The 71809-nt window shown below is 45.3% G+C and overlaps 2 protein-coding genes, 1 long non-coding RNA gene and 1 pseudogene across 3 annotated transcripts; 3 read left to right on the top strand and 1 right to left on the bottom strand.

The window, feature by feature from the left end:
- The first annotated feature begins 410 nt into the window (after window positions 1-410).
- Window positions 411-5374, top strand: LOC136638704 (lysozyme C, milk isozyme-like). The gene is made up of 4 exons (XM_066612738.1): window positions 411-546; window positions 2207-2362; window positions 4604-4685; window positions 5311-5374. The coding sequence occupies exons 1-4, from the start codon at window positions 411-413 to the stop codon at window positions 5372-5374; spliced, it is 438 nt and encodes a 145-aa protein (XP_066468835.1).
- Window positions 5375-38820: 33446 nt separating this feature from the next.
- On the top strand, window positions 38821-62675 carry LOC136639264 (uncharacterized). The gene is made up of 5 exons (XM_066613310.1): window positions 38821-38930; window positions 49841-49939; window positions 51648-51806; window positions 54275-54353; window positions 60332-62675. The coding sequence occupies exons 2-5, from the start codon at window positions 49864-49866 to the stop codon at window positions 61851-61853; spliced, it is 1836 nt and encodes a 611-aa protein (XP_066469407.1). The 5' UTR covers window positions 38821-38930; window positions 49841-49863; the 3' UTR covers window positions 61854-62675.
- On the bottom strand, window positions 39560-45124 carry LOC136639265 (uncharacterized). The gene is made up of 2 exons (XR_010793661.1): window positions 44627-45124; window positions 39560-42678 (listed from the first exon to the last, which is right to left on the bottom strand). It is a non-coding gene; the product is annotated as an uncharacterized lncRNA (long non-coding RNA).
- A 1723-nt stretch (window positions 62676-64398) lies between the features above and the next one.
- On the top strand, window positions 64399-64518 carry LOC136642763 (5S ribosomal RNA; annotated as a pseudogene).
- Window positions 64519-71809: the final 7291 nt, after the last annotated feature.

The raw sequence follows: 71809 nt of genomic DNA, 5'->3' as shown, positions 1-71809 counted from the left end.
GGGATTGGAAAGATTTCCAGAAGAAAAGTCCATCACAGGTTACAAGCTGTGATGGGTATTTGCAACCTTCTGGTTTTAGAAACAGGCTACCTCAGAAGGCCAGGTATAAGAGAGTGGCAACAGGATGCAGGTATCTTGTTGTTTTGTGTGCTCCCTGAGGGATTTGGTGGGCCACTGTGAGATCCAGGAAGCTGGACTAGATGGGGCTTTGGTTTGCTCTAGCAGGGCTCTTCTTATGTTCATGTTTTGTATGTTTGCTGAAGAACCAATTGCTAAGCAATGAGTTAACTGTTATAAATATGGTCAGATGACATAAGAGTAGCATTTGCAAAAGAAACAGGCAGCCCAGAACCACTAGGCTATAAAAACCCTGGGAATCTGGACATCCCACTCTGTGGAGACCTGCAGCAATGAAAGCCTGTGTGCTTGTCCTATTCTGCCTGCTTATTGCCACGAAAGAGGCCAAAGTATTTAAGAAATGTGAACTGTATTCATACCTGAAAAAACTTGGCTTGGATAGGTTTCACGGCTTTCGCTTGGATCACTGTAAGTTCTGTCTGTTGACTGCCCAACTTTCTGATTTTTAGGATTAATTTGGATGCAGTGTATGCTCAGCAGCTCTGTCCCCCCCTCCCCGGATGGAGTATCTTTCAACTCATGTATTAGTTTATTCTTGTTGAGATAGTTCTCATGTTTGTTCATCACGTGCTAACTGGGCAAAGAGGCACTTTTTCAACTGGTGTTCCTTCTATTTAGCAGGGGGAGAGTAACTGTCCACACCAGCATAGTGTTTTTTCTAGTGGCTGTTTGTTGGTGTCTCTTCTGCATTTTTTAGATTATGAGCCCTTTTGGGACAGGGAGTCATTTAGTCATCTGATTTTCTCGGTAAACCACTTTGTGAACTTTTTCCTTGGAAAGCTGTATAGAAAAATTATTGTTGTGTTGTTGTTGTTGTACTTCACATGCATTACTGAATATTTTTTAACGTGGCCAATTTTTAAAGTAAAGCTGGTAATCCCTACAACCAGCAAGTTTCAAAACTGAGCACTGAAAAACTGGAAAGACTTTAGAAGTCTTTCAGCCAGATGGGCAGCCCAGTCCTGAGCTGCCGGGCATGCGAGGCTGCAGCAGCACCGACAATGGCTCCCACTGCATCCTGCGCTCACCAGACAGCCACCGCTGCCTCCTTGGGAGAAGGGGATTTTGTCCCCTTCCCTCGGGTAAACTGAATAACCCCGCACTGGGCCTACCTGATTCTACGGCTACCCAAAGGTCACCGTAGAATCAAGTATCTCTGTGTTGAGCGGCCATCCCAAAATGGAGGCTCTGGATCCAGTGGAGCAAAGCTCCACCGGTCTCACCTCCCTCCTGCCCCACTTCCTCCCCGACACGCCTCCTCCCTGCCCTCTCCTCGCCCTCCCTCCACCTCCCCCTGCCCCTGGAACGCCACTCCCCGCCTTCCCCCACACCCCCACCTACCTCTCCGCTGCTCGGTGGTCCACACGACCACTGAGCTCTGCCGCTCCACCGGCGCTAGCCCAGTGCCGGCCAGTGCTGGGCTAGCACTGGCAGAGCACCAGTGCTAGGGCCTGCAAACACATTTGCAACAGTGCGTGCCGGCAGTGAGTTGGCACACAAAGCTTAGGATTGGGCCCTATGTATGTTGTTTAAAGATGATTAATCCCACTGGGCTTAGGTGAGTGGGAGTGTAGAGTGGGACTGTGGGTAGTCATAGGGGAACTTTAACCCTATAGCCACCATACTTCTGATCCACAAAGACCCAACCTGGCTGCTATTTATATCCCCCAATGTCTCCTATTGGTGCCAGTGAGTTAGACCCCTCTATCCCATGCAGTCCCAATCCACAGAAGTCTATCGCAGTAGCCATTAAAGGAAGAACTAGGCTTCTGGCTGTTAAAAATCCTTTAAGCATTGTGTGTATTTTGGCCCTACAGTTTGCTGCCTTGTATTTTATAATACTCACTAAGAAATATGAAGTGCTGCGGCTTGAAACAGGCAATGTCAAAACTGAAAGCGGTCGATGTTGACATTTCCATTTAGACTGTGGCTAGAATTTGAGTAACAAACAAAAGCAAATGGCAAATTCATGTTTTGCAATTGATTTGATGGGAAACAGACTTTGTACACCATCTGTGATTGACATAAGCTTAACAAACATGGAATATGTCATGTGTTTTCCAATCAGGGATCTGCTTGGCCCTGTTTTCTAGCAAATTCGACACAGCGCACTATGAGTTTGATGGCAAGGCTCCTTACTATGGCATTTTTCAACTCAGTGGCCTCATTTGGTGCTCTAATGGGAGGCATTTCTCAGAGAACAGATGCCAGATTGACTGCGACAGTGAGTAACTTGTTTCTGCCAATGACTAAAATGAATTAAGAAATGTGGCTTATCTCTCAAATGACAGATGCTGAAGTTTGAGGCTCTCTGGCAGTCATAACCCTGCCAGTCTTTCACTTTAATCCCAGGCACAAGAGGTTTGGTTGTGCCAAGTCAGTATTCAGGGGAAGGCACTCTTCACATGCTCAAAGGCATTCTTTTATGTTTAAAATAAAAATCCCTAAATTCCAGCACTGAATTTTGGTGTTCAAAAAGGTAAGATTTCGAGAACTCTAGCTCAAATTAAGCCAGTTCAGAAACTGTCTTTCAGCTCTCTTACTCATCATTTCTTCACACAGAGAAGAGTGTTTTGTGCAACATGACAGATACCCACTCAGAACAAGAACATCATCTTTAAAAAGTAGAATTGGACGATTGATTACACAGAGAGTACTTGGTCAATGTACACATAAAGCAGAGATCAGATTGCAGACTGTGAGCCCAATCCTATCCTTCCCCCAACCCCCTGCATTGGTACAGCTACCAAAAACAAATATGCTGTATCTAGCAAAGGGTGGGGATGGGGAAGCTTCAGAGGTGAAAGAGGATCCCTTTACACCTTTGTAAGCCTCCTTCTCCACAATGGGTCTCTTAGGATCTGCACTAGTGATTATACTAGAACAAGGCAAAGGACAGGAAGGAGATGGGGTGGCTGCAGGAAAGGGGAATAGAATCTAGCATGTGTCATCACCACTGGATCCACCACCCCACCCTGTTTTGCCCCTTACCTGCCCCCCTTCCACCCTTTCTCCACCTCCCACCACTCCTGCTGACTTACCTGCTCTGGAAGGCAACACAGGTGGAAAGATGCTGGACTTCTGTCATGAATATGTACAGTATAGGCCTAGTAGCATTGCAAAGCCTGAACCACAGTAACCCAGTAACACAGAAGGGGCTTGCATTCCTAGCTGCCAGGATTTACAATTTAATGGAAGGTGATAATGTAGCACCTAGGCAGCCAGAAAGACGCCTATCAAGGATGGAATGCAGCTGCAGATCTCCAGGGGGGAGGGAAGAGCTGAGAGGGCAAGCTTCCAGCCCCACTTCCTGAGGATAGGGTCTTTGTTCCTTGTCTCTTGGTGAGAGAGGTGGTGGGTGCACATCCTGCCCCGCCAGGACCATGTGGCCTCTTAGGTAACTGAGAATCTACAAAAGAAGCTGACTCAGGTGAGAGTCAGAGATTAATAGAGTTAGCCAGTTAGCTTTGTTGTTTTATGCTGATATGTTTCCTAGAAGTTTTATGCCTCTAGCGTTTGCTGCCTTTTGTAACTTTTTGTAACCCTATGTATTTAATAAAGTAGAAAATCTTTTTACCATGTTGGTTCATTGTCTGTTGGGGACAAAGGTTCAGAATCCTGCCTAGCCATTCAGCAAGCTACCAAAAATCCTCACTGTGGACTAGAAACTTGAGGACTGAGACTTTAAGTAAAGAAAGTGCTCAGTGCCTACAAGGGATATAGTTAAGCCTAGAGGGTCTCGGTTTCCCTGGACCGAGGCACTGGCTCTTACAGGGTGGTGGCAGTACTACCGAACAGGGATCTTTGAGGGCTCTAGGGTTCAGAACCAACAACTCTGAGCACCCAAAACCCTGGGAGTGAGACCCAAGTGTACGACAACTTCCTGCTGGTGTTGCAGCAATATGCTACTAAAAATGCTGCTGGAAAGTGCTTTATGACACTTTTGCTCAAGATAGTGCTGGGGAATGCTCGTTCCACCCACACTAAAGCCCAGTCAGATACGGCTGTGAATCTCCCAACTATCTTGGTTAGATAACACTGACAAACAATCCTCTTTTAAATTATCTTTTTTCAGATTGTCTCTAGAATATCCTACCACACTTATAGCCAACAAAATTGAGGGTTATGTATCTATGTGATTGTAGAATGTGTAATGTATCTATATGATTGAAGATGCCTGGAGAAACTTTTGATGTGTGTAAGTGAATTCACTATGAGCCACATTCATCCCTCTTTGATAGGCACACACAGCCCAGGAGGCAGACTTGAGTGAGGACTTCACCTCTAATCCATGCTTCCAGTGTATTGGCCCAGTGAGCACCTGTGAACAAAATATGCGCACCTTGTACAAACATGGCCACTGCTTCATGAGATGCAATTCTCGTATCTTTGGGGCTTCAGGAAGGATGCCTTGCTGGCCCTGAATTTGTTCCTCATTAACTTGCCTTTGTTAATTCCCCTACAGGGTTCCTAGATGATGATATCACAGATGATGTCTTATGTGCTAAGAAAGTTATCTCACAGAACATTCAGGAGATGATGTCTTGGTAAGTGGCATCCGACTGAAAACAGAAATAAAAATGGAAAGCATTGCTGAAAATATTATTTAATTAGATCAAAGGAGAAATCCTCTTAGAGCCCAATCCTATGCATGTCTACCCAGAATTAAGTCCCATTCTAGTCAACAGGGCATTCTCATAGGTAAGTGTGGATAAGAGTGCAACCTTAGTGAAGGGGGGGGAAGGTGGCCCAGGAAGAGGAGGGCTCTGTGCTACATCAGGCACTCAGGGCCAATTATGAGGAAGTCTCAGGACAGGATACCTGCGGGCTGCCCAGAATTGGCTCCCTTGGCCTGAGACAGGGCTAAGTTCAGAGAAGGAACCAGAAGACTAGTGGAGACAGAGGCAAGCCCTTCCTCCCACTGAACTCTGAGGCCTGATTGGGTTCATGATGCTCAGCCAGCAACCCTCTTATGCTACCCTTTTTTGACCTGATGATCCTGCCTTGAGGTAGAAGGAAAAGGAGCTTAAATTTCATTCTTAGTCTCTACAAGTGGACTAGCTAAGATAGGAGCAAACCACTCATAATTACCCAATTTAGAATAGTTTAGAAAGAACATTTGACATTTTGCAACATACAAATAACCAATTCCTTTTTTTTCTGCCCATTTAGGCCACGCTATGCGGAGTACTGCACTTTAAGTATGCCTGAAGTCAGTTCTTGGGAATGCAAATAATTTGTTTTCAATTGAAATGCCAGAATCAATGTAAACTTGTCTCACTTTCTATGCTTCAGCCACCCTAGACAGCCAGGAGATTTTGTAGTTCTATCATTCCTCTCCCACCACTAGCTGTTTTATGGACAGGATACCCATTTGGCCCTTATTTTAAAAGAATATTTCAGGACCCCACAACTTCTCGGAATCCAAGGAACATTTCAGCCGGCTTCCTGAGACACAACTCTATAGTGCTTCATATAGAAAATACAGAACCTATCCAGACTTTCAGAATCCGATTCACACTGAGTCATGGGCTTGTTTCTCCATGCAACCCCTTCAGAAGCACATCGGAAAACTTATTGTGTACATCAGTGATTCACAAGTTCTTCAGGGTCATCCACAAGCTCAGGATGCCCCATCCTCAATTGCCCCACAAGAAGCAAAACAGTGCTGGTGAATATTGATTGGAAATGCATATTTCCATCTAGTATACCCAGTCCAATGTACCTTCCTAGTCACACAATTCCCTCTCCAAAGTTGTTTTGGTGAGTTGGTGTTGGGAGGGGGCACACTGTCCTAGTTACCATGTTCTTCCATGGCATCATCTCCCTCTCCTGTCAGAGTCCATCACTCATCATCAAAATTCAAATCAATTGCCTGGTCCTCTGCCCACAGTGTCAAGACTGCAGTTGCCCTGGATGAAACATAACAAAACGATAGCCTATATATAGGCATGGGTGAAAAGATTCCCCCAGTTCCAAAGCCCAATGTGCAGTTGAGAGGCTGCAATGTTTTAAAAGACAGGGCTTGGAAATACTGTATAAGTTCCAACACGCAATTTGGAAACAACTTTACAATCCACCTTGAGTTGACTCTTTATCAATCCTCAAAATGACTTCAGTGGCTTTCCTGCCCACCCACCCCCAAACAAAGTGCAAAAATAAGTTATATATAACAGGAAGGAGACCATCAGATAAAATGGATGACATGAATGTCATTTGCCACAGAGACAAATTGCAAACTTCAGATAGCATGATCTGAAGAAGTAGAATGACCATAAGCGGCATGCAAATGGTTTGTGAAAGTGTACTGAAAACTCTGCTGAATGAAGTGCCAAAACAAGGAGGTATCCCAGACAACTTGGTCAGGCCACCTCTGGGGCTGTAAGGCTACTTCTTTCAAAGGCATGCAACTGGCCATGGGTTTATTCCTCCCTTCCTAAACCCATAATGTTTCTGAGATGGTCTTTGGTTGACTCTTTGGGAACACAAAGCATGGCAAGACTGGGCCAAGTTCCAGACAGGTCACAATCATGTTAGTGTTGCAGCAAAAGCAACAAAGAGTCTTGTAGCAACTTAAAGACTAGTCTGTTTATTTCAGCATACACTTATGCAGACCACAGCTGTTCTAAGAACACATCTGTATCCATGTGGTGCTAAAGGTGGGCCTTTTTACTTGCATTAATGCCTGGCCTGCATGAAGGTTTGGTTTAAGGCTATTTTCACCCCTTTGGTCTTATTCTTTCCCCCCTCCGCTCTGTAAAAGCCACAGAGAAGATAAAAAGATCAAAAGTTGACTGCAATGTAATGGTGCAACGCATCTGGATGTGAGAAACATGGTAACCATTGGACAACATGCCATCCAAGTCAAATCTGAGTAAACAGTCTTCATCTTGCAAGGCAAGAATATTTGTCCATTCATGGTCCCCCTTCTTCGGCTGACAGCTGAAGTTTGCCCCAACTTTAAACCATCTTTTTCTTCCCACTCAAGCTAAACTGGAGGTTTTGGATTATTCCAGCTGCTTGGAACTGGAACTCAGAGGTTTCATTTCCAAGCTCAAACCTCTTCTCAGCAATCCCTCCTTGTCTGGCTTTTTACAGCACCATTTCACCCCAGAGCTGCATTAACAGTGACACCTGCAGGAATGGTTAAGTATTGGTCACTTTAGAGACACTTGACTTGCCACACCTCCTCCCCACTGGGCCTAGTGCTTAAGGCTGATTAGTTTCCCTTGTTAAACTCACAAGTGCAGCAAGCAAAAGTCAGAGTCAAGTCCCAGTCCACAGATTCCAAGTAAGCCAGTCCAATCAATGAGAGTTGCCAAACCAGAGTCCAGAGCCAATAAGCCAAGTCACAGCCTGCAGGCAGTCAGTCTCCAACCTACCCTCCTTCTACAACCCACACCCCCTAGTTCCTCCAGGTGCTGTTTATATACTTCTAGGTTCACTTTAGCCTCTAGTGGCTGCAGCTGTGCAGCACACCTCCTAGCTACCACCTAGGCTTTAACCCTGCATTTACTTAGAGCAAGGGGCGCTGTGGACACCACACCCTATCTCCTCGGTGATATCTTCCTCGATGTCGCTACAACACTTAATCTTCATTTTAATTTTAGGGTTCTATTATTTTCCCCTAACACTGTAATTAACCCCTTAAATACATCTTGTTGCATTGAGTCTAGATTCTGGCTTTCCTGTACCGTCTCTTAATATTGATTATTGGTCAAGATGCACCCAATGTATGCACCCAAGATCCTGCATGTAAAAGTTGGAAGCATGCATATGTTCATGCACATGTCATAGAGATAATGGGAACCAGTCTATTTCACCAACTGCATGAAATGTAACCTTCAGGAAGCAGGCATGCTCTATCCCCCAAGTATATAGAGAAAAAATTTTAAAGCTGTAAGGGCCGTAGGATGAGAAGTACAGCTAGTTACCATTATTATACAGTGCATGGTACTAATGCACAGCAGGAGCAAGCAGCATCTCCATGGTTATGCTTGTTTATTAACTCAAGTACTAACATAAGAATAGTATACCTGCTCTGTCTACATTTTCATGAACACCAGGAGATAAACTAAATAAGTAAGCTATTTATGTTGCCCACATAAGCCCACTGCAACTCTAGAATAGCAAATTGGTCAAGTACAATGTAAATGTGGCACAAGCTCACAGCCTAAAGTGTTTTAGAGCTTTCCTCTTCTTACACTCACTTGGGGCAAAATACTGGTAATTAAATCAAAAACAAAAAATGTTGTTTAACTTCACATGGTGGCTCAACAAGCAATATGACTTTCTAGTCTAGGGGTCTCTAAACTTTTCAGCACAAGGGACACATTGAATATATGACATTGTGTCAAGGGCCAGAAAATAGATAGATAGATAGATAGATAGATAGATAGATAGATAGATAGATAGATAGATAGATAGATAGATAGATAGATAGATAGATAGATAGATAGATAGATAGATAGATAGATAGATAGATAGATAGATAGATAGATAGATAGATAGATAGGAGAGCCAATGTGCTGAGAGTTTGGTTGAATACAATAAGTGGGTGGGTATGGAAGGAGTAGAGGGCAAAATGTTATGTTCTTATGTTCTTAAAATTGACTTGCACAGGAAGAGGAGGGAATGGATTTTGAAAAAGCATCAAGCAACCTACACAGCAAATCACAAACTTCTTTTTGTCTCAGTTTCTGCTCCATAAAAGTTTAACGTAAATATTAACTTTATATTCCAGGTCTCCCAGCATTAGTATATATCTCATTCTTTTATGCCAATAAAAGGTTTCTGAATCTGAATCTGAAATGTATCTCATTCAGTCACTAGAGGTGCTGAATGTAATGCAACATAAATTAATGGAATAATTTATTTCCATTACATTGCATCACATTCAGCATCTCTAGTGGCTGAATGCGGCATATAACCATGCTGGGAAACCTGGAAGTGTGTCTTCTGAGCTCTTTTTAGCTCCAAGACACTGGGAACGTCGTAGGTCAGATAAAATCCTCCAAAGGTCACAGGTCTGGAATGTTCGTTGCAGGTCGTTGCAGGAATGTTGCAGGTCGGATAAAATCCTCCAGAGGGCCAGATGTGACCCCCCCCCCCAGGCCAGGGTCTGAAGACCCCTGCTGTAGTCATATTCCATCCAGGCACAGTCTGAAGTGCTTTCCAAAGTCCAAAGTCTATCCAGAGCAAGAGAAAACCCAACAGAAATACATGACATCTCAGCACGGGGAAGTCACAACATCCACAAGGTAAGCTTGGGGAGAAAACACACTGGGAGGTGGGACTCTGGGGAGTTTGCCCAAGGGCCCCCAGTACTCTGGCACCACTCCTGTCTCTATGCAGGCTGGCTCTTGTATACAGGAGGACATTGAGAAATGTATTGTGAGTGGGAGGAAGGTGCATCCATGAGAAGAAAAAAGACCACTTTTTCACCAGGTGTAGTGACATCTCGGAAGATATTACCGAGGAGATAGGGTGTGGTGTCCACAGTGCCCCTTGCTCTAAGTGAATGCAGGATTAAGGCCCAGGTGGTAGCTGGAGGTGTGCTGCACAGCTGCAGCCACTAGAGGCTAAAGGAGATCCCTCAGGATATAAGGAGCTCCTGCAATAGAAAGGGGTGTGTGTTGTAGGAGGAGTGAATGTGGAGAGGACAGGTGGACTTTGGACTCTGACTTGGCACCTTTGACTGATTGGACTGACTGACAAACCAACCTTGGACTGACTGACTTGGCTTACCGACTTTGGACTCTGACTTGGCACCTTTGACTGATTGGACTGACTGACAAACTGACCTTGGACTGTGACTTGGCTTACTGACTTTGGACTCTGACTTGGCACCTTTGACTGATTGGACTGACTGACAAACTGACCTTGGACTGTGACTTGGCTTACTGACTTTGGACTCTGACTTGGCACCTTTGGCTGATTGGACTGACTGACAAACTGACCTTGGACTGTGTCTTGGCTTACTGACTTTGGAATCAGACTTGGCACCTTTGGCTGATTGGACTGACTGACAAACTGACCTTGGACTGTGTCTTGGCTTACTGACCTCGGACTCTGACTTGGCACCTTTGGCTGATTGGACTGACTGACAAATTGACCTTGGACTGTGTCTTGGCTTACTGACTTTGGACTCTGACTTGGCACCTTTGGCTGATTGGACTGACTGACAAACTGACCTTGGACTGTGACTTGGCTTACTGACTTCGGACTCTGACTTGGCACCTTTGGCTGATTGGACTGACTGACAAACTGACCTTGGACTGTGACTTGGCTTACTGACCTCGGACTCTGACTTGGCACCTTTGGCTGACTGGACTGACTGACAAACTGACCTTGGACTGTGACTTGGCTTACTGACTTTGGACTCTGACTTGGCACCTTTGGCTGACTGGACTGACTGACAAACTGACCTTGGACTGTGACTTTGCTTACTGACTTTGGAATCTGACTTGGCACCTTTCACTGTTTGGACTGACTGACAAACTGACCTTGGACTGTGACTTCGCTTACTGACTTCGGACTCTGACTTGGCACCTTTGACTGATTGGACTGACTGACTGACAAACTGACTCTGGACTCTGACGTTTGCTTGCTGTACTGGTGAGTCAACCAAGGAAAACTAATCAGCCTTAAGCGGGCACAAGGCCCAGTGGGGAGGAGCTGTGACAAGACACCAGGTACAATGTACTTGCCCTACAATCTGGACTGAGTTGTGTATGTTTTAGAAACCAACATCTTCAAATAAAGGACATGTGGCTGATCATAATGCAGCTGGTGCCCACTGAGTTAGGGCAGTGTCATCTATCAGGAGAGGAGGAGAGAAGATTCAGTTCCATTCATCAAACGAGGTACAGTCTCAAACGTTGGATTGTCTGAAATGTTGGACTGGCAGGAAAGTGACAGGTTGGTGAAGATGCCTAGTATCTGCCCCCATGAGGTGCCCATCACCTTCTCCTGTCTCCATCCTGCCCATCTTATTGGGACTGTACCCACTACCAGCCCCACGTTAGTAGTGCTGTCACGTTGGTAGTGCTCAGCCCCAGAGAAGCTCTAGGTCACCACTCTCCTCTCTTCCTCATATTTCCTCTTCCAGTCTTGTAAAGAGGGGGAATGAGGTAAGGGAGGGGAAGGGCACATGGTCATTGTTGGGAGTGACTAGGCACCACAAAGGGGGCTCACTACTTGCCGCATAATCTCAGGTGGGGGGGGGTTGGGATGGTCCTTTAGGAATCCAGTTTCAGTGTCAAAGGAGAGAAAGCTGAAAAGATTTGCATTGGTAAATTTCTTTATTGCAACACCATTTCGTTACCTTTAATTGATTAACTTTGGCTAGCTGGTTAACTTTACACATTCAAGTTAGAGCAACCCTGAGTATATTGGTAGACAGTTCTACGTTTGCAGACTCTATCATAACCCCACCTAAAAAGAGTAGGAAAACATAGTCTTAATATATACATATATATTTGCCATCTTGTCTCATCATCACATCCACAATATGGCTACAATATACGCAGGCATGCTGCTGCTATAAAGTTATATTATTTAAGAAATTTATATCCCGCCTTTCCTATGCCAAAGCAAATGCCCAAGGTGGTTTACAAAGCTCTAAACAAAGTACAAAGCATTGTAACAGGTAAAAAGAAAAACATCAAACAAAGCATTAAAACAGTGGTTGCAAACTTCTCGGGAGTAAAACTCCCAAGGTAAGTCTTTGCAGGGGAGGGGGTAAGGGCAGAGATGCGATCCCCAGGGTCGCAAAGTGGTTCCCAGTCACTTTTTTCCAGCATTCTAAGCCACAGGGAGCCCTGCTCCCCGCACCTCTTGCAGCAGCCCTCAGTAAGTACCAACGCCCCCTTCTTTGCCTCCCTTAGTGATATGATCCTGAGGATCGCGTCACTGCCTCTCCACTTCCCCCACCCCTTAAAGCAGGGGTCTCCAAACTTTTTGGCCAGAGGGCCGCATCAAATATCTGGCACAGTGCTGAGGGTCAGAAGAAAATTTAAATAGAAAATTTAAATATAAAATTTAAATAAATAAATTAGAGATGGAACTTAGATGAATGAATAAATGAATGAGTGGGCTCATTCACTAAGCCTCTCCGACCCTCAGAGCACCCTCCAGATGCAATCAGAGCACAGCTCCAGTCATGTTCAGTCAAGTGGGCCAGAGGCTTTGAGGGAACAAGAGGCTGGCCGCAGGCTGGATAAAGGCTTGCTGCAGGCAGCATCTGGCTCCCAGGCCGGGGTTTGGAGACCACTGCCTTAAAGGGACAGGGGAAGCTTTACATGAGCTGGTGGGACACAATTCACCAGCTTGAGTATCACTGCATTAAAACATTACTTTAAATCACACAGTGAAACATAAACCAAAACAGAGCAAAATCTAACACGTATTGTTGAGCCTTTAGGGAAGGGAACAAATACTAAACTTTAATGTAAAATTGTATCCTATCGACAAAACTAATGAAAAATGTTTTTTGGGTTTTAAATAAAAGAGGCCTAGAATTGAAAGGCTTGATGAAATATTTTTGCCACCCTCCAACAGAACAGATCTAGTGGATTTCCCCTGCAATTCCACGTTCCTAAAGAAAAAAAACAGCCTTAGAAGACTGGTTTTTCATCCCAGCTGAGGAACAAAAGCAAGTTTCCCCAATATAGGGTTTCCTTTCTCACTTAACTCACTGGTGCAAACTCATTTGGCCTGAGTTAATTAAGGCTGCAATCATATGCTACCCACTTCCTTCCAGTAAGCTCTATTAGCTATAAAGGGACACATCTTATAATGGGAAACCTGCTTAGGACTGGACTGCATTAAGCAGAATGGTGGAGTTCACAGTTCTAGACACCAGCCATCTCATGATCTTGTGTCATGATTTCCCCACTCCCCCTTTGGATTTCCTTTGGCATGTGAGTCACATTTACTAAAAAAATAAAATGTGAATGATAATACAACAAAATTTGTTGTATTAAATGTGTGTGTGTCTGAATTGTCATAGCTAGAGGTGTTTGAAAATGGTGTTATTTACCTTACTGATTTGTTCAGCAAGACTTAGGGAGTAATCCTGAAAATGAGTTGGACCAGAGCAAGTCCCTTGCGCCTCCTCAGGAGGAAGCTGCGTCACTGCCTCTGTATAGAAGCTGAATCCAGCCTCCGTGGCAACTTCCTTCTCAAGTCTTGCGTCGGCCCAACCGGGCTGATGCAAGGCTCTGGGATGGGTGGGAGAGAGGCGAGAAGGAAGCATTCCTGGGGGGGGGAGGGCAGTAGGTGGCCCCGGGGCAGGCAAACGGGGAGCGGGAGGCAGGGCTGGGATCTGGCAGTTTTGCCAGATCACAATCCCTGTTCCCAGGGAGAGCAGAGCGGCTTCAAGCTGCTCCGCTCTCCTTGGACTCACGCCATCTCAAGAGGTGGCACAAGTCCGAGGAGACCCACAGAGGAGAAAGCGCCTTACCCAGAGGTAAAGGGAAAAATTCCCCTTGCCTCTGGCTGAGCCGCCTTTGGCGCTGTCCTGTTCTGGATACAGCGCAAGTCTCCTGACTTGCCTGTTCCAGCGCAGGATAGGATTGGGCCCTTAGGCTATAATCTTGCTTACTGGAAACAATCACATCTAGTCATCACTGCTAGTGCATTCTATTATTACCAGCCATGTACTTTGATTTTACTAAATAATATTTTCAATTACTATTTAGATTTTTTTTCTTCCCTGGCAGGGTAACACAATCAACTCACCAAGACTTCGTGGTCCATCCTGACCTGACCATTGTCTTCAAACATTCAACATCATCACGAATGTCATCATCCAGAAATTCTGAGAGGACAACAAAGCCAAATTAACCCAGAACAACTTCAGCACACAAGACTTCCTGAAACCCCAAAGCAGAGAAGAAGTGGCCCAAGCAGATCTATCGCCCGGAATGACCCCACCAGCATGCATGCGTAAGTGCACATGCCAGCCCCCACCTCCCACGTGCCAGGACCCCCAAGTGCCACGAAGCGGAGGCATTACTCCTCCTGTTTTCCTATTCCCTGTTTTTGTGAAACGAAGAAGATTCCAGGAAAGGCAAATGGGAATGCACATGAGCACAACTTGCAACTGCTACTTTTTTGTCTTCTTCAGAGGCAACATCTCCTTGCCCCTCTACTACTATGCATCCCTTGGACTCTAGGGCTCTATAAAAATTTCTGTTTTTGCTACATTAGACCTAATTGAATACCATGCATTGTTGCCTCTCTAGGAATCCAGACTAAGGGCCCAATCCTATCCAGTTTTCCAGCACTGGTACAGCTGCAATGCAGCCCTGAGGTAAGGGAACAAATGTTCCCATACCTTGAGGAGGCCTCTGTGACTGCACCCCCAACACAGGAAGCAGTGCATACCCCTTTGGCACAGCAGCACCAGTGCTGGAAAACTGGATCGGATTGGGCCCTTACTTTTTCCACTAGAGTTTCATGGTTGCAATGAAAATAATAGTTCATAATAATGAAAGCGACAGCCATGTACATGCAATAAGTTTTAATTAGGAGTTTTGGACATTTGTCCCCCCCCCCCCCAAGCAATGTTTTTTTTTAAACTTCACAAATCATAAAAATACCTCACTTTTCTGTAAAGTATAGATGGTTCCATTTGGGTTACATTTGTCTCTGCTTGCAAATCAGTAATATTGGAAGTAATATATAGTTCAGTAATACAGGAAGAGATAACAAAAGCCTCTAATACCTTCCTGATTGACTACTCATCTGGATATTTTAATTTCTTATAGACTTATTAATAGTGCAGTAATATTTCATACATGTATTTCCTTCGTTTTGTGATGCAAAAAGTGCGGTCCCACTACACAATGTTGTAGTGTACACATCTCCTTTACAGAAAATGACACTGGACTACATGAGACTTGGTTCAGAGTAAATAAGCCCTTGATCACACTGCAGGCATTGGACAGAAATCATATACTATATCTCCCCCTTCCTTTTTCCCACTTTCTTTTCCATATCTTGCTGAGAATAAGACCCACACCGGACTCCATGGAGCTAACTTCAGAGTACACATGCCCTGCATCTCATTGTTGAGTTGCAGTACTCACAGTTACTCCAATTTTCCTTTTTTTTTTCTTTCTCTCTCTCTCTCTCCCTCCAGTCAGTAATGGAAATATGCAAGATCCCTTGACGAGATAGGGTATGGTGTCAACAGTGGCCCCTTGCTCAGGCAGGTAAGTATGAGGTTAAAACGTAGGCTTTGAGCAGTAGGTGTGCTGTATAGCTGCAGCCACTGGATGAAACAAGATAAAAGTAGCACCAGGAGAAAGGAAAGCTGGTGGGTGTAGAAAGAAGGAGCTTAGGAAAACAGAGAGCAAGAGCTTGGAGGAAAGAGGATGGGCGAGTGGGCTGACTGATGGACTGAATGGAGACTGCAGAAGACTACTGGAACAAAGACTGCTGGAGACGCTGGAAGCTAGTGTTGCCATGCCCAAGAGCTGCTAAGGACCAAGGTGTTGCTACGGTGGCCAGAAAAACTGCTGGTGGGAGAAAGAAGGAAGGAGGACCTTTGCTGGCTGAACAGGTGAGCCACCCTGGTGGTGGGACAGTACCCAACACTGCTTTCTGTAGAATTAGGGCTCTTTTGAGTGAAGAGGGGAACTAATTAGCTTAAAGTGGGCATAAATTCTCTAGGACAAGTTTGGAAAGGGAATTTGGCAAAACACAGTCAGCTTTCCAGTGCACTACAAATGTGCTATTCATATTAATAATATAAAATTATTCTCCTGTCTCACCCTTGGCACTGCTGGGCAGGAAATCACTGAGCATTCCAATGCATTATGGATGAAGCCTCTGTAAGAATTCAGGGTCCAATCCCACCCAACTTTCCAGCTCTAATGAAGCCACAATGAAGCTCCTAGGTAAGCGAACAAACATTCCCTTAGCCTGAGGAGGACTCCATGACTGCCTCCCCATTGCAGGATGCAGCGCATGGCCGGTGTGCCATGGCCTGTTGACACAGCTGCATGAGCGTTCGAAAGTTGGGTAGGATTGAGCCCTCAGGGCCCGATCCTGAGCCCATGCATGCCTGCTTACCACCAGGGTGCACTGTCTCAAACATGCTGTAAGGCACATTTGCAAGCCTTACCCCAGGCCCATCACCAGAGGTAGCCCAGTGCGTGCTTGCGCTGGTCCAGCTCTGGTGGTGGGCCCAAGTTCTGCTGCCCAGCAATCGCCTAGACCAGGGTGTCCAAAGTTTTTGGCAGGAGAGCCACATCGTCTCTCTGACACTGTGTCGGGGGCAGGGGGGAAAAAGAATTAATTTTCATTTAAAATTTGAACAAATTTACATAAGTTTACATACGAATATATTAAAGATGAATTGAATAAATCAAGGTCTTTCAATAGCTCAAGGCCTATAAAAGGCCTTGCACAAAGCAAGGCTGGCCTTTCCTTTGCTGCCACTACTGCATCACAGACGTGAAACAACAAGCAGTGGAGGGAGCCCTCATCCCACAGCTCACACAAGAGGTCAAACAGTCGCCCTCATGCTAGAGCAGTTGCGCTGGGCCAGTGTGGGCTCCAACAAATCTCCAGAGGGCCAGAGGCTCATTGGAGACTGGGGGCTCCCTGAAGGCCGCATTGAGAGGCCTTGAGGGCCGCAAGGGGCCCTAGGGCTGGGGTTTGGGCACCCCTGGCCTAGACCACCGGAAAGGTGAGTGGGGGTGTGGGGGAATGTGGAAGGAAGGCATTCTGGGGCAGGGGAGAGCACAGGGAGGAGATGTGGGGGGGAGGGGGATCTCCACGAGATCCTAAATCCCGTATTGGGCCATGCGACCCAACATGGAGCTCTCTGATTCTGTGACAGCTCCAGAGCAGTAGTAGAATCAAGTAGTAGCTGCATTGAGAGACAAACATCCCCTTCTACTGAGGAGGCAGCGGTGACTGCCTGGGACATGCTGGATGCTGCGATAGGTGTTTCGCTGCCATGGCAGCCCCTTACTCCAGGCAGCTCAGGATTGGGCTGCAAGTCTCTTTCTTTTTACTCCTTAAACTCTCCAGAAAGCAAAACATTTGGAAACATATTGACCCCTTTGTGAGGGTCTGTTTTTTGGTATTCTACAAACCACTAGAGTTCAATAAGTATTGTACTCGGAAATCTCTACCTTCTCTTTGGATGAACCCATTTTGGTTTCAGTCTTCTCAACACTCAAGATCTGCGTTTCTTACTATAGGAATAGATTTTTTCCCCCTGCTTAGTACTGAGAGAGAGAGAGAGAGAGAGAGAGAGAGAACTGTACCCCACCACTAAAACAGTAGAACCAGACTTCATACATTTATGATTGATGGGAAGACCTCAGAGGCTTTGTTTAAAGAATAAATAACTACTTTTTAATGACCAAAAAAAGACAAACTCACTATCACAGGAAATTCCGCATATGTTTTCTGAGGGAATCTTCCCATTATCACACCACTTCAGCGCGCTGATTCGAAATATCCCATAGTATGGTCGACCAGCCTCAATAATCTGGTACTGGGTATCCATGCGGGTTAAATGTTTTGCCAAACACACCCCTGGCAAAAAGGAATAACGTGACAATTAAAGTTGGGTGAAAATTTGCATAATGCTATAGTGTCCGATTTTTGTATTAAAGGTGTCAGCCACAAATCCTTGAAACAGAAATGTATGTTAATTGCGTATGTTAATCACATTTAGCTACAAATTAAATATTTTTAGTTTTAAAAATTGACATTAATCATTCTCCAAAAACACTTCCTTTTTAGAAAAACTAAAATAGTAAGTGGCCCACATAAGCATTTCAATTAAAAAGTTTGTGCACCCAGAGAACAGAACTCACACATTCCCAAGGGCAAGCCATTAAAACCATCCATTCCAAGTTGCTTCATTATCCTTATCAATTCACACTTTTCTATGTATCTCTTGGACCCATATGCGTCTGCAATGAGGAAGAGGAATGCCAAGAGTAGGACCTTCATGGTGTCAGCTCTCTGCCGAGTGATCTGAGGATCTGCCCTGATGCCCAGGACTTTTATAGCACACAGCCCTGGCTTTCCTGTTCCTTGTGCAGATCATGTGTCATCAGAAAAGTGTGATATGTGAACTACTTAATGTTCCAGCTGGTTGGCACTTCCTTTAGGGTACAGGAGGAGATTGTTTCTTGTCTGGGGGGATTGCCACGCACTCCTGTGCATCTTATCACTCAGAGGGCTTGCATAGACAACCATTCCCGAACAGTAATAAAAGGGTGCAATCCTAACCCACTTTCCAGCACTGACCTAGCCACAATGCAGCTCCAAGGTAAGGTAACAAACATGCCCTTACCTTGAGGTGGCCCCCTTGACTGCCTCCCCACTGCAGGATGCAGTGCACACCACATTGGCACAGCTATGTCAGTGCTGGAAAATTGGTTAGGATTGAGCCTAAAGCCACTTACCATCATGAAACTAGCCCCAAACTGGCAATGGTAGATTTCTAATTTATAGCAGAAGGAACACTGCGGGGAGTCTCACTATGCAAGGAAAAGCCTAATAATTTCTATCCAGCTTCCAAACTGCAGCTATTTTTTTTTCATCCCATTCCAAAGAACTGCTGAAATTGACTAGACAAGAAGCGAAGCCTCTTCATGTCAGTTAAACCGGCACCTAAAGAGAACTCTTTTTAAGGGCAAGGCATTGCTAAGAAGAGGAAGCAGTCATTTTCCATTTGAATTTGTAGCGCTGTTCAGGCCTCCGCATCATAGGGGAAGGCAGTAAGTCAGAAGGGGGGGAAAGGAAAAGGACAACTGTTTTTTTCCCACCCCCTTTAGGCCTTCTGCTGTGCTGTTACACACTAGAGCAGGGGTCTCCAAACTTTTTGGCCAGAGGACCACATAAAATATCTGACGTGGTGTGGAGGGCCGGAAAAAAAATTTAAATATAAAATTTATATAAATAAATTCGAGATGAAACTTAGATGAGTGAATAAATAAATGAATGAATGGGCTTATTCATTCAACCTCTCTGGCACTTAGAACACCCTCCAGACGCAACCAGAGCACAGCTCCAGTCATGTTCAGCCAAGCGGGCCAGAGGCTTTCGAGGGACAAGAGGCTGGCCGTGGGCTGGATAGAGGCTCGCCTCAGGCTGCATCTGGCCCCAGGGCCAGGGTTTGGAGACCCCTGCACTAGAGGTTTGTAGCTGCCTACTGACCTTGAGCATTTTACTGCTGTATCATGTGGGAGAGTGGGAAAGGAAAATGCTTTTCTTTGTCTTTCCTTCCTTGAGATATTTATGTGTAGTGCAGGAGGGGAGCATTTTAACATTAAGAGTGTGCATGCCGACAACCTCAGTCCCCCTTCTAGGGCAGTTACTATAAAAGTGGTTTGATCAGGCCAACTTCTTCTTCCCTATCCTTTTCCTCTTTTTTTTTTTAAACCAAATGATAGCCTGACTCAAGTGCCCACATTATTTCATCAGTCCTGGAAGCTCAAAGGGCCATCTGGGTTTTTTTTTTAATTATTTTTTAATTACTCAGGGCCAATCCTATCCAATTTTCCAGGACCGGCATAGCCATGCCATTGGGACATGCACTGCATCCTGTAGTGGGGAGGCAGTCACAGAGGCCTCCTCAAGGTATAGAAACCTTTGCTCCCTCACCTCGGGGCTACATTTCAGTTGCACCAATGCTGGAAAGTTGGATAGGATTGGGCCCTCATTTACCTCCTTATGCACACTCAGGGCATCCAATCCCCTTCCAAGTGTGAAGGAAGCACCGCCTTCTTTGTCCATGTTTCACTTCCAAATTGATCAGCACTTTAAGCAACGTGCGATTGCTGTCAGAATACATACTCAATAGGTGCCTTGTGAAAAACACACAAAAGTGTCCATGCACTTATTGCACATGCGCTTGTTGTGCTGTTGATCACTGTCCTTTTCATCTCTTCCCAAGGAGCTTCTGATATGCTACAGAAACCCCCCAAACTGCACATAAGGGAGTTGAGAATGTCACCCACCGCTGACCATTTGGGGCCTTCCCACTGACATGCAAGGCAAGGGCCCACTCCTGCAGATACCTTATTGTGTCTTTTCAGAGGAGAGGCATGGTCTATTGTATGCCTCAAACTTAAAAAAAAAAATCACCCTACTTCTAACTTTCTAATAAGCATAGGGGAAAGAGGCACCTCAGCACTGACTTTGAGTAGTGTGCAAGGCCATTCTGTCGCCAATGTTGGCCTCTTTCCCAGCATTTCAGGACTGGCTCAGTCTGGGGTACTCCTAAACGATCCATGGGGAGGGCTGCCTAGAGTCTGAGACAAAGCTCCTTCACCGATTGCTCTCCTGCCTGCTTCCTCATCATAGAATGCACTATTTATTTATTAGGCTGCTTTTCAGTCAGAGAGGGTCCCCAGAGCAGTGCAGGTGATTAAATTAAAGCATCCTAATACAAGCACAAACATAATAAAACTACCAGTTGAAATAGTATCCATAAAGCCAGCCACAATTTGGGGGGGGAAAAATCCATACCAGATGCCTGTGAAAATAAAATTGTTTGTAATGGGAGCTAAAAGGTCTACGGAGTGGGGGACAGGTCGGTGTCCTGAGAAGGGTGCTATTGCAGAAAAGGACCTGCCACATTCCCCCCAGTTGCATCTCAAAGATACAGAGAAGGCCTCTGCTGAAGGTCTCATATGAGAGGTGGGTTCAAAATGGCAGCAGGTTGCGCCTGAGGCACCTTCTCACACTAATTCTTCTCCTAGGTCTGCTGGCACCTACTTCCTTATCCTAGGGGCAGTTTAAAACCCTCCAGGGGGCACCTGCAACCCTTCAGTGGCACCTGCATCCCAGTCCAATGGCACCACATCCTATCCAACTTGACTTCATTGATGTCTGGCTGAGCTATGAAGTGGCTGAGAGCCATGTGAAAGCCAGTTTGACCAGAGACTGTGGTGGGAGGAAAAATAAGCGTGTGCAGCATAGGCCACAATTACAACCCTGCATCCGGTTCCCTGAGCTATTGTGCATCCACTTTGAAAGCAAAGTGACTTTAAAAACAATGGAGCCACTATACAAGGTTGACTACCCAAGCATCAGGAAAATCTTTCTCCTGGATAAATGAAACAAGCCAACCTCAGTGCCAAGGAGTCAACAGTCATGCGGGTACAGGAAGAAACAGAACACCAAGAAAGATCTTCTAGCATTACATTAATGAGGGTGTTACAGTCGGGCCATGCAACAGAGACGGGGTCAAAGAACATGTTATGTAAAGCAGAGGCAGGCAGGAGGTCACCCTGGAGCTACCAAGAGCACTGGCAGTGATCTAAAGCAGGGGTCTCCAAACTTTTTGGCCAGAGGGCCGCATCAAATATCTGGTGTGGTGTTAAGGGCCGGAAAAAAGAATTAAATATAAAATTTAAATAAATTGGAACTTAGATGAGTTAATAATTGAATGAATGGGCTCTCTGGCCCTCAGAACATCCTCCAGACACAATCAGAGCACAGTTCTGGTCATGTTCAGTTGAGTGGGCCAGAGGTTTCCAGGGGACAAGAGGTTGGCCACGGACCGGAAAGAGGCTTGCTGAAGGCCGCATCTGGCCCCCAGGCCGGGGTTTGGAGACCCCTGATCTAAAGCCTGCCCCTTCCCTCAGCGGTTTGAATTTTGTGTCTGTGTCCTCCTCAACTCCCAAGAACTCAGGTTCAAACCAGGGATGTGCGATGGGTGGGGAGGCAGGTGAGGCAGAGCCTCTCCACTGAAGTTCTTTGAAAAGTGCTGCCTTGTGAGGCACGGAAGCACCCACAACCCATGCACGGAGTTGTGGTTACTTGGGTGCCTCACACGGCAGTGGCACTTTTCAAAGGATTTCAGTGGAGAGGCTCTGCCTCACCTGCCTCCCCACCCACTGCACATTCCTGGTACAAACATCTGGCAAAAAAATAAAAAAGTAGCTCCAGAAAACCTAAAGCCTGCCTGTGGTCTGATGCAGACAGCATGAGCAACTGGCACTCTCTTGTTCTTTCCCTTCAACAGCAGCTGTTGGAGACCCAATCAAGATCAAGGACATGACTTGGAGGAGGGGCTCTTACAGTTTGGTCTTACTTTGGAAAAGTATACAGGTATAACCTAATTATCCACTGATTTTTCACTGCAGTTTTATCTCAATGCTATGAGAAGGGCCATTTAAATTAAAGGGGGAAAGTCTTTTAACAATAGCCTCGTTAATGCGAGAGAGGGCGGCTGGCTGACAATCCATCAATCATTCTCTCTCCAGACACTTAGAACAGCTTAACTCCAAGGCAAGCAACTCCCCTTTCCCCCTGGGCATATGAAAGAAAGATAATCACTTTGCATTCATTCCCAGCACTGCACTCTGAGTGAAGGCAGGGGTCACTGGATTGGAGTGAAGTCTTTCTAAGCGCCTGGAGAGAGACTGATTGATGGATTGTCTGCCTAAGGACTGTGTCTTACATCACAAAGGTCAGCAAGGCTGTTTTTAAATCACCTAGCAAAGGGACATTGTTTTTTAAATGAATTTGCTTTAATGTAATTTTTGCCATCCACTGAGTTCTGGGAACAGAACCCTCTCGAATAATGAGACTCAACCTGTATTGTATTGTTGTTTGAAATCTCCCTAATCAAGGAGACTACTGCTGGACTACAGAAATGCAACTGGGCACCATGTTTTTTTAGCCTTTCCCTTCCCTATCTGTACATATGTTTCAATCCATTTTTCAGATTCAAGATTTTAGCCCTGATGATTGTGGAATTGATTAGTTACACACACTCTCTCTACCGAGAAAGCATGGGTCACCAGGTTTCCTGTTAAAAGGAACAAGTGGGGACTTATGAAAGACCTCACAGTTTATTTTAGTCACCTTTCTTTATTGCATCACACCTACTCACCCCTTTTTAATATGAGATTAGACCAACCATTTTTTTAAAGAAATATTTATTAGACTGGCATGGACTTATCTTCATAACATGATTGTTATAAAACACTGTTTTTTGTAGTATTTATTTTATTTTATTTGTATTATTTATAAGGCGCTTAGGGTGATATACATGGTTTCTTCCCTACTTTTGCCCTCACAACAACCATGTGAGGTAGGTAAGCCTGAGAGATAGTGAATATCCCAGGGTCACCTAAGAAGCTTCATGGCCAACCAGGGATTTGAACCTAGATCTTCCAGGCCTAAGTCAAACTGCCAAACCACTACACTGTCCTAGCTCCGTACATACCAACTCTGGGCAAATGACTCTCACACATACAAAAGAATCTCCTGCATGTCTAGACAGAAGTAAGTCACATTTTGTTCAGTGAGTCTAAGTCTCAGGAAAGCGTGTACAGGAATGCAGTGATTTTCAAACTTTTTCATCTCATGGCACACTGTCAAGGCACTAAAATTGTCAAGGCACACCATCAGGTTTTTGACAATTGACAAGGCACACCATGCTGCCAGTGGGGGGCTCACACCCCCCATTGGCCCTATTAATAAAAGACCTTCCCGCAAATTCCTGTGGCACACCTGTGGACCACTCGCGGCACACCACTATGCCGTGAAAATGGCTGCTATAAGGCTTTGATTCAAAGTTGGAATACTTTAAGCTGCACTTCAATACTTTAACACTTGAATACTCCCTACTGGAATAGGGAGGAGGTTTCTGTAGCAAGGGAAAAGGGTGTGCTTGCTTAAGCCTGGCAATTCAGTCCATGGCATGAGGGCTCCAGTGGCTGAAGGTGCAGGCAGCCAAAACAGTAAAGTGGAAGCTCCAAGGCCTGCAGAATGCAGGTATTGATCCTGCTACCTTTCACAAGCTAAGTGAGGGTCCAATCCTATTCAACTTTCCAATGCTGATGCAGCCCTGCCAAGAGGGCATGCGCTGCAATCTGCAGTGAAGGGGCAATAACAGGGCTCCTCAAGGTAAGGGAATATTTGTTGCTTTACCTTGAGGCTGCACTGTGGTTGCATCAGTGCTGGAAAGTTAGATAGGATTGGACCCTGAGCTCTTTACCACTTGAGCCAATTCCCCATGCTGCATCTAATGCAGCTTCTGGCTTTACAACGTAAGGAAGAAATGTGTCTCAGCACCCTCTGGCCAGAGGACTGCTTCCTGTAGCTGGCTGGTGTATAGGCATGTCTCCCCTCCTTGGTCATGAGTTTGAATCCCTGGAGATGTAAGACATGATGGGAGGTAGGGTCCACACTATTAGGAAAAAATTATATTGCATCCCTCCTCTACAACATCTTTTGGTCGAGCCTGGTAATTCTGTCTATAGCATGAGGCCCCAGTGGCCAGAGGCAGGCAGAAAAGGAGAGCAGCTGCTTTTAGGGCTGGAGAATGCAGGCATTGATCCTGCTACTTCTTGCACGCTAAACAAGCACTCTACCATTTGAGCTAATTCCCCATGTTATAAGCAGAAGCTGTTTGTGCCACTTAGACTCACAATGCCTGTGGAAGGAAGGCATTAATTTGGAACAAATGTAGGCTAATCATCAAAAGGGTAGTAAACAGCACTAAAGAAACAAGATTGAACTACTCGACAAACAGAAGGTAGGGGGGGAAAGTATTATGATCAGGATGTGGCAGCCACAAATATTTCAATACATTTCGAGCATTGTGCTCAATATTACAAGGTTCAAAAAAGGGAATAGAGAGGGTTCTAGAATGGTACCATGACCCCAGCAACAAGCAAACAGGTTTTTAAATAAATAACATTATTTTTGAAGCATTCTTATCGAGAATATTTATATACTGCTTTTCAACAACAAAAAAAGTTCACAAAGTGGTTTACAGAGAAAATCTGAGAAACTAAAGTCATGGCAATAGTTTGCGCTACCATCCCTAAGCAAACTCATGTCAGTCATAGGAATGAAACAGTATGAAATATGAGGAACTATACGTGACGTATAAGAACACTTTGCTCCACCAGCAAGAACATAATACTTAAATGTATGATGCATCTTCAAATGCAATCACTTGAATAGGCCAATAACTTGCTCTTTCTTAAGCAAACAAACTCAAAACCTCGGACTGAAGAGGTCATTATGAAATAAATATCTCTGAATTATATGCACACCTGGCACCCAGAAGCATGTAGCAGTTCTGAGATGTCTAAAACTACTCTTCAAAGGTCAGTTAACCATCATAACCACTTTGCTTACACCAAATACTGTAGGCATGATAGGGCCCAATCCTATCCAACTTTCCGGCACTGGTGCAGCAGCAATGCAGTCCCAAGGTAAGGGAACAAATGTTCCCTACCTTGAGGAGGTCTCTGTGACTGCCTTCCCAGCCCAAGATACAGCGCATGCCCCATTGGCATGGCTGCACCAGCACTGGAAAATTGGATAGGATTGGGCCCATAGTCTCTTAGGTTAGTGTCACCATTCTGTCAATCATCCCTACCAAGGAAAATTTAGGAGCAAACCCCAAAAATCTAAACCAGCCTTTAAATCAGTGCTACTTCAAAATGCCTAAGAATTTTCACCTTCCGTACACAAGGAGAAAAATGGAAAAGCACAGTGAAGTGATCATCATAGGTTCAAAACTGGGGGGAAAAATTCACAAAGCTTATAGGTAGCAAAAACAGAAATTGTCTTCCCAGTAGTTATCAGATGCTAAACTTATTTCCAGAACCAGAAATGTTGCTTGGGTTTGTGTCACCTAGTGCCAGAGCTCATTGCATCACCCCCATGACCTCCTTCTGTACCAGCCCATACAGAATAAATTACAACATCATATGCACAGCCTAAATGTAGTGGCATTGCTAGGGTTGGTATCACCCAATTACCTCTATTTATTTTATTTTACTGTAGAACAGTTACAGGTCAAACAAGTAACCAACAAAAAAACCAATGGCCAACTTGATGAAACTCACACAACTGAATAAGAGTTATAGTATTCGCTCTGACAAATGGAACTGAGACTCGATTCATACTAACATCTTATTGGTTCCCTGTTGTTTCATACTAACACCTCATTGGCTCTCTGAACAATCAGTCTAATTCAGTGATTTTCAACCTTTTTCATCACACGGCACACTGACAAGGTACTAAAATTGTCAAGGCACACCATCACTTTTTTGACAATTGACAAGGCACACTAAGCTGTTGGTGGGAAGCTCACATCCCCCAATGGCCCTACTAATAAATGACCTTCCCCCAAACTCCCACGGCACACCTGCAGACCATTCGTGACACACCAGTGTGCCATGGCACAGTGGTTGAAAATGGCTGGTCTAATTGGTCAGTTTTGAGTCAAAGAAATTCAGCTTTTGTTACATAAGGCAGTTATGTTTTCCTTTTCTGGTTAATTGGTCATAAAGTTTAATACACATACTTCAACATGGCTTGTTTCATTTCATTCTGCATATAATTACATTTCCAGTAGTCAATCAAATCCAGAAGTGCAGTCAATCAAATCAACCCCCCCCCCCCCCGAAAAATGTTTTTCATGGGGCTGCACAGCTCCTAAGGCAGGCCCTGACTTGAGACTTGCACCCCTGGCTTATAACTACAGTCTGACTCACTGAGCTATCTGGTGGTAGCTTTAGCTACAGCATGGGAAATTTGCCCAAGGGGTTAAAATGCCCACTTAGCATGTGAGAAGTAGCAGGATCAATGCCTGCATTCTCTAGCTCAGTGGTTCTCAAACTGGTGGGTTGCGACCCACCAGTTCGTGTAAAGGTTCCCCGTCCCTTTAAGGGGTGGGGGAAGGGGAGAGGCGGGGAAGTGATCCCCAGGATCGCACCTGTATGGGGGGCAAGGGGGGTGCTTGTGACTTATTTTAGGAAGACAGGGCTGCAGCAGGCTGCAGGAGATGCGGGGAGCCCTGCACAGTGCTCCCCAAGACTTGGAGCATTCGGAGAAAGCGGGCACAAAGCACCTCCTGCAAAACAGATCCTGGGGATCACATGGCTGCCCTAGCCCCTCCCCTGCAAGAACTTACTGAGGGAGTAAAGCTCCCTCAAAGTTTGAGAACCACTGCTGTAGCTGCTGCTGTCTTTTTCTACCTGTGTCCATTTTCACCAACCTGCTTTTGTACTTCACTACCGGGTTCCTATTTTGCTAAGGGCCCAATCCTGTCCAACTTTCAAGTGCCTATGCAGCTGCACTGTAACCCTGAGGGAAGGAACAAGGATTCCATTATCTTCATGAGACCTCCATGACTGCCCCTCCACTGCAGGATACAGTTCACATCCCATTGGAACAGCTGCATCAATGTTGGAAAGTTGGATAGGATTGGGCTTTGTTTTTTTTTTCCCCTTTGGGTTGTTAATAAACAGTTTAAATTTCAGCTCCTTGCGCCTGTTCACAATTAATTCATCTAATCACCCCTGAGTTCTGTGCTCTTTTCAGAGGGGTGGTTTGTCCTAGATGGGCCCTCACCTGGTCCCCTGCATTTAGGACAGTGGCAACAGATGGCTCTAGCACCTGGGATTACTATTAGAAGAGGGTCAATGAGAGGGGGGTTCAGGGCTAATTTGTACCTGGGACCAGGGTCAATAAGGGGGCCTACGAGCCAAAGGAAGGGACCCAGAAATTTCCTGGGATCTTACATTGTCCTATCTCACCTGGACACGCTGCCCACATGGATGCTGGGGGCACTACCACAAGTGAGCTGCAGCTGCCTCAAGACATTTCAACTAGGCTGAGGATGCATACATAACACTCCCTAACACAGTGTCAAATCTGTGAGGAGACTGGCCTGCTACATTCTTTGGCTTGCTTACCATGAATGAGTGTATCAGAACTCAGGGTCACAGCTGCAGGACTACAGTTGCTGCAGAAGTAAGTTTTGGTTTACCCAAACACAATGATGCTAGTTTTTTGCAATGATTTTCTATATTTAAAAGATTTTAGAGAGACTTAGAGTCCGATCTCGTGGTCTGCGACGCGGCTCCACAGCGCGGACCACACTCGCAAACGTGCCATAAGGCACGTTTGCGGAGCTTACTGCCGGGCTCCCGTCAGAGCTAGCCCAGTGCCAGCCGGAGCTGGGCTAGCACGTGGCAGGCACCCAGGTTCCGCGGCTCAGTGGTCTCCCAGACCGCCGGGCTGTGGAACAGGAGGTGGGGTGTGGCCGGGGGCATGGGGGAGGCATTCTGGGGAGGGGGAGGCGTGGCCGGGTGGAGGGGGAGGGGCAGATCCACGGAACCGAGCTCCGCAGGATCCAAGGCGCTCGGGCAGGGCTGCTCGCCCTACACAAGCGCCTTTACTTTAGGGGCAACCAAAAGGTCGCCACTAAAGTGAGTAGCCACATTGCAGGGCTGCTTCCCTTACTCGGGGGAACAAATGCCCCCTTCTCCCGAGAAGCTTCCCGCAGTAGCACGGGAGGCGCAGGATCCGGCAGGAGCCCTCCATGAAACCGCCGGGTCCAGGAGGATTGGGCTGTTAGGTGTGTGCTTGGTTTTCCCTGTTACTCTGTCTAGCTGCCAATACAATGCAGGCAGGTAGCTCTGGGCTCTGCCTTTGGAAACCCAGTAGACTTGGGCTCCAAGGACAATTCCAGAGGTCACCACTCTCTCGTTTCCCCTCCTCTCCTCACCCCTCTGGGAAGAAACCCCAAAAGAAATTTTGCACCCCCTGATAAAATTGCTTTTGGAGGCCCTGTATTAGAATACATGATGACACTTTTGATGTTACCTCAATGTATTCTTTGTGCGTTTTCATTATCTTGCCTTCCTAACTGGACAAGGAAATGTCTACTTCCTAGACACTCATAAAATGATAAAGGGTATGCTAAATCAGATTAGATTTTTGTCAAGACTACAACGTTCTTATATAATGTCAGATTTAATTGTTCACATAAATAGTTGATAATAATGATATGCCATTTTATTCCTGGGCACTCAAAAAAGTTTGACTATTTAGAATGGGATTTTTTCAACTTAAAATGCCAGAAAAATGTGCCATCAAAACTCCAGAATATTGTTTTATTTATAGAAGCCCCAAGGCAAATTTAATGATACATTGGCTCCATTAGGATTACTTCCTGATTTGCAGATGCCCTAGACAAAGGTATTCATTATTTTTCATGTACCGTCTGCATTAAACAATTTTAACTGTGTGCAACTAAATGCAATGAGGATTATATACCAGATATTAAAACAAAAACAAAAAAAAGAGTTAGCTCTTTTTAACATTGGGTAGCAAAGTGTCCTTGGGTCACTTTGTTCATGATAACAATAAAAATAATAATTTAGTATTACAGTAGTACTGACTAGTAAAGAATTGGCTGCTGTGTTCCTATATGTGAGTGATGTCACTATAATGATGTCGATCCCAGAGACCTGCTTGAGAATAGCATCTTCAGCATCACAATAGCAAGAGGCAGCAATAAAATTAATCAAGTCTTGCATGAAATACATTAACATGGCAGGAAAAGCCGATTCAGACTTTTTTTCAAATATCCTCTGGAATCTTGAAGTTGATATTTCAGGATCTGTCAGGAAAATCTGTTTGAAAACATGCATTAGTACAATTGTACTTTGGTACAGCTGATGGAACAACATTGGATACTGTTAAAAATCACAGTTTTTGCTTGCTTCAGATGCACAGCCTGCATTATTTGGAATGACATCCCCCCCTTTTTTTATATATCTTGCTTATTTTGACAAAGTAAGCTCTACTGCGTACATGGCAAGAGAATATTGCAAAGTTTATACTGTGATTAAAAAAACTAAGCTTCCAAGCAAGGTCATGCAGGATGATGTGCTCCAAATGTACTTCCTTATTTGTCATTTAGTGGGCAGGTTTGGGGGTGGGGGCATGTAGTCTGCCCGATTCCATCACCTTGCTAAAGCTAAGTGGGTCTGGGCTTGGATGGAGAGTTTCTGAGGATCCCTTTGTATGCGGCTTGAGTAACATTCAAGGAAGATGGGATCGAAAATAAATACAAATACTAGATACTCTTCTAGAGCAGTTGTTTCCAACCTGGGGTAAGACCTTTAGGGGTACTTGAATAATGGCAAAACAAGGTAGGTCTGTATTAGAATGCCTTGTGGGGCTAATAAGTGGAGTACAATTTATGGAAATGGGCTGCCAAGGGGTAAATAGGTGAAAAAATGTTGGGAACCACTGTTCTAGAGGTATGGAGAAGAATATTATCTTGAACAGTGATTTTCAACCAGTGTGCCCTGGCACATTGGTGTGCCACCAATGGTCAGCAGGTGTGCCGCAGGAGTTTGGGAGACAGTCATGTACTACTAGGCCATTGCATTGGGGGATGAGAGCCCCCTGCCAGCAGCATGGTGTGCCTTGTCAATTGTCAAAAAACTGATGGTGCCTTAACAATTTTAGAACCTTCTCAGGACCCAATCCTATCCAATTTTCCAATGCTGGTGCAGTTGTGCCAGTGGGGTGTACACTGCATCCTGTGGTGGAGGGGCAGGAACTGGGGTCTTCTTAAGATATGGGAACATGTGTTCCCTTACCATGGGGCTGCATTGTGGCTACACCAGAGCTGGAAAGTTGTATAGGATTGGGCTCTCGGTGTGCTATGTGATAGAAAACGGTTGAAAATTGTTGCTCTAGAGATACTTGTGGTGTAGGAAGTATATCTCCGAAGACAGCTGCCAGAAATGAAGCTGAAACTCATGCATGCTTGCCATGGCACTGTGCAACCTGAGGACCAGTATAGTGTAAGGACCTCCTGTTCCCACATGAACTTGACCAGCTATTGCTCCTGCCCTGCACCATCACCTTCAGAAGTGGGTAGCAGCCTATTAGTGGATACCCTTTCACCACCAGACAATGATCTTTATCAAGACTTTTGGGATTTTATGCATCATTTTATCTGTCTTGATTGTTTTATAAAGTACTTTTTTTGTTTGGTTTGGTTTAAATCAAGTGCTGAATTCTATTGTTTTCTTTAAACGTTGTTAGCCACTCTGGGAGGCAGCAGCTTGAAGAATGGGATATAAATCCTCTTAATGGAACACCTGGGATAGAATTCTTTTTTATTTTGTACATCAATGCCTCTGCTTTCTTCTGTTATATATGACCCTGACTTTAATTTAAGGTTGTAGTCAAGAATAGGTCACCTTGGCTGTTAATTTGTGACTTTGCTTCTATAAAGAATACTGCTTCTGACTTTTGACAAGAACGCTGGGGAAATGGCATAGAGCAGATAAAGTAGATTTGTTTGCAAAAGAGTGCTTGGGGCAGGGGACAGAAGAGGGCAGCACACGGGGCAGTCCTACACTGCTTTGAACTAAGTTAGATCTGAGGAGCAGACAGTATACCAGTATACTTCAGGATCACTATTCCCCGAAGTGAAAAGGAGAAACCTCTATGTCAGGTAGCCATTCTGTTCCCCAGGACTTTCCTCAGGTTAAGTGGACTGTGGTCCTGACAGAGGAGAAAGGGCACAGTTGGAGTCCCTACAGGGAGTGAGAACTTTGAGGCTTGAAGACAAGGATTGCAGATTAAAGAAATGATGCCAGAGTTTTGCCACAGCCCAAGACACCATTTTGGGCTTCTGTGTTTCAAAAGCATAAACCAGCATATTCCCTTTTCATTTCTACAGCTTGAATAAGTATCGTTGAAAATATTTGGAGATTTCAAAAAGGTGCCAGATTGAAGCAACTTCCTGCAGCAACATCCTCCAAAAGGCCCCCCACACACACATGTGCAAAGCATGGACTGTGATCCCTTTAGCCAATTTTTCTTGTTCACTTATTAGCTTCCCAGTCTGGGCAGGAAGTTACCTCTCTATTGGCCAGCAGGGAGAAGGAGAAGCACTTGTGCAAGCAGGGTGTGGCATGTTTCTCCCAAGTGGCAGTAAGTCTGTCATCTGGAACAAACACCTCCATTGGCCAGTGGGGAACAGAGGAAGAAGCATATGCACAAGTCTTGCACAAGTGCTTTTTCCTCCTTCTCTGCTGACCAATGGAGATGTTTCACATACGGAACAACATCCCTGATGGCCATCAGGTAGGAGGAGGAGAAAGAAGAGGAAGTTTCATGACAAATATCAGGCACTTTCTCCTCCTGCCCCTTTAACAAATATAGTGGGAGCATCCTGCAATGGGCCCTTCCAAGGCTATGAACCCCCAGTAGGACCACCTGTGGGCACCTGCATAACAGCTATTGCCTCAGTCTGCTCATCCCCCAAATTGTGAAGGAGCTGTCTTTTCTCTTGGTGGAAACATTATGTGGGCATTTTAACTGCAGCACAAAGCCCTTTTTTATGGCCATTTGCCATCACGTGGCTTGCACAAGAGAGCCCACTGATGTTTTCATTGAGGTCCAAAAACCATGTCACACTACATATTATGCATGATCAGGTCATGTGTGAACAAACCCCTGGTTGCAGTGCTGATACAACAAATGAGAAGACTATTTTCTAAGGTATTTTATTGACCATTCAAGCAGAGAAGCCAAAGCAGCAGCTGAAAATATTTCATCATATTGAGCCATCTGCTCTGGATCAATTGCTTCACCAAGAACACCCGACATTGTCTCAGGAGAACACTGCTTACAGACTCATTAAAAACAGGATACACTCTGAATCTCTGTTCTGTAAAACATCATAAAGGCTTGCATATGCTTTAAAGAGCTGTGTGCACCCAACTTATAATTTCCATTATAAGATTCACAGGCTTACACCCAGAAACATGTGCATAAGATGGCAGCTTTAAGAAAAAGAATCTTTAGTAAGCGGTGTCTTTGAAGAGCGTACTACCACAAGCGGTTCTGATTTGGTAAGGGTGAGATTCAAGACTTAACATCCCTCAGTCCACTTGGTGAGATTCTGTCCATAACACTGGCTTTTCAAATGAACCCTAAGAATGTAGAAAATATAATATTACTTTTTTTATTTGCTTTATTAATTTTGATAAAACATAACCCAATCAATTAGAGTTTGGTTCTCACCATTTATTGACTTGTACTCCTTCACTTCCCAAATGTCATCTAACTACACTTGATTCTGTTTTAAACATCACCTTTGCTGCTTCAGCCTTTTTCCATAAAAAAATACCAAATTAAAGACTTTGGGACTTCTTTTTAAGAACCTTTATATATGGTCACTTGCTGCCTCCTCTCCCTTATGCCTCCATAGACACATAGACGCTTGACTCTTCCTTTTAAACTGATGAAAAAATTAAAGGTTTTGAAACTTTGAAACCTCATTTCAGGTGCAAAACTAGATTTTGAAATAAAGTGCAGTCTCTCAGAGGGTTATTTCATACATACAAGTCCAACCTTGTTATACTTGGATTTTTTATGCACGGATTTGACTCAATACGAATGGCCCCTGCAAATGAGAAGAAAAGTGCTGATCCCTGGGGAAGTGGGAAAATGCATCCCTTTAAAATCACAGTTTAAAAAAAAACTGTTTTTCTTTCTGTTGTAGAGAGACAGTCATGCAAAGGATCATTCCATTCTTCAGCTGAGCCAGGCAAAGGCAAGGGGTCCTTTGCATTTCTCATTGCTGACTGCCTCTCTACAACTGTAAGAAAAGCTGTTTTTAAACCACAATTGTAAAGAGACACACTTTTTAATTTTTTAAAAATTGCTTTTATTTTACACATTTTATGGTATCCGCAGGGAGTTCCAGAATCAAACCCCTGTGATGTTGAGACACGACCTTATTAGGAGGAATGGAGGGGCAAGAAACCTGGAAGTGGGTCTTTAAATCTATTTTTCCACTGTTTTTTTAATCTACAGATTTTTTTAATCCACTAGGGCTTATACCATAGTCTTTCTAGACTGAAGGTTGCCAACCAATAGGGGTTCTGGAACAGAACCCTAGCGGATAACGAGCCGCGACCTGTATAATACATATGTATTTAAAAAAAAAACTGTGTGCGCACTTGCAGTCTGCAACCCTGTACACATTCTTGTAAAGTATATACTTGATTCATCCATTTTTCCATGTTCAAAGATTGGGGAGAATCATGGAAATTAAATGCATGAGTATATGGATCCATGCGCCCATGCCCTACTTCACACATTGTACACATAGATATGCCACATGTCTACTACTTTAGAGCATATCCAGGATGTCCAGGCTAACATATGAGATACCAAAAGGTTTCTTGTAATTGGATTAATACCTAAAAACAAAAAATTAATATCCCAGTGAGACATTTGGGACATAAGATACCTAAATAACAAAAACTTACCTATAACAAATATACAAGTAGAAAAAAATTAATAAAATACATCTATGTTACTGCTGTATATTAAAGTTAATGTTTGTTGCCAGTCATCACCCATTTAAGTTTCCTAGAACAGCATATCGCATTCTCGTCAAGCACAAATATCTTCCCAGGATTATGAGTCCGCCAAGATTCTCTGGCAGCATAAAATGGAGTGATAGGCAGTGGCACTTAATTCAAATACCTGAGAATCTTGTGCTTGGAGCCAAAGAACACTACCCATGCAACAGAGCTTTCCCCCACCCACCCCCACCTTCCTGATTGTAGGCATTTTTGAGGGCTGAGCTCCCCCCCTCCAGCAGCACAGTTTGTGTGTGCTGTGGGAGGAAGGAATCAATGGAAACTGGGAGCAGGACCACCTTGCAGAAGAGAAAATTCCTTTGACTTGCAGAACAGCTCCTTGGGGATCCAAGACCCTGCTTTCATACTACAGAATGCTTTTAGCATGTGACACATTTCCTACTTTATTTAAAGCTCCCACATGGAGGAAGGAGTGAGGTGAAGGGGCTGGCTTCATTGACAGTGGACTGGAGAAAGGGTACAGGGATCTCTTTGCCATTCCCCTAATCTGCCACCCATCATAATCATTTGTTTCATACATGGGCCAGCACTGATTATTATTACATCAAGATTTCTGAAACAGGTCACATTTCTCAATGTCCAGTTTTGAGTTTTCTAGTGCCTATTATTTAAAGTCTGAGGAGAAATCTGACAACCAAGAAAGGCGGTATATAAATACCTGTATTATTATTATTAGTTTGCAAAATAATTTTAAAACTTCCTAACAAAAAAAAAGACACACAATGCAGAAGGAAAGACAATCAAATAAATTGACGTTGCAACTTGAAAGTGAGATGTAAACCCGGTAGACAACACTCACAGTCGCCTAGACCAGGGGTGCCCAAACCCTGGCCCGGGGGCCACTTGCGGCCCTCGAGCTTCTCAATGCGGCCCTCAGGGAGCCCCAAGTCTCCAATGAGCCTCTGGCCCTCCAGAGATTTGTTGGAGATTTGTTGGCCTGATGCAACTCCTGTCAGCGTGAGGGCAACTGTTTGACCTCTCGCGTGAGCTGTGGGATGAAGGCTTCCTCCATTGCTTGCTGTTTCACATCAGTGATGTAGTAGCGGCAGCAAAGGAAAGGCCAGCCTTGCTTTGTGCAAGGTCTTTTATAGGCGTTGAGCTATTACAAGACCTTCATTCAGTCATATAAGTTTATCTTTAATATATTCATCTATGTAAACTTATGTAAATTTATTCAAATTTTAAATTTAAATTAATTCTTTTCCCCCCCAGCCCATGACACAGTGTCAGAGAGACGATGTGGCCCTCCTGCCAAAAACTTTGGACACCCCTGGCCTAGACTACCGCCACAAAATCCATCCATCCCATGCTTTTTGAAGTAGCTGAGCTAGTTCACATTTTCTGAATACTTTGACTTCGTTTGCACCTATGAATAGGCCAAGAAGAGCAAAAACAAAAGCCTTCATTGCTCTTGTTATCTGGACATTAATCGGAGGGTCCACCCAGATCCTTGGAGCTTTATAGCCTACAGTTCCAGGATGAAAATGAGGATTTATTGATATGCCTGTATTTTGACTCTCCAACTGATAGCGTTTGAGGGATTTGACTTATTGCTGTGGCATCAAGGAAGAAGCCTATTCATTACACATAATCATTAATACTTAGCTGTGTGCCTCTTAATTCAAAGAGAAGAGCTTCTATGTCAATGGGACAGATATCAGGCTGATTGCCCTGCTGATACTCCTGTGTGTCCTCACAAAGAGTTGGACACACATTGCACCCACTTGGTCTCATCTAGAGAGACTTTTAAAGGCCGACCTAACAACAGGCTGAAAAAGCTGGAATGGGCTACAATTATGCTGAGCTAATTTTCTCTGCCGCTCTCTGCTTCAGGAGAAAAACAACAGACAGAAACCATTGAGAAATGAGTGGACATGAGGACATGAGAGCCACACTGCAGACCAGCTGGAGAGGCAAGCAGGAGCTATCCCATCCATCAGTTTCACTGGTGGCCTGTATGCTTCCAGTAATCCCTAAGCAGAGATTGTATCAAGGACTATAGTATTTGAAGGACCACCCTCTCCCGCACAGCTTGCCCATTTCTGTCATCAGCTAGACCCTGCTCTGTGTTCCCACCCCTTGCCATTATGGATAAAATAATCACAATGCAGACTGCTCAGTCAGGAATCCATATTGTACAGCTCCCTTGAACCCTGGTTTAAATTCCACAAGCAGGTCTAGTTGTTTAAAAAGCAATTAAATAAATAGGTCTTAGAGCCCAAGCCCATGCATGTCTACTCAGAAGTAAGTCCCATTAAAGTCAATATGACTTACTCGCAGTAAAGTTTGGGTAGGATTGCAACCTCAGTTGCTAAGACATCATATATATCTTTTTTTTAAGTTCCATGTGAGAGCCCAATCCTGTGCACGGTGGCACAGCTCCATGCTGCCAAACACTGTCGCAAATGTGCCATAAGGCATGTTTGTGAGCCTCACCACCAGGCTCCCGCCCGTGCTAGCCCAGCGCCGGCCATTGCTGGGCTAGCGCAGGGCAGTTGCCCAGCTTCCGTGGCTTGGCGATTTCTCAGACCACAGCATGGACCGCGGCGCACAGCACGGTAGGTAGGCGGGGGCAGGGACGGGGAGGAGGTGTTCCGGGGAGGCGGGAGACTGGCGGGGGGGCAGAGAAAGGGCGTGCAGGAGGCATGCTGGGGAGGCATGATGCGGGGAGGGGGGCGGGCTGGAGGCATGCTGGGGGGAGGGAGGCAGGCAAGTCTGCGGAGCTCTGCTCTGCAGGATCCAAGGCGCTCAGGGAGGGCTCCCTGCCCTACACAAATGCCTTTACTTTACTGCCAACCTTTTGGCAAGTGAGTAGCCCCATTGCGCGGCTGCTTACCTTACCCGGGAGAAGGGGACTTTTGTCCCCTTCTCCCGAGGCGCCTCCCGCGGCAGCCTGGGGCACGCAGGATCCAGCGGCAGCCATTCTCAGTGCCACCAAGGCTGGGTGCCCCGGGCAGCTCAGGATTGGGCTGTGAGTTGTATTTTAAAAAATGCCATTGGTTTTAAGGACTCCTGAACTCTTAAAACTGGACCCAGCGGTAGCCGTTCTCGGTGCCAACGCTGGATCCTGCGCACCAGGTATAAGGTTACCTTAAAAGCTTGCTACCGTTATGTGTGAGTTGCTACCATCATGCGTACTTTAGTGTCACTCAAGTAGATATGCTTATAGTGGAAAAAACTAGTAAACAAGAGTGAGGGGCTCTGAGGGATTTAGGGGTGGGATCTCATTTGAATTAATGTAAGCAAACAAAGGCGGGCTAATTGTATTCTGTTTAGGCGCTTTGGATTAGCTGGGGTCATGGGCCTAAAGGGCCAATGGGCGGCATAGGAGGAGTGGGCACAGCGTTGGGCTTAGGGAACATATTCTGCTGAGATTTGTAAGCACGTGTGGCTTCTCTCCTGTGCGTGTTGAAGTCCACCGGCCTTTGCAAATGCTTCAATAAACCTATGCTCTGATCAATTGAAAATTGGCTAGAAAATCTGTTCTTAATAAAAGCAAACCTGGTAAAAACTTTTCCAGGAACTTGAAGCAGATTCCCAGGTGAAGGAGATCAAGGGGGAATTCTCTCTCTGCTTTGCTGCCTGGCTGGGAGCTGGTTTGGATGAGACGTCTGAGTTGGCCCACCTGCTGTGCAGTTAGTGGCGGTATTGCATATGGCCGGCTCCCCTTCCTGCCATGTCTTCCCCTTCGCCTACTAAAATGGAGGATGGGTTCACGACAGCTGCCTCTTCACATATGATCCAAGTACTATTTTCAAGCAGTATACAGATTATGTGTAAGCAAGTAGTTTAGATAACTCTCTCACACACTCACACACACACACACACAAGGGGGAAGATGCACCAGGAGGAGAAACAGAATGTGCAGGATCCTGCCCCTAATCACACAAGAGGCAGGTCAGCTCAGACAGCATTACTCAAGCCAGCTCAAGCTGCACATAATAGCAGAATATAAAGAAAGCATTTTAACTTTAGTGACCAACAGTGAATAATTTAAAGAAATAAACTGCACATATGACATAGATATTGCTTGGCATGCTAAATTGCTGCACGCACCCCAGGAGAGACAAAAACTTCAGAAAGCTGCAGTTCACTTCAGCCACTGTCCCCCACTTGCTGGACTCGATCCCGGCTCATTGTTTCCTGCTCCCACTGTTTTCTACTTTGTCTTGTTTTTGTACTTATACAATGGCTGCTGGTCCAGTGCCAGTGCTCTGACCTTGCACCAGTTCCAGGATCCCAGTTGTTTTCCTGCAAGTCCCGTTCCCACACACACATACACACATGGTCAGGATTTTTTCCTCAGCAAAAGGATAAGAATCCTACGCCACCCCCATAGACCTCCACACCCACTCTGTTGTGCTTGAAGGAAGTCTGCTTCAATTAAAGTTGCTTCAGGGATTGATGGACCTGACAACTTCTACAAGAGCCAGTGTGTTGTGCAGCACTGAGTCTTGGACTGCACTGCACTGCACTGCATGTCCCTGCTTGGAAGGGGAGGGGTCCACTTGCACGCCTTTGGCGAGGCTCCATACAATGAAAAGTGCTTTGCAAGCTGAGGTGAGGCTCCTTGCACAATTTAGTGTTTTGCATTCCCTCTGGCTACACTACTGGTGGGCTCTTGTTACTTGGGAGGAGGAAGTCTCACTGAGTGCAAATTGAACTACTTCTGAGTAGAGCTGCAAAGGATTGGATCGTTCTGGTAGGCCTTGCAGCTGCTGCATGTGACCCTCTTCCCTCTTGCTGCTTCTGCCCCGCTTCATGCAGTCCTTCCCACCCCCTTCCGCCTTGTCTACAGATGGGATGGGACAGTAGGGGAGTGTTTAAAGGGAACTCTGACACACACACACACACACACACACACACACACACACACACACACACACACACACACACACACACACACGGGCAGCAGCCCTGTTTTTTTTCCCCACAGCTGAGTTTTTAGAGGGAATGACTCAAGACTCAAGTCTTTTTGAGTCAAGTTGTGTGGGGCAGAGACTCATTACTTGAGTCAAATTGCACTGGATTTGCCCATTCCTGGCAGGAACAACTGATATGTCAGCTAGTTGGAGGGGGAGGAAGGGTTAAGCACATCAGCATTGGAGCAGGGTTTCAGGGACACTATCTAGTACAGCGTCCTCAGCTTGATGATGCCTGCACAGAACTAGACCAGCTCACACCAGAGATGAAAGTAGCATTGACACAAACTTTATTTGCTTATGCAGTATTACAAAAACCTTTCATGCATAATTCAAACTCTTAAACAAATTATTGCAATTCTTAAAATGTTACAAAACAATAAGTATTATTGCTTAGTAGAATTGTTCTATAACACTATATAAAAAACAAGCAGCTAATACCATAGTACATTGTCATAAGCGATTGAAGTCATATTTGAAGCACTGTGTACTTTTTGTTTAGAAATAGCAAATATATCCTATTTTGAACAATTGCATTTTTATCATGTTGATTATATTTCATTTGTATATTCTTAGTTCATTCTGATACTATTGCATATTTGTGAAATGTATTTTCTCATTTGGATCTTGATGGGGTAAGATTGCCATCCCTAATGTTTACCCAAGTTGAAGTCAGAGGAGAGCTGAGCGGCTTGAAGCTGCTTCAAACTCCCCAGGAATGGGGGTTGGGATGACACTTTCTCTGGACAACCTTTCAGGATGGAGCAAAGGTATTTGGTTAGGCCACATGCAGGATATTGCAGGTTCGGGTTTGGATTCCATATGTGTATTCAAAACTAGACCCAGAAGACATACCGTATATACTCATGTATAAGTCAAAAATTTGATTCCTATAACTTGGCTCTGGAAACCTGGGTCAACTTATGCACAGGTCAGTGCAGTGGGTGAGCTCAGCTTCTGAGAGCAGCTGCCTGGTGAGGTGGGGGTAGGACTGGGCTGAGAAGGAGGACATGGGAGAAGGAAAAAAAGGAGTAATTTAACTTACCATTAATGATTCAGAAGCAGGAACAAAAACGTTAGCAATTTTAGCTTCTTCTCCAAACAGGAAGAGAAGTGAAAGTGCTTATGGGAATTGTAGTCTGTATGAGGGCTGCTCCTATGGAAGTGCAGCACTGTACTCCTCACAAAGCCTACAACTTCCATAAGCCCCTTCATCTCCCTTCCTGTTTGGAGACGAAGGTAAAGTGAATCCTTTTTTTTCTCTTTTTACTGCTGCCACAGAACAATTCCTGGTAAGTCATTTTCAAAGAATTTTAAACAACCCCCCCCAACTTATCAGAGGGTCATAGAAGATTCCATGATTTTTGTCTCTAAAGCCATATATTCCTTATTATTAAATTTAAGACTATTACATATACTACATATGATTTATTAATTACAAGAAGACTATGCACTGCCTGCTCAAAGGGAAAAAGAGGACATTTAAGTTCTTTTCCAGGACATGAGGCTAAAAAAGAGAACATGTCCTGGAAAAAGAGGATGTCTGATCACCCTGAAGAAAATGTCAGTTAATTGTAATTTGCATACATAATGTACTCTTAAGTTCTAGGAGGAGACACAATTGGCCATCAAAGAAGAAGCTGCTTCAAAAGACACATAATTGGACTGGTACTCTATGGAGCAGTGACTCTTTGCTAGGTATAAATACAGATAATCTGAATGTGTCAGCTCTCTAAACCCTTATGGATCAATCCTTATGTCAGCTCTCTGGTCCTTATGGATCATATACCAATGCTTGCAGGCTCCTTGACTCTCCTTGTCTGTTTCTTTGTAAATTCATTGCCATGAAGAATGAACCCTAGGAAGCTGAAGTCAGGAATCCAACCTTAACAGGAGTAGTTAGTTCAAAGTGAGACTCTAAACACATTATCAAAAAATTATGGCTGGGATCATGTAGCATGTCCTTGAGACAAGAAGATCAACAACTGTCTCAAGTCAAAGCTCTACCGGATAGTCATCCGTCCACTCAAACTCTATGGAGCTGAATGCTGGCCAAAGACAAGAAAAGATGATGGTCGCCTCAGTGTCATGGAGACAAAGATGCTGCGTTGGATCAGTGGTATCACTCATTTTGACCACATTTGCAACAACAACATCCAGCAGCAGTATGACGTCACTCCAATAGCCGACAATTTGAGAGAAGCCTGCTTCAATGGTGCGGCCACATTCTGCGTGCCAACAACAATATTCTAGTGCAGAAGGACCTTCAGTTCGAGGTCAATGGCAAATGACTGAAGGGTTGACCAAAGCAGCGCTTGCTTGACACGCTGCACAGTGACATGAAAATCACCTGCCTACACCCGGACCAAGCCTGCGACTGAGAGAAATGGTGACTCTGATTCAAAATAGCAGACCTCGCCACCACACAGGACAAATGCTGAAGAAGAAGAAGACCAGGTAGCATGTATGCTGTATTTGCTGGATCCAGGCCTAGAGACCAATTCATGAGAGGATAGGATCTAGCACAGAAAGCAGCAAGCCAAACTCACCAGGTCTAGGAAAGTTAGGCATACAGGGATAAGGGTAGGAAAAAGAATGGACAGCAGGGAACAGGTTCAGGAAACGGTTTACAAAAACAACCCATTAGCAGTCAGAAAACAAAGCAAACATGAGAAAGAAATGTGTGAGATACAGACTGTCACACTGCACTTCTGGTATCAAATAGATAGGAAAGTCGATGATGCAGATATTCCATGGTGCAAGTTCCAGTTGTCTGAAAATTCTTGCTGTGCAAAGAGCCACATAATTTGGTACCTAAAGTGCTCATGGAACTAAAGGACACCTTGCTATTGGCCAGTCCAATTAACAGTCTTTTCTTTCTTCCTTTGGGAGAGATAGCAGCTTGGCTGGAACCAATGAGACCCCTACAGCTACATCAATTCAGCAGATCAGGATCAAGAGAGGCCTGACAAAATTTAAGATAGATAAAATTTGGAGTGGCCATGGAAGTATGAATCAGACATTTTGTGCCAGTCCCATATAAACATCAAGGCATGAATGTGAGAAAGGAGACTGTCAAATGGTGAATTAGAACAACAGCAGTTTGACACAGAATTTGAATTGGTTGCAATTATTCCATGAAGATAGATTTTGAGCTTTCCAGTGCTTCCTCTACAATGGCACCAATACAGCTGATTTCATGATACATTCTCCATTTCAATGGCACTATGATCACCTCCATTTCCACCATGAGAATCAGCAGAAGGTCTTAGTGCAAGCGTTGCTGGATCAGTGCTTTCACCAGAAGATGAGGTGTCTTGGCTTGTGACTTTTATATAGATGCAAGAACAAAAAATAACAGCAAATAACAATCCCATTCCACAAATCTAAGGAAAGAAGAAGTAGGGTATGTTAAAATTAATTTTCTATTTCTCCCTTTCAATCATTAATAATGATGGTGGGGGAATGGTTGGCTCTCTGTCCTCCCCTTTCTTTTGCAGTCTAGGAGGAGGGGCAGTGGAGGCTTGAAGGTGGACAGAATGACCTCCACCTATCTTCTGCCTGATGTAACAGCTTCAGTGAGACTCATGGATGGACCAGCCCTGGTTACAGGTCAAATAAAGAGTGAATGCCATTGTTTGGTCCACTAAAGTAGATTAGATATCTTCACTGATTAGATTGGAAGGCACATCGTGGACTTGTCTCTTATGCTCCCAGTGGTTGTGATGATAATGCATTTGAGGAAGTGACAGTGGTGACCACGCAAGACAGGTAATTCCAATCCAAGCCTAAATTTAGGTTTACCCTATAACAACTGCTGATTATGGTGTACAGATGTGCGTTATTTAGCAAACTTCCAGACTTTAAGGCTGCATTCTTTTTTTTTTAGCTTGTAGCACTGGAAACACTAGAGAGCTTTTTTTTAAAACTTCCAGTGCGCTCAAGCCATGTACTTTTTTTAGGTTCCAGAGTGCTAGTCATGCTAGAATTTTTCCAAGCAAGCACAGAGTTAGAAAAGATGGCCGCTACCTTGCTTATGTCACTTCCATCTAGTTTCCTATCTAAAGAACAGAGGAACCTGTAAAAAATATGGTGGCCCCAATAGTGTTTGCAGTGTATGGCAACAACAAGGTGACCGCCATACAATTAATTTCAATGAGGGAACACCGCATTGTCATTTTTAAATTAACTGCGCTGGAAGCATGCTAGTAGCAGTCTTAGATAAGGACACAAGGTTCTTACAGTTACTCAGTTTCATTCAATTACATGCTGTATCAGTGTTTCTCAACCAATGGCATGGGTACCAACAGTGGTACTTGAGACAGTGCCTGGTGGTACTCGCAGGACCCCTGGACACCTGCCGCTTGGAAGCAAGAACAGGAACACGATGCAACAGACAGTGGTAGGAGATTTGGCTCAGTGGGCAGAGCTCCAGAGCATACTTTTCTACACTTGAAAAAGCCATCCCCTCCATCTGGAGCCTCTTACTGGTGTTTGTTGCATTGCATCTGGCCTCCCAAACAACTTTTGGTGCTATTTCAAATAGTATTTCAAATACTTCAAGCCTTTTTTTTTTTTTAACTATACTATGGGTAGAGCTTACTTCCAGAGCACTTGTTGAGCTCCATGCTCACTGATTCAAGACCATTCTGGTAGCCTTTCATTCTGCTTGCCTGACCTACAACAGGAGCCAAGGCACATTTGCTTACTCACATAACCTTGTAGCTTAGTTTTGCTTTCCATAGGGCTCAATACATTTGTCAGCTTGTAGGGAGAGACTTCCTTCTCAGGTGTTTGCAATGAACTAAGGCCTGGTCATCTACTCATGAGTAAATACCCAGTGTAGCTCAGTGTCTACATTCATGTTTAGCTTTGCACATGTACAACAAGGCGCAGAAGCTGGGGAAAGGGATGAGCATCTCTCTCACTGGCTGACTCTCTATTGTAAGTTCCACCCCCAAACCCAAGCATTATTTTTCCCTATTCCAAGTGGATATCAGAGATTTATTACATGTTTTACTTGTAACTTGGAATATGATTACATTACAGGAATCAACATCAATCTCTGGCTGACTGTTAAATCCTGGAGTGTATAACAAGGCCTTTAGGAATTGGGGGGGGAGGGGGGATTCAGGAATAAGTTCAGTCAGAGTTGGCAACTCTACATTTGCTTACACTTTATTTCATTATCTCAGTCCAGTCCAGTTTAATCTAAAGCTTGTGTGTAATCTCTGAATCCAGGGCATCCAACCCCCCAAAAGGATCAGAACCACCGACAAGAATTCCATTGTGTTTTTATTAAAAGCTCCAAATGAGCGGAAGGAGGACTCTTACCTTAGAGATTGCAGAAGCAGTGCTGTCACACGAATTCTCTTTAGGGCAGTTTTCAGCCTCTGAAAAGGACAAACATTCAACATATTTTCCATCCAGAAGGAGTATCACAATCCAAATACAAGCTGGAACTAAAGACCGTAGGAAAATGCAGAACTGTTGCTTACAGTCTTTGGCAGTCATCTTGAAAACAAGTTTTTGAAAATAGTAACCCAGAGGTAGTATACTAACAAATGGAATAATGAAAAAGGCTATAATGTAGGCTCTTCTCATTTTTAAAGAACCAGGACATCGATAGCCAAGCTCAAGTAATCTTTCAATCCCCATCAAAAGGAATGAGGCAATAATGTTTGCTGCTGTCATCTTTACCTTTTCCAATACAAACAGTATCCCTCCCATTTTATTTTGCAATTCTATCTTGGAAGAATTGCTCAAATTCTGTGACTGCTAAGGAGAAGTTGTCTTATCAAACAGAATGAGAAAAATGAAAATGAAAGTATTCTTTTCTATGAAATGGTGCTGGAGCAATGTCATGACAAGAGGTGGGACATACTGCATCTTTCCACGATTGAGAGGAAAGAAATCCCAAACAAAATCAACATTAATCTCTTCTCATTACTTCTGAGTGAAACAAATTGGCAACAAATTTTCAAAACCTCTGAGGACATTTGTTATCCCCATAGAAGTCAAAACTAACGCTCATAAGAAAATAATTGGCTAACATCTGTAGCAGTACTCTATGACAGTGTTTCTCAAACGGTGGGTCAGGACCCACTAGGTGGGTCTTCATTCAATATTTTATTTTTAATATATTAGACCTGATGCTACCACGGTATGTGACTGCATTTGGGGAAATGTTACAGACCTGTACTTTTAACAGGCTAATATGTATATTAACAATGTTAGTTAATGAGACTTACTCCTGGGTAAGTGCGGGTAGGATTGCAGCCTAGGATTGTAGAAAAATTTCCTGCTTGATGATGTCACCTCTGGTCATGACATCACTTCCAGTGGGTCCTGACAGATTCTCATTCTAAAAAGTGGGTCCTGGTGCTAAATGTGCGAGAACCACTGCTCTACAAGAAAGCAGAGTTTTTCCGTGATGGACTGGTAAACATCTCCTCAAGATCACCTCTGCTAATTGGACTAAGAGGAACCTTTTGAATTGTGACTGTCTTGTATTGAGCAGAAGTGGAAGAACTGACCCTATTCATCCTAGCATCACATCTTTTCCAATGCTTGTCTGGGATGTCTCTGTTGTGTCTTGTTTATTTAAGACTATTGATAACAATATGCCCAGCTCACAATATGGAAATATCCCAAGATGCCCAGTTCACCCATAAGGCTCTTCCCTGACCAAAAAAGCTATCCCTCTCAGAGAACCAGTTAACTGTGATATGAGCCTCCAAGGGTGAACAGAAAGGTCCTAGACAAGGGCAATCAACAAACGAGGATAAAAAGGTTAGGGTAAAAGGGATGAGTCAGAGTGCCAGACCCCCTCTAACGGATATCTCTGTAAACAAACTGCCGATGTGTATTGAATTGCCATCCTCAGATCAACATCCTGTACTGATAACATGCCAAATGTTGTTTTGGGCGTCTGCCTGTATGTTATTTTTCCCTATAAAACCTGCATTATTGTAATGCTTCGGGGTCCTCCAAGGGTGTGGAGGTCCCGTTTGCAAACGAGTAAACGTTAAGAAGTTCTTTGAATTCTCCTGTCGCCTGTTTGATTGCCTCTCCAAAATCCAAAGATCCGTGTGTGTGTTCATTCGGGGTCACTATGAACCCTTTGGGGTCTGGGAACTACTTTCCTGTGCAAACCACTTTGTGAAATTTTGTTCAACAGTATACAAAAAATCATCATCATCATCATCATCATCAAGTCCACATGAGTGGACTTTCAGAACATCACCTTGCAGAATATCTATTTTCAAATTCCTAATCTATTGCCCATAGCAAAACCATCAGAGCAATCTGAATAGCAGTTGCAATGCAGTCATGAGGTTTCCTTGCTTTGAGGAGGCCTCTGTGACTGCCCCTTCAACTGCAGGACGCAATGCATGCCCTGTTGGCATGACTGCATCAGTGCTGCAAAGTTGGAAAGGATTGGGCACGGAGACCCTGTACCGAGTTCTCCCTTACCTTTTATTCTGTTTACACAGAAGCTTCTAGCACATTCCCATATAAGGGAAATGCTGTCCGTTGGCGCTTTTGACTGCTTTCTGTTATTTAGGTCAGGGGTCCCCAACCCCCAGGCCAAGATACCGGTCTGTGGCCTGTTAGGAATTGGGCCACACAGCAGGAGATGAGCAGCGGGCAAGCAAGCAAAGCTGTCAGGGTCCGGGTGAAGCCCTGGACCCCAACTTACCCCCAAGACTCCCCTGCTTTCGAAGTAAAAAACCTACCTTACCCTCATGGTAAGATGGTTCATTTTGATTTCCACTATCTGAAATGTCTGCAGTAGATGAAAATGTAGCATGACTATTTGCTTAAAAGAGACATCCAGCAGGACCTGACCTCCTGCAAAGATTAAAACAACAGGAAGTTCCTGTTTCCTGTTCACTTTGTGAAATAGCCTTTAATCTGGTTCTCAGGTTCAAGTTGCAGGAGACACTAGAAATCTGTGGCTTCTGTTTGAGCAAAGAATGGTTCATGGGGTGATGGGAGGAAGTGAAAGGAAACTAGTTTAACCCTTCATCTCATGTCATTTTCTCAATTAAAATTTCTCTCCCAAGTTGCGTGCGCAGCCGTTTTCTTTCAGCTCCCTTTCTTAGATGATGCTTTCAGATTAGGCTAACCAAGTGACATACTCCAAAAGGCAATTTGGAATATGTCATTCAGAGGGACAAAAAAAACTGTGTTTACCAACATTTCCCCTTCTACACATCAGTTAGGCACAAGAATCCCATTCTCCTTTTTCACTAGTAGGCAAATTGGGTAGAGTGTGAACATGTTTAAGGAACACCCTAATGATGGAAAAATATGGGATCATGACTTTTATGGCAAAAACACAACAGTGTATATACTTGTAGGCAAGCTGATGAACTTTTGTAAGGGGGAGTGTTAATATGTAAAGGATGATATTTGGTTCTAAAGGAGTTAAATTCTCTTCCCCATGTCCCTCCCAATGGCAGTTGTTAACAGTTATGCAAATATAGAAAATAACAATAGATCAGATTGTCTGCATAGATGAAAACTCTAAGAAAGCAGAGTATAAAAGGCAGAAGAGAGCTCTCACCTCCTGCTGCCAGAAGAGGGTGACTGACACTGAGCTGATGCTCCGTGAGGCCAACCAGGATATTAGCCTGTTGGGGATTAGTTCCACCAGACCCATTCCATTCTCTTCTTCTCTCAGACTCTCAGTACCCTGAGGCCCTGACCCTGAGATATAGCCTCTAGTCTAGATGGCTTAAAGAGGGACATAGACAACTTCATGGAGGACAAGTCTATCAGTGGCTGGTGATGGCTATGCGCTGCCCCCAGGCTCACAGACAGTGAATACCAGTTGAGATGGCTATTTGCCTACATGCCCCACTTCTGGGTTTCCCAGAAGAATCTGGCAGGCTGCTGTGGGAAAAGGAACACTGGACCTAGATGGGTCTTTGGTCCAGCAGGGCTCATCTTAAGTTCTTCCTGCCCCCTTCCTATGCATGTTCCACTTCTTTCAAGCAGGACCATGTGCAGGAAGGAAGTGGTGCCAGAGCTGAAGACAAGGGGCATGTTCTGAATTGCAGTGGTCCACCTCTGTTTGCTCACTTAGCTACTTAGGAAAGTGGCAGCAGAGGCAACTTCTGACATTCTTCTTTCAACAATGCTAAAGGAAGGGGGCTGATTACTGCTACCCTGATCATTCTCCCACTCATGCAGGAGGGCTGATTAAAGCAATTTGGTGGGTGACAGATAGACGTGGGGTAGAGGGGCTCTCTCAATTTGCTACTTCCCCCAACTCACATTGCAAAGCAAGCATTTCTGTCCACCTCATGGTTTGGCCAGCCCTAACAGATTGCTAGCTCCACCTTCTTCTGGAGAACTGGCAAGGAAGGCAGACCCTTGGGTGGACCTTAAGTATACCAGTATGCTTCTTGGATCAATATCAGCATGGGGATCAGCTCATTGTCCCAGGGGTTTCTAAGGTAAACTGGCATACATCAAACTCAAGACTTGGGCAAAGACTTCTGGGGATGGTAAGCATAGCTTTTGTGATCAAGGATCTTCATGCATCCCCCCCAACCTTGTACCATTGATACACTTTTAGAAAGAATATTGACAGGGTGGGACACATGCCCCCTTAATTCTTGCACAGAATGAAATGCTTGTGTCATTGTACCTTTTTTCTTCCATAATACTATTGGAACAGGAAAAATGGCACTAGCTAAATTTCTGAACATCTTTTAAAAGATCCAAAACGTGCATCATGAATGAAATTGTCAACATTTTTTGAGAAGCCATGCTTCCTTCTAGATAGAATATTGTCTGGCCTTATTTGGCAGCCTTACAAAATTCATCACTTTGTGCTATGCCTTTTACAGCCCAATCCTATCCAACTTTCACTGAATATCACCTATCCTATCAGCACTGGTGCAGCCGTGCCAACGGGGCATGTGCTGCATCCTGCAGTGGAGGGTGGGGGGGCGCAGTCATGGAAGCCTCCTCAAAGTAAGGGAATGTTTGTTCCCTTACCTTGAGGCTGTATTCTGGCTGCATCAGTACTTGGAGAATTGGATAGGATTGGGCCCTTCATACACTGGTCTAGCATAGTAACAGCAGGCCTTTTCCATTTTAATGCTCCTATACCTTTAATACATATTCCAAAGAAGAACATTCTGCAGATGTAGCTTTTTCTAGCTCTAGCAATACTGTGAGTGACATAACAATCAGCATTTGCTTCAGTGTCCTCTTATGCATAACTATTCGTGGTCCAGGAGGCCTAGTGCTGAATGGGTTGGCTGGCATTGTAAGCAGCTTTCCTGCTCGTCACTCTAAAGGAGCAGCAGTGCAATGGACTGCATCCATTTTGCAGGTGCAACTTGGTGATGGGAACCTCCCAGTTCCTGGGGTTGAGCTGACACCAGTATTTGACATGATCTATGGGGAGTTAGTTGGGCAGCTCCTCCTCTACACTGCCAAGCTATAAACATCCACAGTGAGCTTGTATAGTCATCAACGTCAAGATGAAAATTCCGGACTTAGCTGTTCTCTGCCTCCTTATTTTAGTGGCCAAGAACAGTGGCATCATCATGGACAGATGCGACCTGATAAAGCTCCTGATGAACAAGGACATGGATGGATTTGCAGGCACCAGAATAGCAGAGTGTAAGTACCTCTTAGTTTAGTACACATATCCATGTCCTGAATGCTGCATTCCTGAGCAAAGTCCACAGACTTTATTCTGTGACTGTTAGTCTGTGACCACAGACTGTTATTCCATCTCTGAGAGCTGTGTTGAGGTTATTTTTAATCCACATGGGATCTCAACACGTGCCTAAAATGCTCTGTGCCATTGGGCCTGTGAGGAGTATAGGAACATAGGCGAAGTTTGGAATGGTCAATCCATATCAGTTTCAAGAACTGCTCTATGACATTTTAATTTGTAAGTGTTGCAGATTTTAAAAATTGAAAATCTAGTGCCCAAACTGAGCCTCCTAAGAAAATTGCCTTACTCTATCTAATGTTACAGCTAGGGTAATGTTACAGCTAGACTGACCATCAGTCTCAACATTGACCAGTCATCATACCAAGAAGAATAATTTAATAGCAAGTGTGAGTTGTGCAATGCTGTCTTGACTCATATTTTGAGATCCACAATAGCCTACGTAGCTCCTACGTAGCTCATAAGAACATAAGAACAGCCCCACTGGAGCAGGCCATAGGCCCATCTAGTCCAGCTTCCTGTATCTCACAGCAGCCCACCAAATGCCCCAGGGAGCACACCAGATAACAAGAGACCTGCATCCTGGTGCCCTCCCTTGCATCTGGCATCCCCCATTTCTAAAATCAGGAGGTTGCACATACACATCATGGCTTGTAACCAGTAATGGATTTTTCCTCCAGAAACTTGTCCAATCCCCTTTTAAAGGCATCCAGGCCAGATGCCATCACCACATTCTGCGGCTAGGAGTTCCACAGACCAACCACACGCTGAGTAAAGAAATATTTTCTTTTGTCTGTCCTAACTCTCCCAACACTCAATTTTAGTGGTTGTCCCCTGGTTCTGGTGTTATGTGAGAGTGTAAAGAGCAAATGTGGGCACATTCAAATGGGGGCTTATGCTGGGTTGTACTCCAAGTGAGCATGTTTTCAGCCAGCCAATATATGGGATAGGCATTGTATTGATGTTTGGAAATATTACAAGTTACTCAATGGGCAATGGATGAGAAATAACACCAACTGAACAAGAAATAGTGGTTTCGTAACTGCAACAGACAATGGTTGTACGTGGAGTGTTATTACAATTAAAATTATGCAGGTTTAATTACCACAGTATAGTAAAAACCTGAAACTTTACTAGACCGTGCCATTAAACCCACATAATTTTAATAGCAATGCCACCCACAAAAGCCATAGAATGTGTGAATTTGGAGTGTGTTGGTGCGATTGTACAGAATGGGCCCATCATAGAATCCTCTTCTAAAGGCCATTTAGCACTCAAGAGGATATCTGTGCTCATCCTTAGTATTAGTACTATCAGTGCACGCTATCAAGTGCTTCAATGGCTGAAAGTGCTGTGACCCTCAGAGGTGCTAGAAAAAGTTCAAAGAAAGCCCTTCCCCCAGTCCCCACTGCCAAAGAACAAGGATGATCACACACACACACACGTATGCACACACAGGCAATTACTCTTGCCTTTTTCTGAGGTTGCTGTGGCAAGGAACAAATGGGTGGGCACGCAAGTGGAAAAGAGGGAGGCTTCAAAATCCTTCACTCCCCCACTCCCTTACCTGAAGCATCTCAGGTCACCTTCCTCTACAATAGGGCTGGCTATGCAACTCATGAGTTTTAATCCACTTTCCTCCACCAACAGGGATTTGTTTGGTAAACCATAGTAGCCACTTCAACACATCAGCCCTCAGGGTGGGACCACAGACCACCAATCATGGGATCTTCTTGATCAGTGCAAGATGGTGGTGCAGAGATCTCAAGATACAAGTTACCCGCAACAACTGCAACCTACGTTGTGACAGTAAGGAACTTATCCCTACCTACAATATACATGCATATATAATGTAGTACTAGACTCACAAGGCACAGGGACAAGAGACAAGATATTGCCAAACACTGGCAAAAAAAAAAAAATTGAAAGGTTTCATGATCAGTAGATGCATCCCTCTCTCTGTATATAATTTCTTCATAATGAAGAGAACAGATTGTCCTCAATTTCACCTTAATTGAGGCTGAAAAGCATCTAAATATGTGTTTTTCCCCCAACCATTTTGACTGTTCCTATCCTCCATATACATAAATGTAATTTACAACGTTACTCATAATGGTGAGATTCTGTAACACTCTAACAAAAATTTGAACAATTCCATGTTTATCTGAATATTTTGATGTTTCTTAATCGTGGTGCAAGGATTTCAAAAGTGCTGCTGTTTTTGGCATAGCATCAATAGTTTAGCCACCATTGATGCTATGCAGTTGTATAATACGATGCTTATTATATAGGGTGGTTCCCAAACTTTTAGAACTCACTTTTTAAAATGACACTCTGTGGAGACCCACCTAGCTTCATGACACTTAAAACACACACACACACACACACACACACTTTCAGCTTATCAGCTCTCAAGCCTGTTTTTATACTTTTTATATGGTGGGGAGGCATCTTCTCAAGCATTTGTTGAGTCCCATGTTCGAAATAGGATCATTCTGGCAGCCTCGCATTCCCCTTGGCCTGCCCTTCGAAGTGGATTGAAGCACACTTGCCTACTAATGAGTAAATGCACAGATGTGGCTCAGCTTCACTTTCCATAGGGCTCAATACATTTTTCTTGTCAGCTTGTCAGTTTCAGTTTCACCACCCACCAATCAGGTCACGATGCACTGGTGAGTCCTGACCCACAATTTGGGAAACACTGCATTAGGCAATAGGATAGATAAGAACAAAAGAAAATTAAGATAACTTTTTTAGTTATGATACCAAACTAATGGCCCAATCCTATGCCTGCCTCCATTGGCAGGACGGGTGCACACATTGTCACAAACTTGCTGTAAGGCACATTGCAGCAGTGCAGTGGATGCTGGCACTGGCAGAAAGGGCTGTGCCAGCCTGCCAGCACCAGCTGGAGGCCAATCTCTGCTGGGGCAGGTAGGTGCTCCACAGGCCAACGATGGGGAGGGCAGAATGGAGAGGGCATGGATCAGGCCAGGGAGGAAGCCTCTACTGCAGTGGTTCTCACACATTTAGCATCGGAACCCACTTTATAGAGTAAGAATCTCTCGGGACCCACTGGAAGTGATGTCATGACGAGAAGTGACATCATCAAACAGGAACATTTTTAACAACCCTAGGCTGCAATCCTACCCACACTTACCCAGGAGTCAGTCCCATTGACTATCATTGTTAAACAAATATACATAGTAGCCTGTTAAAGGACAGAGCTGCAACATTTCCCCAAATGCAGTCACATCCCATGGTGGCATCAAGTCTAGTATATTAAAAAATAAAATATTGAAATGAATGGGGACCCACCTGAAATTCGCTCATGACCACCTGGTGGGTCCCGACCCACAGTTTGAGAAACACTGCTCTACTGTATCCTACTCCCCCATCCCCAGCCTTTTCCCCTGATGGGGTCGCGTGGATTTGTGCCAGCTATATTGCTTAAACTAGGGTAAGGAGATGAATATCCCCACACCCCAAGGAGACCTCCAGCAGCCTTTAGTCCCACAAAGTACGCAGCAGAGGCTACACCAGACCCACAAGATCACAGCACAGCACTTTCATTAGAATTGGGCTGTCCAATTACCATTGGAATCAGAGCCTTTGCATTGTATACAAAACATTAAAAACAGAATATAAACAATTTTTGTGTTACACAGTGTAATCCTAACTACCATTGACACCATCTTAATGGCTTAAATGCCACATATCCAGCTACTCCAAGCAAAGGGACACAAAACTATATATCACTGGCCAACCACAGGACAGATAATTTCTGCAGGAGCCAGACTGCATGTGCTTCAATTGGGTATTGCCACCACCTTCAATTGTGCCCAAAGTCATAGCAATTCTTACATGAACAGCATACATGAGCAATCCACTTGCCCACATAACTGCTTGCTTGCTGCCATGGCCGGTCCCACTTTATCACTTTTGTCACCCATATTTATACTGTGTCTCTGAAGACTGAAGGGACTTCCAGGTGGGGTTTTCCTATTGTCAAGACGGCTGGAATGTGGATGCAGTACTGCCTCTTAACTGAATAAGTCCAAATATTTCTCCAGAGAGATATAAATGGGTAGGAGACAAGGAAAGCATCTCTTCCCACAGAAACATTTAAGAGGGCCTTCCAGGCTCAAAAAGTATTGAACCCTATCTTGAGGCCGACTATTATAATAAAGGCTTTATCATGCCCCTGGAAAAGTTCCTCCCAAAGATCCTTGTTATGATCTAACAACTTGTCCCTGCTTATCTTCTCTCTCCTCCAGAGCTCCGGGATAACAACCTCAACGATGACATCCACTGTGCAAAGGCCATCGTTCAAGGAGGACGTGGTCTAGAAGCATGGTAAACAGATGGTCTTTATATCCAATGCAATCTTTATCCAGCCATCATTGGGCTCTCCCAGTGCCATCCTTTCAGCAGGACTGCTCCTACCAAAGCTCTTGGAGGGAGGCCTCAGAAGGCAAGGAACGCTATAGCAGAAGGGGCAGACCAAGAGGGTTGAGAAAGGAAAGTGCTGCAGAGGCATTGAGAGAGCCCAGTTATCATGCAGGCTGCCCTTTTAGCAGTGCCACTTCTGCTGAGGCATCACTTCACGGAGCACCTCTGGGTTGCTGAACTGCAAAATGACACCTCAGTTCTGCTAGAAGGGCAGGCTGTGTGATAACTGTGCTCTCCCAGTGTGATAACCAGGCTCTCGCATCTCTTGAAAATACGATCAAGATTTGCACAATCACTTCTGGAATTTGTAGCTAATGAGTTCCTATGCGAGAACGAAGTACTAATTTCTGGCTATCATGCTTAAGCTATTTCTGCCCAACGTTGCATATACGCAACAGGGATCAAATGGGTACACCTGTGGGCTGGACAGAAATGGGTTAATGACATTACTTCCTGCTTAGTGATGTCACTTCCGTCAGCAGGTACCATGAATGCTATTTGGCCTGCTGTATGAAACAAGTTTTACACACCTGGTCAAAAGCCATTTACACTCTGCAAAAGTTCACAAGTTGCTTGGGTCTTTCTTCAGGGATCCACAGATCTCATCTGGGTTTGGTACCTATATCCTTATTTGCAATTCTCATCAACCTTGCTCCTTCCCCTCAGTCCTCTGCCACACACAGGGAACGTAGGGAAGGGTTAGGGTCTCATCTTTGACTTTGCTCTGTGCAATCAGACAGCCTCCACCTCTCATTTGAGCCCGAAACTCAAAGGGACATTCTCAGTGTCTCCAAAGTTCAGTGTGAAATAAGAGGCTCATCTTCTCCAAACTCCAAGCTCAGTAGAAAGGCAGGGGCAGTCTCTGAATTTGCATTGCATAGACAAGGTTCTTTCTGTACTCTGCATCAGATATATGAAGAAATGAGGGGATGGATCAGGAGAAGTGGGCACCATGGTGACCATCACAAACACACTGCATATCTAGTCTTCCTAGCAAATTCAGTGCCTCTTACAGCATGGTCAATGATTCATTCATTTATTTATGTGGCACCATTCACCTATGTGACACTTTACAAAGAAATAGACACATGAGAGATAGCAGAAAAAGGTAAGATGATAGAGGCAGGAGTAAATAGGGAAAGAATATGCAATGCTTCTAACTATGTGGGCTTGGTTATAGTAGAGTGTGGGAACTAAGGAGCTGTGGAAAAGACTGCACAAAAAAGTGAGCTTTAAGGAAGGATTTAAAATGAGAGAGGCTACAAGTGTTCTAAAAGGTAGTTCCAGGCATAAGGGGCAGCAACAGAGATTTGCAGGGAGTTTGAAGGAACAGGAGATCATCGGACAGCTGAGAGTAGTAGACCTAGAAGCACAAAGGTAACAGTCAGGGCTGTAGCAAGATAGAGGAAGAATGGTAGGACAGAGGGAGCTACAGAGGACATTAGAGCAGGGGTGTCAAACTCATGTCATATAGAGGGCTGAAGTTTACTGGTGGACCTAGGGCGGAGCAAACGGGGCAGATGCCCTGAGCGCTGACCCTCTGGGGGCGCCTCCACCAGCCTCACCCACCCCGCCCATTTGTCCTTTTCTTAAAGGAGAAGGGGTGCTCATTATCTCTGCTGGAAAAGCAGTGAAATGCTCACAGTAAGTCCCGTTGTGTTCAATGGGTCTTACCCCCAGGTAACTACATAGAGGATTGCAGCCTGAAAGTCAGCTCCTTCCATTAAGAACTTTTTCTTCCCACTAGAAGTGTGCATCCTCTGGAAGGAGGGGCTTGGCGGTCTGGAAAGGAGCTCACCCCAGGCAAAGCCTGGGCAATGAGGGGTGGGTAGTCTGGGGTGACTTTTTGAGAAGTCCCTGGCACAGTGGAAAGCTGTTAGGCACCCTCCCCCAACACACACACACATACACAACTGATACACATTAGAACCAAAGCATGAACAAACATTCCTTTTCAGCTCATCATCATGTTTAATGCTAAGCACCAAAAAAGGGGTGGTGGGTGGGGAAAATTAAAGAATGCTTCATGGTGAAACTGCTGGGGGGAGGAGAGAACAGAGGCAGCTCTTCAGCTTCTCTTCTGTTGCTTTTGACATGAGAGAATCCCAGTCTCTCCGACCTTGAACTTAGTTAGATTCCCAGAGCTTCTCCCTGGTGCAAAGGGAACAACTGAATTCTTGCCTGTTGTAGAAGGTCACTGTTAAAGGCATAGGAGACATGAGGGGATGGGACCCAAAGCAGGCTCCCACAGTAAGTGTGGTATGGCCTTGCTGGAGAAGCAGAAGTCTGGCTAAATGATCCTGTTTGGGCACAATCCTAACCAGGTCTACTCAAAAGTAAGTCCTATTTTGTTCAATGGGGCTTACTCTCAGGAAAGTGTGGTTAGGATTGCAGTCTTTGCCTCCTAGCCTGGGCTAGCCCTAGAGTTTCCTGCCAATTTCAGAATGCTGTGTACATTTTAGGAAGCATGGCCTCTCTGCCAGTCAAAGCTGTCTGAGTGTGTTTGTAACTGATTAGCTGCACCTTTGTTTTGTGTCTGATTTAAATATCATATGAGGGCAGGGTCATTTTCTGGGCATATTTGCTTAGGAGAGATCTGTGTTGATGTCAAATGCAAAACTAGAAATATAGGCAACTATGCCCCAGAAAAGAAGGTTGTGTTTTATGAGAGGCTTGCAGGATTAGATGCACTGATTTTAGTCCCTGAAAAATACCCTGTGCAAATGCACCATTCTGAGCATTTCGGATTTCATATTATAATGATAACATGGTATACCTAACTCTATGGACCTAAACACCTTTACCTTGTAAGTAAGTTTAATTTATTTCAGTGTTGTTTCCAAATAAATGTGCTCAGGATTATGATTTATGGGCAACTTCTTACAATGCATTTTAAAGAAACAGAACACTTTAGGATGCAGTTGTCTCAGAGAATGCTTTTGATCAGATATTTTCAGAGTTCATAATGCTATTTAAGACAGAACTGTATGTGTGGGAGATGTGCCAAGATTGTAAAATATTCACGACCCTGTGACAATTTAGGGCCCAGTCCTATCCAGTTTTCCAGTGCCAGTGCAGCTATGCCAGTGAGGCAGACACAGAGGCCTCCTCAAGGTATGGGAACAAGGTATGGGCCCTAAGGCTGCAATCCTAACCTCACTTTCCTGGGAGTAGGACCAATTGAACACAATAGAACTTACTTCTGAGTAGACTTGCTTAGGATTGTGCCCTAACAAAGTAATGCGGCACAAGTTTTTGTAAGCTAAAGTTATTTCATCTACCATTTTTACATTGCTATCTTCTATAATACAGTAATAATAATAAATTTAATTAAGTCATGGGGGGGCGCCAAAATGTTAGTTTGCCCTGGGTGACAGATGGGCTAGGTATGCCACTACTGAAGTTAGCATTTATGGTGGCTGTTGAGGGCCAGAAGTGACATCATTAGGCAAATGGGCGGGCTTGTATGCTCACCAGATTTAATATTTTTCCCTCTGTAGTCCTCAAGAGAAGATTTCATAATGTGCCATTTGATAGCAGGGCTTGCAAATTCTGTTCCTTGGAACCCGATACGGTGGCTCATATTCTGTGCCATTGCCCGGCTTTCCAAACACTTTGTGTTACAATTTTAGAACCAATTCTGTCTGTCCTGTCTTGTTCACCGGATGTTCACCTGCATTCCCTTCTGGAAGATACTTCTGTGGTTACCACTGATTTGGTTGCTGACTATTTGTTAGCTGTTATAAGGAAAATGTCCTCATTTGTCCCACCAACTTGAATTTTATGTTGTGATTAGAACCCTGTTGTATGTGTCCTGTTTAAAATTCTGTTTCAATGCCAATAAAGGTTCTCAAACTCATCATTAGGCAAATGATGGCCAGAAATAAGCACTTTTGTTCTCATAGAAACTCAATAGCTGCAAATGACAGGAAAAAAAAAGTGTGCAAATCTTGTTTGTATTTTCAAGATATGAGAGAGCTCAATTATCAAACTGGGAGAGCCCAATTAGAATGGAGGCTGGATAAATTGCTTCCAGGGGCCTTGTGTTTGACACCCTGAGATAGAGGGTGACTGGGAAATGAATGATGGTTCAGGAATGCTGGATGAAGAACCTCTTATTGACCATGAAGCATGGCTTCCTTTACCCCTCTCCTTAAGTCCCCATGCTGCTAGCCAATATGGGTTCTACATTTGCATTACAAAGCAAAATAGACAATAATCCTCATGTGTACGAATGCCCTTCTGATACAGTGTGTCCTCTGACTGAAAACAGCCTCCATTGCTGTGTGTCAGGTTACTTGTCTTCACACCCCTTCCCCTATACAAGCAGAGGGCCTCTTTTGGCATCTTGTGTTCCTCTTACTGTTTCTCCAAGAGCTATTTTCAGCTTCCTAAGGGCCCCCAAACAGACAGCATCACTTGGTCTCAGCTTCTCGCATGTCACACTGGCAAAACAAGCTATGTATTTGTTATGAGAAGTAAAAGAAGGGACAGCTCATCATTCATGCACCATTTCTGGCCCAAAGTGGAGAAGGAATCCTAGAAAAGAACACAAAGATCTGAAGAGTTGGAGGCAGCATCCAATAATAATAGGCACCTGCAATCAGAAAATGAGCAGGCAGACCAAAAAGACTGGGATCCCAACTGCAGTGTTTGGGTGCTACATGTCAGCAGAACTGAGACTGAAACAGTTCCACACACCACAAACTGATTTTTGTTAGACACTTTACTAGAACAAGTAGAGAACTGCAGTCATTGTTAGATAGGTAGAAACCCAATTAGATGTAGGGAGGAAAGCAACCCACAAACTTTTAAAATAGTAACAAACTGCCCCTACTGGTAGAGGCGAACTTTTATACACTCACTGACCGTATTTACATTGAGTGGCTCAGTTATATGCTGTTGCTCTTCCAGCACTTCAAGAGACAGAATGATAAGGTATCCCTGTTCCCCACATCAGTTGACATTTTAGGACTCCGATTCCATGTCCTTTGGCAGAATTTGTAATGGACAAAATGGAATACTGGGCTGAAATGAATAAGATGAAGTTCAACAGGGATAAATGCAAAGTTTTGCACCTGGGCAAAAACAATCAAAGTTGCAGGTATAAAACGGGAGATACACGGCTTGGCAGCACTACATGTGAGCGGGATCTTGGAGTTGCGGTGGATCACAGGATGAACATGAGCCAGCAGTGTGATGCGGCTGCAAAGAAGGCGAATGCAATTTTAGCCTGCATTAACAGAACCGTAGCTTCCAAGTCACGAGAAGTTGTGGTTCCGCTTTACTCTGCACTGGTTAGACCTCACCTGGAGTATTATGTCCAGTTCTGGGCACCCCAGTTTAAGAAAGATGCAGCCAAACTGGAGCAGGTTCAGAGGAGAGTGATGAGGATGATCGGGGGCTGGAGGACAAGCCCTACAAGGAAAGGTTGAGTTAACTTGGCATGTTCAGGCTGGAGAAGAGAAGGCTGAGAGGGGATATGATGGCTCTCTTCAAATACCTAAAGGGGTGTCATATGGAAGAAGGGAATAATTTATTCTCAACTGTCTCTGAAAGTAGAACTAGAACCAATAGATACAAACTGCAAGAGAGGAGATTTTGATTAGGCATCAGAAAAAAATTTCTGATGGTCCGGGCAGTTCAGAAGTGGAACAAATTGCCAAGAGAGGTGGTGGACTCTCCCTCATTAGAGATATTCAAGCAGAGGCTTGACAAGCACCTGTTGGAGAAGCTCTAAGAGGATTTCCTGCCTAAGGCAGGTGGTTGGACTCGATCTATTAGGCCCCTTCCAACTCTATGATCTCATCTATCTTGTCACTAGGATCTACTGAGTTCAGTGACAAGTAGCACATATTTTGACCAAGAATATCTCATTGCAGGACAGCCTGGAGGACCCACTGCAAGGGAAAAGACCTCAGTCAATACACTACCGACTGTAAGCCAGAAGAAAGCACTCCTGGGCCACTGATCACAGTATCCCCCATGACTGCTGGCCAAAGGCCAAAAACTACACATTCAGCCATAGATCTTCTAAATACCACCTTCCCAGCAAATGGTGTCCCCAAGTCTACTGTTTCACATGAGGAGCCCCGAAAACCTACCACCCCAGCAAAGGCTCCCTCAGAATCCACCATCTCACCCAAGGAGCCCCCAAAGCCCACAGTCCCCCAAAAGGTTTCTCAAGAGCCCACCATTCCACCCAAGGAGCCCCCTAAACCCACCACCCCAGCAGAGGCTCCCCCAGAATCCACCTTCTCACCCAAGGAGCCCCCAAAGCCCACAGTCCCCCAAAACATTTCCCAAGAGCCCACCCTTCCACTCAAGGAGCCCCCCAAACCCACCACCCCAGCAGAGGCTCCCCCAGAATCCACCATCACACCCAAGGAGCCCCCAAAGCCCACAGTCCCCACAAAAGTCTCTCAAGAGCCCACCATTCCACCCAAGGAGCCCCCTAAACCCACCACCCCAGCAGAGGCTCCCCCAGAATCCACCATCACACCCAAGGAGCCCCCAAAGCCCACAGTCCCCCAAAAGGTTTCTCAAGAGCCCACCATTCCACCCAAGGAGCCCCCTAAACCCACCACCCCAGCAGAGGCTCCCCCAGAATCCACCTTCTCACCCAAGGAGCCCCCAAAGCCCACAGTCCCCCAAAACGTTTCCCAAGAGCCCACCCTTCCACTCAAGGAGCCCCCCAAACCCACCACCCCAGCAGAGGCTCCCCCAGGATCCACCATCTCACCTGAGGAGCCCCCAAAGCCCACAGTCCCCACAAAAGTCTCTCAAGAACCCACCAGTCCACTCAAGGAGCCCCCAAAGCCCACCACCCCAGCAGAGCCTCCCCCAGAATCCACCATCTCACCCAAGGAGCCCCCAAAGCCTACCATCCCAGCAAAGGCTCTCCCAGAATCCACCATCTCACTCAAGGAGCCCCCAAAGCCCACGGTCCCCACAAAATTTTCTCAAGAACCCACCATTCCACTCAAGGAGCCCCCAAAACCCACCACTCCAGCTGAGCCTCCCTTAGAATCCACCATCTCACCCAAGGAGCCCCCAAAGCCCACAGTCCCTACAAAAGTCTCTCAAGAACCCACCATTCCACTCAAGGAGCCCCCAAAACCCACCACCCCAGCAAAGACTCTCCCAGATTCCACCATTCCACTCAATGAGCCCCCAAAACCCATCACCCCAGCAAAGCCTCCCCCAGAATCTACTGTCTCATCCAAGGAGACCCCAAAGCCCACCCTCCCAGCTAAAGCTCCATCCAAACCTGCTATCTCAATCAAGAAGCACATTCCATCAAATTCAACCCCACAAGCTGTTGGTCCCATACGTTTCACTCTCCATGCTGTATCAATCAAGGAGGCCCAAAACCAGACTTTGCCTAATCACTCTGCAAAATAATTCAAACCTAAAGGCCAAAGGCCATAAACACAATCTAGTTGTGGATTATAGCCCTAAGAGGGGCAAGAAAAGGAATGGCCTGGGCTCCTCCTCACCAGGCCCATTTCCCTCAGCAACCGTTCATCCTCTCAGTAGGCGGATTGGCAGAAAGAGAGAGAGAGAGAGCGATGCTTGGTAGTAGGGCTATGGTGACACATCATGCCATTGTCTCACACCTCATTGAAGGAGACTGCCAAGAATAAATCAGCCCAAGTTTTCTCTCACTGCAGTGGATGTGGCTAGTTGGTTCAAATCCATTTGTAAAACTCAGCTGCATAATCACACTGCTTCCGTGGCCTTGCTGCCCCTGGGCATTTTCAGACTATAACAAGGCTATTTTACTTTTAAGCAGTACATAAAAAGAAAGGAAGCCAGTAACTGGTGAAATTCTAAGGGACAAAGTCTATGCCCTTCTTTGTTGTACTCAGTGGCATACCCAGGTGTCTGGCACCTGGGGCAAAAAGTTTTTTGATATCCCTCTTTAGAAATGCACTTCTTGTTTTCGCTAAAACAAGAAGTAAGTTTGTAAGGGTTCCAGCAGGCCTTCTGAAAGTCGGGGAGGCTGCATGCTGACCCCTGACACACACATTCCCAGGTGTGAATCCCGGGTCAACTGCCCCCACCTTAGCAAAACCACTGGTTGTACTACAGTGTATACTTCCTGGTCATAGTCTGCTTTTTTTCTCCATCTCCTCTGCTCTTCTCTTCCTCCCAAAAAGATGGCACCTTGGATCCACTACCTCCGCGCAATAAAAAAAACTAAGCGGATACTTATCGTACTCTTGGAACAGATTCTTTAACTGTGCAAGTGCAGGACTTTCAATTTGATTTAAATGGACCTTGCAAATGAAGGGGCTCCTTTGTTCACATGGTCCCTTTAAATCAAACTGGAAGTCCTGCACTTCCACACTTGAAGAAACTGTGCCAAGAGCAAGGAGCAAGATGATCTGCTTGCCACTTGCTTGTAGCAGGCAGAAGGCTGATCAGTGCTATTTGCATCTGCAGCAGGCTGGAGGGCAGCAGTAGCCACAGACTCAGAGTGAACAGCACCCTGAATGTTTCACTCTTCCCCTTCCCCTGCAGTCTACCACTGATACAACTTTCATGACCTTGCCTAATCAATGGGCCACTCCCAGGTGAGGAATTGTTAGATAACTCATTTCTGCCCCATCATCATCTAAAGCTGGGGTGTCAAGCTCAATTTGTACAGCAGGCAAAATAGTATTCGGGTTACCTGCTGAGGGCCAGAAGTGGCACCATTAAGCAGATAAAGGCCAGAAATAAGCGCTTTGTTCTCACATAGGAACTCATTAGCTGCAAATGACAGGAGAATATGCATTTTTGACCATATTTTCAATATATGGGAGAGCCCAATTATCACATGGGCCACCCTTTCAGCAGTGCTGCCTCCGCCAAAGGCATCACTTAGCAGCTGAGCGGTGGTCTGTGAAGTGACACCTTGGCAGAAGCAGCGCTGCTGAAAGGGCAGCCCTTGTGACAGCTGGGCACTCCCAGTGCCTCAGCAACATCTCCCTTTCTTACTCCTCTTGGTCTACCCTTACACCGTAGTGTTCCTTGCTTTCAGAGGCCTCCTTCCATTCTCCCTCCCAGAGCCTTGGCAGAAGCATTGCTGCTGAAAGGGTGGCTCTGAGAGAACCCAATTATCAAGTGAGCTGACTAAAAAGCTTCCGTAGGCTATATCCAACTCCCAGGTCTTTTATTTTGTACCCTGGACCTAATGGCAGAAGTTTTCCCCTCTGACTTTCTATATACTCTTGCTCTTCAACTAGTAGCTGGGCTTGTCCTGCTGCTAGAAGGACCACGACAATGCTCTGCTTGGCAGGACACGATCAAATATGGCAATGGCTGGGGTCACAACTAATTAGCAACAAGATGCATCTAAAGGGCAGTCTGGGCATTCAGAAGAGGTCCAGATCCAAGTAGAGATCAGAAGGCAGCAGCTACTGGATAAACCACCCCTTCACTGTAGGAACAGCTATGGAGCAAGCCACCCACTTCTGTGCACAGCAGCTGACCTGGTGGGAGCGGTATTCGCAAATGGGTACTTCCAAAATCAGGTGAAGTGTATACCTACCACACCTCCCCTATGACTGTACAGGAGCTAGTATCTGAATCTAGGGGGTTGCCTACTGAGCATGAGCTTTTTAAAAAGAAAAATTCTTAGCCCTATGGTTGCAGATGAGGCTTGAAAATCTGGCTGGTGAGAGCTGTGGATCAGGAAAGAAGCAGAGTAGTGCGCTAAACTACGACATCCTCCTCCTTGCCCATGTCTCAGAAAAGGTCTTCCCACTCACTAGCCTGTGGTTCAGGTTCAGTGCTACAGCATCCCATGTAGGTTCAGCATATGCAGCCACAGCAAGGGTTGCTAAACAGGTGGGCTTTGGGGCCACCTAGTGGCAGTCTTCTTCCCATGGCAAAGGCTACACTGGGAGGAAAGAAAATATTAGGAATTTCCTATTTTAGTCAATGTTTAAGAATAAAGTGGGACTGCAGCAACTGTTACCCTGCACATGCCCGATCTCGTCTGATCTTGGAAGCTAAGCAGGATCAGGCCTGGTTAGTACTTGGATGGGAGACCGCCTGGGAATACCAGGTGCTGTAGGCTTATACCATAGTCTTTCGAGACTGAAGGTTGCCAACCATACCATATGGGAGTGGACTGAAATTAAAGGCTAAAAAGAGATGTAGCCTGCTATTTTGATATCACTAATTCCAAACCCTGGGCCAAACTATACAGTACTAGTAAGCCAAGAGTGAATTGCTAATACATGCAGGCACAACTAAAAGTTCCTGCAAGTCCATAGTACCCATCTGCAGGGGAGGCCGCTCCTTCTGTACAAGTTCATGCTTTGTCTTGCCTCCTTCCAATCAGCATTCACCCAAGAAAGTTCAGCCACATACTTGTATCCACTGTAGCACTATTCATACATTAAACTGTAGCCAGGGACAACCATCGCTTTGTACCTGGTTACACCTATAGACACATTTCATTCAATGCAGGTAGAATCTGTGTGCACTGCGCATGGATTGCTGATCTATAAAATGAACTCTGGTAGTTATTCACACAGATGTGCATACCCAAGCATTCTGTTCTTCAGCACATCACTGAATGCTAAGAGCCTTTGCGATTGGATTCATCAAACACTCCTGCTGTGAACACACAATGACCCCACTCACAGAGGAGGCTGCCTCAGAATCTGAATGAGTTACTTTTCTGAATTTGCTGCTTTCTAACCTGGAAGCAAGCAGAGAACAGTGTCTGGAAGCAGAACTTAAGGGTGGGTACCCTCCAAAAGGGTCATTTTGAGTCAGGTTGCTCTGGTCCATCCAGTTCTCTGCACTATCTACACCACGGGGGGGCGCTCTGTCCCTCCCCTCCTTCGGTTGTCAGCAACTGAATATTCTGCATGTAAAGCAGGCACCCTGACACCAAGCTATAGCCCCTACCCACAGAGCGACATTGCCTCCAACTTTAATGTGGGGGGGGGGGGAAGAAGGGGTTAGGAGGAATGGGTGGCTCACTCAGAATACTTAACCCTACTTTACCCTTATGCTTTGTTTTAAGTAAGGCTACAGGGCTTCTATAGCTGCGGGGGTGGAGGAAGCAGACAAATGCTTGGAAATTTGGGATTGCTGGAAGCCAGGTGTAGCATTGCCTAAATAAGATTCTTAGCCAGGAAGTCACAATTGTGACCAACTGACCCAATTTAATAAAGGTTGCAGTTATTCATTAAGTACCATTTTCTAAGAATACGTCCTGGTGTTGCTGAATAACTGACTCTCCCTTTGAGGACCACGATCTTTCCTTACAGATGGCTTCTTCCTCCAGCTTCACATACTGGTTAGCAGTTTAAAAGTTTTTTCTTTTTTGCAAGATTGTGATTTCACTTTATTGCATGATCTCTTGCTTATGACAGTCCTTTGCTTTCCAGGGTTAGACTGGTTACCTTTGCTTGTAATTTGGTCTCACAGCTGTGCCGTTGTCCACCTTATTATCCTCCAGTGTCATATCGCATCTCTATTCTAGCCTTGCATAAAGATCACTAGATATATTTTCCTTGGCTACCTTGTGTGAACTCTCTTAGTGTCTTAGTTCTGGGCATCCCAAGAAACACCACTCTTCTCAATTATCCCTATTTCTCACCTATAGAAAAAAGGATGGCAGAATTATCTCTTTATTGCACACAGAGTTCAGAGAACGTGGTGTACCCAAGAACATATAGTAAATTTGTTATACGGGTGATAGTTCAACTAGGGATTTCTTGGTTATTAGTTGCTAGGATTGCTCTCCAGTAGAGTGTTTTGTTGGACCCATGCAAAACCAAGGCCAAGGCCTACTTTCATTACCAGGGCCCAGACCCAGAATTTGTAAAGACAGGTTCTGGGGCTAAATCCTGGCTCATAATTATGCCTGAGGCAGCTTTGTGAGCCAGAGAAACACATAAGAACTGGAAAATTAACTTGTTGATGAACAGCAGAATTCTATGCATGTCTTCTCAGAAGTAAGTCCCATTGTGTTCAGTGGGGCTGTCCCAGGAAAATGCCTATAGCAGCAGTTCTCAAACTCCCTGGGAGTCTGAGCACTGCAGTAAGTCCTTGCAGGGAGGGGGGAAGGCAGTGACACGATTAACAGGATCGCCTTGCTGTGAAGGGGCGCAGGGGTTTGGCTGGACTTACCAGAGCCTCCTGCAGCCTCCTGGGGGTGCAGGGCCCCCCAAAGCACACTGACATTGAAAATATCAATTGCAACCCACTTCTGGTTTGCGATCACGAAACCGGAAGTGGGTCGCGATCGATATTTTCAAAGTCCATGTACTTCAGGGGGCTCTGCGGAGGCTGGCATGGGGCTCCCCACACCGCTGGGAGGCTGCAGGAGGCTCTGGTAAGACCAGCCAAGCCCCTGCGCCCCTTCACAGCAATGCGATCCTGGTGATCCCATTGCTGCCTTCCCCCCTTCCCATCCCTTAAGGGAGAAGAGGCCAGGGCTCTCTGGCTGGGGCATCGCGATGCTCCAGTTTGTGAACCTCTGGTGCATAGGATTGCATTCTAAGCCTACAATGCTGCAAGGACTCAAATCAGAAACACGTGGCACCAAGTGGGAAGCAGTACATACCTTGAAAGGCCATAGTATTGGAGGCCATGCAAACAATAGTTCAGAGGGTAGCATTGGGCTTCCTCCATTCTCAGACTCAGAGCGCCTTTGAAACCAAATGAAGATATAAAACTGTCAGGCATTAGCTAGGCTAAAAACATTATGCACAGTAAATTGAGCCCATGTGGCACCCAGTGTGTGTGAGTTAGATAAGCAGACTTTACAGGCAGTGGTGTAGCTAAGGGGGTGCAAGGGGTAGCAGTTGCACCGGGCATCAAGCTTTAGGGGGGCAACAAGCTGAGCTTGACACTGGTGACCAAAATTCTGAAAATCTTGGTATATATGATTAATACATCATGTTATATATCATTGGAAAGGTAATTTAATGTAGAATGCAATGAAACAAACGCCATTGGAATATCTGTATTCTATCAAAAGTTATGGCTAATTAACTAGAAAATGAAAACACAATTGCCTTATAGAACAAAAAGTGGATTTTCTTAACTCAAAACTGACCTATGAGACTGATTGTTGTTCAAGAGGTGCCCCTCTTATATTTAGCAAGAGAAGAATAATCATCCTTCTTCACCCCAATACAGTGTCTCAAACCTATCAGGGGCACACTTTTTATTTACTTAATAAATTTGATTTTGTCTGGGGGGGGCAACAAATCTTTGACCACAGATAGCAGATAGATGCCTTTTCAGTTTTGAAAAAGCCCAGATGTGACGTCACTTCCGGTTGTGACATCACTTCTGGGGCAACATTTTGAGCTTGGCACTGGGCTACACGATCATTAGCTATGCCACTGTTTACAGGATAGCAGCAGAAGCTAGGATGTGTTACATTATACAATGTGGTGCATATAATTTGTCACAGTAAAGACAACATCCGATGCACAAAAAGGCACTAAGGTATATAGCAGTGCCACTTCAAGGACAGTTAAAAGGATACAATCCACCCTGTGGGTCAGGCAAAAGCTTCCTGAGTGGAGGGGCTCCCCCTTGCTCCCCAGATTGAGAAAGCCCACTTCACACACAGTGGTAACTGGTGGTCAGAAGGCATCTGTGTAAGGAATCTCCGGGAAGAACAGGAAAAAGTACAGGCAAAAAAGGGAGAGCCTGCACCCTTCCTCCCCCATACATCAAACTTTAGTTTAAAAATATATTTTTTTAGAGGGTGAGCATCCCACATGAGAGGTTGTGAGGTTGGGGGACTGACCCTGCCATGGAGTCCACCAAGAAGGGGAATTTACAGGTAAGCTCAAATCTCCCTTCTCCGGTAAGTTCTCCATGGCTGGTTCAGTCTTCCTAAGGTGGGTAATACCCAAGCTGTGCTCCTCAAGAGTCGGAGGTACCTACGATGTGGGAGACCACGCTCTGAAGGACCCTGCAGCCAAAGTCCCTGGCAGAAAGGGGGTCAACCTTGTAGTGCTTAATGAAGGTGTGCGGTGTGCTCCAGGTAGCCACCCTGCACACTTGCGCCAGGAAAGGGTAAGCTTTGAAGGCCGAAGAGGTAGCCTTCCCCCAAAAGGAATGTGCTATAATGCCATTGGGAGGGTCTACCGCACAAGCCCTGTATGCTTCACAAATAGCCTCTCATCCCCCACCTGGAAATGGTCGAGGGAGAAACTTTGAGGCCCTGCTTCTTGGGCTTAAAACAAGGCCTCTGTTTTCTGGAAGGAAGAGGTCCTGTAAAACTTGAGGGCATGATGAACATCTAACATGTGCTACTCGTGCTTCTTGGGGTGGGAAAGGTTAGGGCAGAAGGAAGGTAAAACTACCTCCTGAGACCAGTGGAAGATGGAATTAACCTTGGGAAGCAAGGGGCAATTAGGGAGGAGAACCACTTGGTCCTCGTGCATCTGGCACAAGCCCTTAGAGGAGGAAAGGGCCACTATCTCCGAAACCCTTCTGGCTGACACAATACCCACCAGAAAAACTGTCTTGTAAGTAATTTTAGAAGGCAAGTGGCCAGAGGTTCAATGGGGGGGGCCTAGAAAGAGCCCACAGGACAAGGTTGAGATCCCAGGAAGGGGCCCTGACAATGGGGGGAGGATTAAGTAAGGAAACACCCTTGATACACTTTCTAGCGTGCGGATGCGAGGCCAGTCTGGAACCCTGGGGTAACCCAAAATAGAGGCAATAGCGGAGGTCTGCCTTTTGAGAGTAGAGGTGCTATGGCCCTTGTGCAGGCCAGCCTGGAGAATAAGAAATCCTTAACCTTAAGCAACTCAGGAAGGATACCCCAGGCATCTGTAAGGAAGGATCCTTACAGGCAGAATACCCCATTACTGTGCATAACGTTTTTAGCTTAGCTAATGCCCTGGTCACCACTGCATCAGTGCCAGCCAAGTGTAACTACAGACCTTGTTAGTGGAAGGCTGTATGTCTGATAGTAGGGTTTGAAGCATCAGCTCTGAGTACCCTAGCTTGGCGATACTGCACCGCTCAACCTCCAGGCAGCTAGTTGTTGCATCTGCAGCTGGGGCTGTAGCATGGGGCCCTGGATAAGGAGGTCTGGTCTCAGAGGAAGTCAAAAGGGGGGGGAGAAACATCTCCACAAGGACTGGGAACGTTGAGGCCAGAGGGGAGCCACCAGAAGAACCTCTGCTGCTTCCACTCTGATCTTGTGAACCACTCTCAGGAGAAGCTTGACCAGAGAAAAGGCAAACAGCAGTGGTTCTCAAACTGGTGGGTTGACACCCACCAGTTCATGTAACGCTTCCCCTGTCCCTTTAAGGGGCGGGGGAAGGAGTAGGGAGGCAGCAACCTGATGGGGGGGCAAGGGGAGGTGCTTTGCACTTACTTCAAGAAGGCAGAGTTGCAGCTGGCTGCAGGAGTTGGGGGGAGCCCTGCACAGCACTCCCCAAGGCTTGGAACATTCGCTAAAAGTGGGTGTAAAGCACCTCCGGCAAAATGGAAGTGCTTTGCACCTGCTTTTAGCTAACGTTCCAAGTCTTGGGGAGTGCTATGCAGGGCTGCGCAGGGCTCCCTGCACCTCCTGCAGCCCTGCCTACGAGTGCAAAGCACCCCCTTCGCACCCCTTAGTGTCCTGACCCTGGGGATCGCGTCGCTGCCCTAGCCCCTCCCCCGCAAGAACTTACTAAGGGAGTAAAGCTCCCTCAAAGTTTGAGGACCTCTGGCATAGAGAATGCCCCTTGACCACTGTAGGTGGAGAGCATCCATGCTCGATGACTGTAGACAATGTGCCCGACGACTGAAGAAACATGATAGTTGACTGTTCAGATCACATAACAGGTCCATGTAAAATGGGCTGAAATCGACCCTGAAGCATGCAAAAGACCAAGGCAATTGAGCTGCCATTCTGAATGATCAATGTCCTTTCAGCTGAGCCAGTCCGCCATCACGTTGTCAACTCCTGGGATGTACTCTGCCCTGATGGAGGAAGGGTTCTTCTCCGTCCAGAGAAAGAGAGCTTGTGCTTGCAGAGACTTCAACCTGGTTCCCACCGGACAGCTGATGTGAGTTCTAACCGTGATGTTGTTGGTATATACTAACACATCTGCGGATCTCAGGAAGGGAGCGAAGGACTTCAGTGCCAGAAAGGTAGTTCAGAGCTCCAGGTAACTGATGCTTCGCCTTGTCTCTGCTGGAGATCACCTGCCCTGGACCATCTTGTCTTCCAGTATGCTCCCCAGTCGAGTAGGCTGATTGTGTGATGAGACACCAGAATCGGAGACCCCTGGCTCAGTCTGTGTGGATGCAGCCACCAATGAAGGTCTTTCTCCCAGTTCAGCATTAAAAGCTTGTTTCTCTGTGAGGCTGTGTAATCCTGGAAGGGAAGCAGCAGGTGTTGGAGAGCAGACTAGGAAGGGGCCAGGTGGCGCTTGTCCCTGTTGATGACAAATCCATGGAGAGTCAGACACTGGATGGTGTGAGAGATAAGTTGCTTCCTTTGGGCAAAAGACTTTGCTCTCAGAAGTAAGTTGTCGAGGTAAGGGAAAACTCCTACCACCTGGGTGTGAAGGTAAGCTACAAGCACCACCAGGACCTTCGAGAACACTCTTGGTGCCAAGGCTAAGCCAAATGGAAAAGGCTTGTACTGGTAATGGGAGCCCTCTTAGCAAAAGCAGAGGAAATGCCTGTGAGATGGGAGAACTGGAAAGTGAAGGTAAGCTTCCTGGAGGTCCAGGAAGGTGAGGAAGTCTTTTCTCCAAATTACCATTAGAACAGGCTTGAGGGTCTCCATTTTGAAGCACTGGTGATGGAGCCATCAGTTGACCCACTTCAGGTCCAGGATAGCTCTGGTGTCCCCGGAGTTCTTGGGCACTGTGAAGAAATGGGAGTAGACTCCCTTGCCCCACTCAGAATAAGGAACTGGTTTGATGGCCCTAATCTGCAGCAGGTGATTGATGGCTTCCAGAGTCCTGGTATGCTTGGGATGACAAGATGGTCTTCGCACCTGAAGGAACTTGTCTCTTGGGATGGCTCTGAATTCTATGGAGTAGCTCCAATGCATGGTATCCTTTACCTACTGATCCGATGTTATGGAGTCCTACCTGTGGGCAAAGAACCTTGAACCTTGTACCTATTGGGAGGTTGCAGGATTTCTGGTAGTCATTGCTGCTCGGCTGGGGACTTGGGGGGGAAGTGATTAGATTGTTGGAAGCGGGCTTAAAGGTGGATTTCTTAGGCTGCCAGATGGGGTGCTGGGATCTGTAGAAACCACTGGTGCCAGAGATGGATTAGGAAGCCCTATGGCCACAAAAGGAGGGCTGCAGCTGCTTGGGGGTGGCCATGTTAGACTTAGGCCAGGAGGGGAGAACCTTGCTTTTCCTCTT

Source organism: Tiliqua scincoides, chromosome 2, assembly GCF_035046505.1.
Source record: "Tiliqua scincoides isolate rTilSci1 chromosome 2, rTilSci1.hap2, whole genome shotgun sequence".
In the NCBI taxonomy this organism is placed as follows: Eukaryota; Metazoa; Chordata; class Lepidosauria; order Squamata; family Scincidae; genus Tiliqua; species Tiliqua scincoides.
The sequence above is the reverse complement of the archived record's forward strand: the minus strand, read 5'-3'. Positions and strand labels throughout refer to the sequence as shown.

Bases quoted from the DNA above. Each gene is read 5' to 3' on its own strand.
- LOC136638704 (XM_066612738.1), top strand. From the start codon at position 411: ATGAAAGCCTGTGTGCTTGTCCTATTCTGCCTGCTTATTGCCACGAAA. The intron at 2,363-4,603 runs GTGAGTAACTTG...ATTCCCCTACAG, and splicing joins ATGCCAGATTGACTGCGACA to GGTTCCTAGATGATGATATC. The intron at 4,686-5,310 runs GTAAGTGGCATC...CTGCCCATTTAG, and splicing joins ATTCAGGAGATGATGTCTTG to GCCACGCTATGCGGAGTACT.
- LOC136639264 (XM_066613310.1), top strand. From the start codon at position 49,864: ATGGACAGATGCGACCTGATAAAGCTCCTGATGAACAAGGACATGGAT. The intron at 49,940-51,647 runs GTAAGTACCTCT...CTCCACCAACAG, and splicing joins AGGCACCAGAATAGCAGAGT to GGATTTGTTTGGTAAACCAT. The intron at 51,807-54,274 runs GTAAGGAACTTA...TCTCTCCTCCAG, and splicing joins CTGCAACCTACGTTGTGACA to AGCTCCGGGATAACAACCTC.